Source organism: Notolepis coatsorum (assembly GCF_963971535.1).
Source record: "Notolepis coatsorum genome assembly, chromosome: 2".
Taxonomy (NCBI): domain Eukaryota; kingdom Metazoa; phylum Chordata; class Actinopteri; order Aulopiformes; family Paralepididae; genus Notolepis; species Notolepis coatsorum.
Genome location: NC_140166.1, coordinates 108,249,319 through 108,321,407, shown reverse-complemented (window position 1 = coordinate 108,321,407; position 72,089 = coordinate 108,249,319). Strand labels below are relative to the sequence as shown.

The 72,089-nt window shown below is 43.7% G+C and overlaps 1 protein-coding gene across 1 annotated transcript; it reads right to left on the bottom strand.

The window, feature by feature from the left end:
• Positions 1–29,110: 29,110 nt before the first annotated feature.
• Positions 29,111–55,854, bottom strand: LOC311223484 (uncharacterized protein; the record flags this gene model as incomplete). The annotated part of the gene is made up of 4 exons (XM_084308269.1): positions 29,111–29,185; positions 29,412–29,437; positions 36,825–38,063; positions 55,689–55,854. 4 exons carry the CDS (start codon positions 55,852–55,854, stop codon positions 29,111–29,113), a joined length of 1,506 nt encoding a protein of 501 aa, XP_084164395.1.
• Between the last annotated feature and the right edge of the window lie 16,235 nt (positions 55,855–72,089).

Genomic DNA, 72,089 nt, shown 5'->3' with positions numbered 1-72,089 from the left:
CAGTCGCATCTTTTCACCTGCGCAGCTCGATCTCTCAGTGGCGAGGAGTAACGCGTGGGAGGCTCACGCTGCCCCCGACACTTCCTGATTCTACTGCGCAGGCGCACCAACCGACCTGTAGGAGTCGCTGTCCACAACGCCCGATCCCCACCCATCAGTTTCCCACCCCCTAATACGGTCAATGTGTATTAGTATTAACAACCAGCTAAACTGAAAGCAATGTGGAGCGCTGGGCTCGAACAGGCGAGCCCAGCGTCTCTGCATTCGTGGCGAGCGCCTTGCCCACTACGCCACGTAGCCGCCCTAAAAGTAAAACATGTTAACATGCGAGGGCCCACATGTGGGCCCTCTTGAGGAAGATCTTCCCACCTGCACTTTGGCAACCTCTACCGGCTCGGGTGTGCATATATTCTAATCCAATATATATATCGAATTAAAGCCCTATTTGTTGCCTGTCGATAGCAATTTCAGGTGACACAATCCGTTCAGCGGTTCTCGAGTTAAATGCCGATATGTGAGGTGTGCGCCGAAGTACACAGTGTTGTACAAATACAACACCGACTCCCGGGGCTCTAGCTCCGTCAATCATTTGGCACGGTAGGTTACAAGCAGGGGAGGAAATTAGGCCACTTTACTGGCCAAATGCTAGTATTTTTTACGTTTGGCTGGTAAAAAAAATCAGATACCCGCCAGTTGGCTGGTAAGCCAAAAAGTTAGTTTCCTCCCCTGCTGGCGAGTATACAAAAAAATAAAACATTCTGCAATCACTGCACTGGCAAACGGTGCGCGTCTTCTGAGTGTTCGCTTTAGTTGACAGTGCCACGAGAGCACTGCACAAGACCACCCGCGGACATATAATGTTTAATAAACGTTTGCGCAGTACTGGCCAACCCGCGGACATATAATAAAAGTCACGCGGTACTAGGCTAGCCATCAGGAGCACGCGCAAACAGATAACGTTAAACACAGCAGAAGATGGAAAACAGACAGACTGACCAACTGCATCCAACCCTAGTACAACCCTTGAGTATAAGTTACTAAGGTGATTCTCCGCCAACATGGCCTGCGTTTTCACTGTTATGCAGACGACACTCAGCTCTACCTCTCCACCAAGACTATCACTCCAGCCACTCTCTCCACCCTCAGCACCTGCCTCACAGACATCAAAATATGGATGCAAAATAACTTTCTTAAACTAAACTGCAATAAATCAGAAATCATTATTATCGGTCCAAAATCCCTCACCAGCCACACCCAGGATTTCACCCTAAACATTGATGGTACCATTGTCACCCCCTCCACTCACGTCCGTAACCTTGGCATCATCCTGGACCCCACCCTTTCTTTCCTCCGCCATGTGAACCACATAACCAAATCGGCCTTCTACCACCTCCGGAACATTGCCCGTCTCCGCCCCTCCCTATCACTCTCCGCTGCTGAAACACTGGTTCATGCATTCATATCATCACGACTAGATTACTGCAACAGCATCCTCTACGGCTCACCAAACACTATCCTCAATAAACTCCAATATGTCCAAAACTCTGCTGCCCGCATGCTCACCTCCACCCGTCGCTCTGATCACATCACCCCTGTCCTCCACGACCTCCACTGGCTTCCAATCAAATACAGGATACATTTTAAAATACTACTCATCACATTCAAAGCCCTCAACAACCTTGCCCCTCCCTACCTGTCCGACCTCCTCCACCGTCACACGCCCACCCGTCGCCTTAGGTCTGCAGATGCCAACCTCCTAACACCTCCCACGACCAGGCTCCGGACCTGGGGCGACAGGGCCTTCGCTGCTGCTGCCCCCTCCCTCTGGAATGCCCTCCCCAGCCATATCCGTGATGCAAACACCCTGACATCTTTTAAATCAGCCCTCAAAACTCACCTTTTCAATCTTGCTTTTGACCTCTAATTCTGTCGGTGTTATTTTATTTTATTTTTGTCATGTATTATTTTTGTTCTGTTTTTTGTTTTGCCATAGTTTGTCTCTCCTGCCCATGTAAAGCGTCTTTGAGCACCTGGAAAAGCGCTATATAAAATAGATGTATTATTATTATTATTATTAAGGACACATTTAAATCACAGAGGTGTAATGTTAGTCTACTGGAACTGTATACAGTGGTTAGCTTCTAGTTAGCGTTTTAGCTATAGCTGCTTGCTAGCTAACGTTAGCCCTGTGTGCTCAAAGCAGCCAGCTAGGTGTATCTGTTATGACTATAATGTTTCCAAAAAAGCACCGGACTACGACGTAAGGTTAGACATTTTATTTCATGCTCAAAAGCCCCTGGCTTGCACATCGCAGTCACGAAAGGAGCTAGCTCAACCAGTGCACTGTGCACAACAGCACACCAACCCAACTGTCGTAAGACCACCGTGCTGTCTTAAAGGCACAGTGTGCCTACCCAGATGCATACACAACATTGACGCGGCTTGACATACAAAGAAGTAATTATCACAATTAGCGATTTTTTTTGTCTGGTAAAAAATCAGTTTGGCTGGTAAAAAAAATCAGATACTCGCCAGTTGGCTGGTAAGCCAAAAAGTTAGTTTCCTCCCCTGGTTACAAGCTTCGTCAGGAACATTCAAATATTACAAATGTTAACATTAAACATTCAAAAAGTTAAAGTGCAATACACATTACATGCTTCAGGAACTTGAACATTTCACAAATGTCCATTTTCATGTCCTCATATCATCATTGGTTTTGTCAATGTATGAGAGCGAGAAGGTGGGTTAAGTAGCATCACTTTTGTGATGGTAGTCACATTGGACAGGGATTAACAATTTAAGTCAATAATAAAAGGTAAACAGAGTTGTATGTATGGAATAAAAATTAAACCACAACACAGTTCTATAGAGTCAATAAACAATAACCACCAACATAGTTGCATGGATGAAATCAACGCTAAACAACTACAACACAGTTGTATCAGTTCCTTTTAGGGATGGCATGATACCACTTATTCATGTCCGATACTGATATCACAGCCTTGAGTATCTGCCAATACCGATACCCATCCGATACTCCCTTAAAAAACAAAAACCTGTGTTTAACCTAGCCATCTATAAAACATCAAAAACTCCCCTAAAGGAAGAAATACATACCACACATGACTCAGTTATGCAATAGTCCTGCTGCTTTTTATTTTGTTCAAATTATTTAGTTAATACGTTAATAAGACTACAGCGATTTCATGACGGCTTCCTGTCCTTGCGTCTAGTGCTGAAAATATACACTTTGACTGCTGTTTTGATAGGGTTAGGGTCTTTACTCTTGGCTACATTTGAAAAAGAAACACAACATTGTACTTATTTGAGATAGCCGTGTCAGAGATAATGACGGTTTGGCAACATGAAGTGAGGCTATGCGTCGGAAACCTACATTTTCAAAACAGAAAGGGGCTGGTCGTCCAGCACAATAAATGTGGTTATTTTCTCGGTTTTCTTCAGCTTTGCTTTTTTACTGTCTGCAGGGAGTTTCTCTCGCTTCTGAATGGTTTCCAGCTATGTTAGCTGCTGCGACAAAACTGTTCCTCTTGGCATTCGTTGCACATATGAACTCGGCATACTCCCTTTCCATGATTAATCTGCAAGTGTTGTGTGGTGTTGATGTTTCCAGTGTTGCTGCCACCCCTAGAAATACTTGCGTCGCAGATATTACACTTGGCTGTGTCGTGTTATTCCACAAGTATACATGCGAGTCCTCTGTATTTGTTTGTGCGTGTCTTCATTCTGTTAGCTCCACCATACAGGTCCGTTATTATCCGCTCTTAGTCTACTCTGCCCTGTGTACCTGTCTGTGACCCCAGTACGGTGGCCTGTACTCTGTGTCGTATTAATGCACACACATTAGCATAACACCACAGGCTGTTTTGCCTTTCTCTTCTTTGAGCTTAAAATAACTCCACACAGCTGACATGATCGCGGCGCGCTGCTAACAAGTTGACTTACGTTTAGCTAATGCTAACGTTGTTGTCACGCTACTGTTCACGTGATGGCATGCTTTACGGCCTGTATCGGATCCAATCCTGTGAATTTGGCCAGTATCGGACCAATACCGATACCGAGTATCGGATTGGTGCCATCCCTAGTTCCTTTTATATTATCTCATGGTAAACTGCAGGCATTTCAAATTGAGGTACATGTGCATGTTTTAACAAATCAGGCAACCTGAACACCTAGAATAAGAAGCACACCAAAAAACAAAACACTGGTATTTTTTACATTTAGTTAAATTATTAATGTTCGGTTATGACATCATACGGTGACATCACGGATGTTCCAGAACGTTCGATCATGACATCATACTGTGACATCAGAAATGTTCTAGAACGTTCGGTCATGACATCATACTGTGACATCACAAATGTTCCAGAACGTTTGATCATGACATCATACTGTGACATCACAAATGTTCTAGAACGTTCAGGCATGACATCATACTGTGACATCACAAATGTTCTAGAATGTTCTATTATGACAAATAAGCTGGTTCAATGACTTTATCTAAATCCAATCAATATTCCTAATGCTGTGTCAATGTAAGGTTATAAAAATAAACATATAAACATTCATACAATACAATATAGCTTTGGCTCCTACAGTCAACATTCCCCAAAGATATATCAAACACGAAACAAACTTTGATCAGATTATAATGGAGATGTTGCACAGTGCAATCCACTGAACATTTATTGTTGAAATATGTCAGTTGATCATGAGCTGGATATATAACCTATGGTTTCAAGGGATGTTAAACCTACTGTAGAATCAAAGTAAATGTTAGTGATTCAAATCCTCATTTAGAGGTAGGGGATCCACCACAGCTTGCCCTGCTGCTCTTCTCTACTACTACACCAGCCAGAACGTTAGGTTATGACTATAACCAAGTTCTGTTAATTAGGGGTGACGCTTGGCATCACTACTGCACTCGCTCGCGTACGTGCACGCGCACTGAATAAATTCCACAAATGTACCTTTAATACCAGTATTAGTCTGACCACACCCCTCATCAGCTTACCTTCATAAGCAGGTGTGTGGTCACCTGCTCTCCTCCTTCCCAAGCTTTCACCACAAGGTGAGGTCAAGGGCTGCAGCGGCCGTCTGATGCCAAGCGTCACCCCTAATTAACAGAACTTGGTTATAGTCATAACCTAACGTTCTGTTTCATTAGGGGCTCTGCTTGGCATCACTACTGCACAAGGGGAGGCCAAGTGGAGCCGCTGGCTGACAAATACACCCCGCTGACAGCCCCCCAAAACCATCAGAACAGGGAGGGCCGAGCCCCCCCGACCCCCCCTAATGGAGGGTATCCCCCCTATTAGGGGCTTCACGGGAAGGCGACGGACCCGACCGTGCGAAGAGGCACTCAAGCAACTCAACGCACAGGGTGAGCAGACCGTGGCTTGACCCCACGACTACACACACGCACAACCCGCATGCCACCCGGGAACGAACGGAGGAACAACCTCGTTACTGCCCCCAGAATCACGGGGTCAAGGGCAAACCCAACCCCGTGGCAAGGCCGTAGCAGCGGAGCACGAAGGAAGACCCAGACCCACCAAAAGGACTGGACTCCCTGGAACGGGGGCCCGGAGAAGTCCATGATGCCAGCATCAAGACCCCACCAGGTGGGCACGTAGTGCCCCGCCCCCCACATCGCCAGCGTATTCGGACAAAGGCCCCTCAGTTACTGCACCTGGTATTCCCAGGCGGTATCCCAACCAAGTACTAACCAGGCCAGAACCTGCTTAGCTTCCGAGATCGGACGAAATCGGGCGTGTTCAGGTCGGTATGGCCGTAAGCCGAGCGGGCCCTGTCCCCCCAATAGTACACCGCCTGGCACACTGACCCTGCAGAACAGGCAGTCAGCATGGCCGTAAGCACACAAAAAAGGTTAACCAACGGAAGCAGGCAGCGCACCGGGGAAAAACCAGGCAACAGGCTGTTAACCCTAGCCTGGAGACTGCGGACGAGACAGGCGCCAGAGGGGACAGCTGAACACAGCCGCCCCGGCGGAAGGAGCGTAAGCTGGCGGTGTTGCATGACCAAGCCTCCATTTAAAAAACCCCACCCAGAGGGGTCGAGGCAGAGAAGGCTGACACGATTGGCAGACGTCATGAACGTGCAGGGGCACCCTCAACCGGTGAACCCGGGAGTTGACACTGCTCCAACACACCAGGGAATCAACCACCTTGGTGTTACCCAATGCGGTGGTTGTTCCTATAACCCCTCAAGAAAAAACTCCAAAACACACCTGCGGGTATACACCGGCTATACCGCAGTACAAGTGTTTCAGTTTTCAAAAAAGGGTTAACCCAGGCCTACGGGTCGCAAACATCACTTCGGACCGGGCCTGGCGGTACGGGAAGCACAGGGTCACCAGAGGAGGTCAAAAAACCACCCCCACAGGCCCCTCTTCGCCATGCGTGAGAGAGGAGCGAAAAATAATGTAGAACCAGCCCCTAAGCACACCGTACTTGGTATTCCCAGGCGGTCTCCCAACCAAGTACTAACCAGGACCAACCTGTGTAGCGGCCGAGATCCGACGAGATCGAGCGTGTACAGAATGGCATGGCTGTAAGCCATTACGACAGTGCTGAGTAAAAACGTACCCAACCAGGGTCTCCATAGCGCTTAACCCTGTGACACCCAGACCGACCTGGCATTTTTCCCCCTGAAAAAAGCCCAAGTCCCTCAGGGTACCAGAACAGCAGATCTGCATCCCCGGCGGACAACGGTTCAACTGATCTGGACCAGCGTGACCAGAACCAGTCCCGTGCCCTAACCACGCCGACATGCCTACTCCAGGAGAAGGGCAGATATGCGTGTTGATCTTAACATGAAAAGAAGGCGCCACCCAGACGTTCGGGCGAACCGCGCCTGGTGGCCCACCCCAAGGGCGTGAGACCCCTCTACATATGTTCAGATCCATTCCGTCATCATCCCCCAGACATGAACGAGAATCCGTCGAAAAACCAACCCAGGTCATGGGATTTGGTCGTCGGAAGAGGAAAAACCCCCATCTCAGTTGCTCTATAAAAACGCTGTTTCAACCACAAGCAACCAAGGCGTGCCAGTCAATCGCCTGTTTACAGCGAGCTAGCACTATACGTGCGTCGGGACACACCCCCATCAATGAACAGGCTATTTAGACCTGTCATTGAATCCCCAAGGCGCCCAGGGGAACGACAAGAGGGGTGTGACACTCCCCAACTCCAACACTTCTGGAATAGAAAAGAAGGAAGCATCAACAGTATGTATCCCAGTCTACACAGCCGGGGTAAAAAATGTTCACATTTTTACATCCCACCACCCTCCCATAGGAAGGAGACGGGGATCCCCAGAGAGACTTCCCACGCGAGCTGTACAGATTGAAAAGAATATATTGCACCCTGAGCCATGTAAAAAATTGGTTTTAGGGCTCTCCGGGGAAGAGGCACTGAACCCATACACACTCAATAATCGAATTGAATCGAATACATATACAATAGAATAGGACCCTTCTAGAGGGTCCACTCACTTTGACAATCTGAGGAGGAAGGCTCTGTACTCTGATGGAGGCTCCCTCACATGGAAGGAGTCCGAACTCACAGAAGGCCCGAATAGGCGCTTGGTGAGGAGGAGCCCTGACCACCCCCCCCCCGAAACAGATCCATCACATGGACCTGAACAGCACACGGAAGTCCTACCAACAGAGACGCGCACGGTGACGTACTCTATGGCGGGGGAATTCCTGCGGTGCACACGCCCAATATACCAGGCCGTGGGACCAGGAAACCCCCCCCCCCCCCCCGTAACGTGCCGAACCGCCACGTGACGGGAACCTTGAAGGACAGGGGGTGTACCCCTGACCGACAGAAACAAGGGGGAGAGGAAGGTTACCAGTTCACCCCTTTACGACCCCACACCCATGATACGATGTAATGACAAAAAGAGAATATGACACAGTCATAGTCAGCTCTATGAAGCGTTTGACAGCTCCACACAGCGCATGAGCTAACCTGCTATCTGATTTTTACTAAGGAAAAACACAGAATAGAGAGGGCTCTAAGAGCCCCGGTCCAACATACACATGTGCTTCTGTGGCCAGTCCAACCCAGTTGTAGGTCACATGACACACACAACCCATCATCACCTACAAAAAATGGCAAAAAACACTCAACAGAGGAACGCCGTTTTTCACAATGAGAGAATACATCATTCTCGATTAGTATCGGCCACAGGCCTTGCTAAGCACACATGACAGCGACCAAACCATTTTTTCTTTTAGGAAAATAAAGTTTCTCCAGCTGATTTAGCACAACCTCAGCAATCAAGCTAAGAGTTACATCGCATCCCTACCACACAAAAGACACAATTAGTGCACAACATGTCTGATAGGAGGATGAAAAAGTCCCCAGGGAACCGGGGGGAAACACAATCCTCTTATTTTACCCTCAATACGGCCAGTTAAAACAGGAACCTGTTAATATGTGAACACACTGTTCATTGTCATCACAGTCTGAGAAAAGAACATTCTTTTACTCACTTGTCACCAAGCATAGCTTCATAGGTTAGTTACCTTAGTTGTGAGTACACGGTACATATAAACACCATGATGTTTCTCACACAACAACCAGATCATTACATCCCGATTTGCACGGAGAAGCTAACTGCCAGTGACAAAAACAGCTCACACATAACCCGCGCCGTATCCCAAATGTATTGCAGCAACACACGTTTTGGGAAAAACATCGTTATTCACAATACATTTAGAAAAGTAAAACCAGAAAACGTGTTATAAGGTCTGGTCAAACCTGTTCCTACCCGGAGCGTAGATCAGCGAAGTGCAGTCACAGACACCGTAGGAACACAGCCGCTCCTGTGTTGGTCGAACTGGGCAGCGTCACCGCTCCAACCCGCACTACAGTCCTCTGTTGATGCAACCTTGCCGTCCTGGCTCAGGGCAGGGTCGACGAAACATCCCCTGTCAAGGATGACGTCGTAGTCAAGAGTGTAAAACATGTTAAAATCAAAGCACGTTCAACAGAATAGCATCAAGCTAACGGCCGCTCCAACCGTTCGGGCACTAATGCTCCTGCTCGCGAGACGCCGAGCTAACTGCGCACGCGACCAGAAGCAAGCTCACAGCGGCGCGCGAGAAGCTAAAGCTACCCCGCGCCAGGCCATGGCCTATAGCAGCAAGCTAACGTTACCTAGCGATCACGCCATGCTAGCACCGCAGCTAACAGCTGACTGGCTAACAGTAGGCCCAACCTAAGCAGGCCATGCAGCGATCCAGCAGGCTAACGCAGCAGTTAACAGCTGACTGGCTAACCGCAAGCTATGAACATGTAACAATGACATAACACTCACCCAGACAGGCCGCCGTTCTGAACCTCTCCTCACTTTTTAAGAGAAAACAAGATGTCAACACCGCTTCACAACGGTGATTTTACCAACACCCGACGGAATCAGCACAATACCAACTGGCCTGTGTAGCTGACTTTGAACATGAATCTGCCGCTATCGCACATCATGCACATATCCCCTCGTGAAGGAATACTCTCATTTGGATATGAAAGATGGGGCCTTAACACGGTGACAGAGAGAATCCACTCGTCCAAAACACACAGGGATCACCAGTGTTAATGGTCGCGGCCCACTAGTTAAAACTATAATGGTCTTCAGACCAAGGCCTTCTGTCGCCTAGGTGGCTGAACAAAGGACCCTAGCCTGGGGCCGGTTTCCATAAACATTGTCAAGTAGCCCCCATAGCACTAACAGACAAGTGGAGCCTGCCAGCAAAACACTACTCACCCAACCTGGAACGCACCGCTTCTCACAACAGCGGCATGTCCGACAGTTCAACTGTGGCCTGACAGGTTTCACCCCAACAAACACAGCAAGGAACTGCAGTTGAGAAGCATGCAGCGGCGTGCTCCCAATACGAAAACCGGTGGAGGATTTTTAGAATGATCAACATCTTCCAGACACTCCAGTACGAAGACAATATCGCCGTATTTTCTCGAAAATAGTGAGAGAGAAAATAAAGATATGATGTCAACGTATCTCCTTCCTTGTAAACAAAATTTTTCTCCACTAACAACACGTCAAGTGGGGTACTACCGAGGCACTTTCTTGTGGTGAAAGCGAGAAGGAGGAGAGCAGGTGACCACACACCTGCTTATGAAGGTAAGCTGATGAGGGGTGTGGTCAGACTAATACTGGTATTAAAGGTACATTTGTGGAATTTATTCAGTGCGCGTGCACGTACGTGAGCGAGTGCAGTAGTGATGCCAAGCAGAGCCCCTAATGAAACAGAACTGGTGGAGTGTTCTCCATGGATGGTGGTGTCAGGTCCAGCATCGCCTTTTCCATCTTTTTCCTTCTCCCTGTAACCTCTGGATGCAGCCTTCTCCCTCTCCGATAGCTCATCTGACTTCACATATGGAATCTTGCCCTGTTGTTTTCTTCTCTGGTAGCTGAAACAATGGTGTATAATGTGATACTGATTCTGGTGGGTTAATTACATACAAACTTAAGTTCAAGATATTACAGAAAAGGTCATTCCTAATCCTACTAACATGACAGTTTGAAATACACCAGAGAAAAATATACTGCATGTTACCTACCTATAGTTTTTTTTTACCTTCTCTTTTCCTGGCAAGATAGTCTGCATTGACCCGCTGTCTGTAGTGAGCAGTCTTCTGTTTGCTTGTTTGTGCCATCTAGAAAATAGGTTAAACTAGTTAAACATGACTAATACATGTACAATTACCTAAATGGAATGTCATGCTATACCGTTTAAAAAATATTCTCGTAAGATTGTACAATACTAAAAAAGAAACATTAATTCCTAAATAGGAATGAAAAATTACAGAAATGTTGAAAAATATAAAGTATACAAAGAGTTATGCTAAAACAAAGAACTTTATGTATATAAATCATGAATAAAAAAATAAATATACAGAAACTACAAATACAGGACATATATCTATCATCTAAAACACTCAGCAGTGGTCGCCCCACATGATACTCGGTCGCCCAGATGATGTTTTTAAGGTCAGTCAAATATTACAGGCTAACCATTAGCTACAGAAACCAAACTAGCTCAACCAAACTTGCCTCATCTGCTCAAGTTGATTGAGGACTTTGGTGATTTATCGGGATTTAAGATAAATTGGCCGAAGTCGGCTTTCCTTCCACTTAACACCCCTGCAAAAAAAGATACAACCCTCCCAGGACAGATACCGATGGTTAAACATTTCAGATGCTTGGGAGTGGAAATATTCCCTACCATAAGACAAACGGTGAAGCACAACTACACAAAAATCCAAAACAAAATCAAAGACGACCTTGATAGATGGGCAAAACTTAAGAACACAGTACAAGCACGGATATCAATAGTTAAGATGGATGTACTACCTAAAATCAACTTCTTCTGTTCAATGCTACCGTTACCCCCTCCAGAGGGTTACTGGAAAAGATTACACTCCTCCACATACAAATTTATTTGGAATAACAAACCACCACGTATAAAAAGATCCACCGCACAGAGAAATAAAGCAGATGGTGGCATGGCATTTCCAGATTTTTTCCTATATTTTAAGGCGTACTCATTAAGTCCATTGACAACATGGTTTGACTCCCAAGCATTAGCATCTTGGAGGAAAATAGAAGAAAACATAGTAGCCCCACATAGACTGAAGGACATAGCATACACTAAACTACCAATCAAGCACTGTGAACGAAAATTTGGCCCCATAATTACTCATGCGATCCGGATATGGCGTGAATCACAAAAAGAAAATCCTAACCCACAAGAATGGCACAACCATACTCCCTTATTCAATAACAATGCTCTCTTAATTGGAAAACGACCTATAAGATTCCCTATATGGGAAGAGCAAGGCATACACTCATTAGGGGATATTTTTAACAAACAGGGTTTTTGTAGTGATAAAGAAATACGCAAAAAATTTAATCTCACCAAGTCCACATGGCTTTTTCACAAACAGTTAGAGCTATGTTTGAAGTCTCACGGTGTTCCATTAGACAGACCAATTGAACACCACAGATACCACAAATTCTTCTACTCAAGAGAGACATCGAGAGGTTTTGTTTCAGAATTTTATCATCAATTACTAACGTCCTCGTATGAAACCCTCCAACTTGACTCTGTCTGGAGGAGGGATATACCAGACCTGGAAAATGACTTTGATTGGCAAGGAGCCTGGGCAAATGTCCGACTTACATCAAGGAACCCGGATCATCAACAAATCAATCTTAACTATATTCACAGGACATACTTGACTCCTATAACACTGTGCCGAATGGGGCTCAAACAAGATTCCAAATGCACCCAATGTACAAATGGGGACGAAGGGACATTTATGCACATGTATTGGGACTGCTCACCAGTTAAGGCATTCTGGAAAGATGTGACCCAACAAATATCAAAACTCGTATCTTGGAATATACCTGTACACCCCTCGGTATTGCTGTTGAATGATGTTTTTGAGTTTGCAGTGAATCCACAGCTAAAGAGATTGGTTTTATCGGGTATCACAGTAGCCAAAAAGCTGATCGCATCACGCTGGTTTCAACCGGAAAAAATTTGCCGTAAAGTTTGGTTTCTTACATATCTCGATGTAATTTACCATGAAATATCTACAGCAAGAATTCTGGGTCTCAATGAATCCAAAATGTCAATGTGGTTAGAAGTGGTGGAGAGAATAAAAGCTAGCTTATAATGGTAGTGTCTGGTTAGGTGCGAGGGATAGTGGAGGTACTTCTCAAGGTGGGGTCCGGGAGGGGGGGGTTCGAGCGGAGCATATGTATGTAGGGTTTTTTTTTTTTAGATAACAGGTATTATGGGTATATCTTATATAAAACAACTAACCAAAAGGTGATCCCATTGGATGTGCCCTGACAATTAATGCTTGTATATCTTATCGTGTGTTGTCATGTTTGTTTATATGTTTGTTTTAAAAAAGAATAAAAAAATAAAATACAAAGAAACCAAACTAGCTAGCTCTTACCACATGTCACTATCAAATTCATCATCAAAATATAGATTTTCAGATCAAACGTATTATTCACAGTTTTGGGGCGGTCGTCCCACAATACATTCAAAAGTGGCAACTACATTACAGCAGTTAAAAAAGAGATTTATTTGCCAATATGAAAGAGACTTACTAACCTGCTAGTTGTTTCTCTGTGTCCCTCACATGTGACTGGCTGATGCAACATCCTGTCCTTGAGGTGGTTTCAAAATAAAAGTCCCACAATTGTGTTTTCTTGATGGTCGCCCCAGATGATATTTCATAAAATTAACATATGCGGACAACATTCGTTTGTATATTATGATGGAAGTATATGTGCAAATGCTTCATAATTTTGTCAATGAATGCAAAACATGTTTGAAATTATGCCAAATAGGGCAAGGGAAATATTTAAATAGATTTAAAGTGATTTTAAGCCGGTTGTCCAAATAGAAGTCAATGCTGGACGGTCGCCCCACATGGACATTTGACACTTCAGGTAGCAGAAAAATTACCAATAACTCAAATGTTTGGAGGAGTTAGAGTGGGTCTGTATATGGGGAAGGTATTAGAGATACATGTAAACTTTTTATGAATTTTAATGTTTTTTTTAAGGTAAGAAATTCAGTGGGACAGAAAAAATAGGCGTCACGTCATTGACCCAGTTATAAACATTGTGGTGATCAGCTGTCTCTACTACATGAATATAGTTCTATAGTTATAAACATTGTGGTGATCAGCTGTCTCTACTACATGAATATAGTTCTATAGTTATAAACATTGTGGTGATCCGCTGTCTCTAGCCTACTATACATGATTATAGTTCTATAGTTATAAACATTGTGGTGATCAGCTGTCTCTAGCCTACTACATGATTATAGTTCTATAGGTATAAACATTGTGGTGATCAGCTGTCTCTAGTCTACTACATGAATATAGTTCTATAGTTATAAACATTGTGGTGATCAGCTGTCTCTAGCCTACTACATGATTATAGTTATATGGTTATAAACATTGTGGTGATCAGCTGTCTCTAGCCTACTACATGATTATAGTTCTATAGTTATAAACATTGTGGTGATCAGCTGTCTCTAGCCTACTACATGATTATAGTTCTATAGTTATACACATTGTGGTGATCAGCTGTCTCTAGCCTACATGATTATAGTTATATAGGTATAAACATTGTGGTGATCAGCTGTCTCTAGCCTACTACATGATTATAGTTCTATAGTTATAAACATTGTGGTGATCAGCTGTCTCTACTACATGATTATAGTTATATAGGTATAAACATTGTGGTGATCAGCTGTCTCTAGCCTACTACATGATTATAGTTCTATAGTTATAAACATTGTGGTGATCAGCTGTCTCTACTACATGATTATAGTTATATTGTAACTGAGGGGTACAATTCCCTGACTGTATTGATAAGTATGGTATCATTAAACCACTACCGCTTTATGTACTTTAACTACTGGCCATACAGTACACGATATCTAAATATGATGAACACTTTCCCACAATGAAATCGGTTCCACACAAAGGTAATAATCAAATATTTAATATAGCAAAAGGTACATATGATAGTTACTATTACATTTATGATTTGAATGCACTTGTAAGGCAAATGAGTACTCGTAGGCAAATCAACACTGAATGTCCAATCTCTGGTTACGCAGGAAGCAAGTATACAACCTGGCTCTTAGGGAATTAGAACTATGGTACACTTAATGATATAGCGGGATCTTCTGGAAGGGGTCCTCCCGGTTGTAAGCCGGCAGGGGGGGTAGGAGAGCCGTCGGTAGTAGACCGTCTGGTCAACGATATCTAGGGAGACTTCAAGTACAGAAGACAGTGCAGTAGACTCTTGATCCGCAGATGAATACACCTTGGTTCTCTTGTAGGCTGTAGCTCCACAGTGAAGAAGAAGCTAGGCGACCTCAGTCTCTCTGAGCGCCGACTCAACTTGACTCCTCTCGGGGGTAAATCCAACACTCACAGGCGTCGGCGATTATCCGCTCCACAAATCACAGTACCAAAGCAAATATATTCCAGCCGCATAGGGCTCAGCAGTCGTCGGGTAGGTAATCCAGTGTACATGTCCCTCGGTCCTCGTCTAGATCTCCTCGGAAGAAAGCGCCATGTGTGGTCGGCCCCAGCCTGGATAAGACTCTAGATAACACGAGGAAGCGTTGGAGATGCTGGTCACTTTAGAACTCTAACCGCACGATGCACCATACACGATAGACTATTATTACTTAATAGAAATACGTCGCACTCGACGGTACAGTGCCAAACTCTGACAATTCAGTTATTAATTCGCACGAGGTCTCGATGCTATTCTAAGGCCAAACAGGCCATACTACACCGCACGTGGTATCGTGGGTGAGGCTTCACGTTCTGTTACTAAGTTGGGTAGAAGGGTAAAGGACTAAGGGTCTTCTACATTTACTTGCGCCATATTTATATGCACGGTGAACAAATAGTGCCACTCTCTTTTCGGTAGCCGTATTCCTGCGCAGAGCCGGGGCTAGTAGAGACATGTCTCGTCGGTACCATTGAACTTGGCTCCAAGGGGCTTGTCCCCTGGCGCCAGGTCCTTGTCCAATAAGAGAATGAACTATTATGGGCTATAGTAGGCTAAAGGGATATTCAGTGTATATGTACAAGGAATATACAAGGGATATCAAACGATATACAAATACTATTCAATATATATCAATAAATAAATATATATATTCGGTTTAATCTGATCCTTCGTAACAGCCGCACCCTAATTAGTCCCACCTAATTAGCTAAGCAGAGACAGATTAACCGCACTGTCCACTACTCAATGTCCGCTGTGAGGGTCAGTCAGTTCACAAAGTCATGGGGTCATGGTCGTCATCGATAGTATCAGGGAGCCTTGGCAGTTCTATTAGCCTCGCCACGGGTCGGGTGTAGGTCCGCCCTTGGACGAGCACTTCAGCTGCTCGGACCTTTCCATCGGCACCGGTGATCACTTTGCTTACGCGGCCAGCCGGCCACATAGCTCGGGGTAGTGACTGGTCGATAATCATGACGACTGTTCCTTCTGTCAAATTGTCTCTCTCTTTTACCCATTTCTGGCGGGTCTGTAGAGACGGTAGGTAGTGGAGTAGGAAGCTGTTCCAAAACTTGTCAGCCAGTACTTGACTGTACCTCCACATTCTTCGGCTGTTCGCTTCTTCAGGCCTGTACATTGTCTGGGGTAGCGCGGGGTCCAGCCGCCCCATCAAGAGTGTGTTGGGGGTGACTGGGTCGACATCTGCTACATCACTTGAGACGTAACCGAGGGGCTTTGAGTTCAATACTCCCTCGATCTCCGTGAGGACTGTCATTAGGACTTCTTCCGCCACGGTCTGGGCACCAAGCACGGCGTACAGGGCTGTCTTTATAGAACGTACTTCTCGTTCCCAAGTTCCACCGAAGTGAGGTGCGTTCGGGGGATTAAACTGGAAGTCAATCTGGGATGGAGCGAGGTGGGTCTTAAGTTCTGGGCCCATAGCTTGGAAGCTCTCTCTCAGCTCTCTTTATCCGCCTTTGAAGTTTGTCCTGTGATCAGACAATAATGTAGACGGTTTTCCTTTCCGTGATGTGAATCTTCGGAAGGCCATAAGGAATGAGTCTGTGCTCATGGTTGGAAGGAGTTCGATATGTATCGCTCTGGTGGTCATGCATTTGAATACAATACCCCACCGCTTCTCGGTTCCTCTTCCTTTCTTTATATACAGCGGGCCAAAACAGTCCATACCGGTGGAGTGAAAAGGCTTGTCGCCGAGTCGGAGGCGACAGGGAGGTAGGTCAGCCATCCGGGGTATACTGGGCTGGGCTCGCCACTTACGACAGTCTAGACAGGTTCGCTGGAAGCGCCGCACTGCTTCTCTCCCTTGCAGTATCCAATAACGACGTCTGATCTCCGCCAAGACTCTCTCTGCTCCTGCGTGGTGCACATCCTCGTCGTATTTCTTTATGATCAGCTCCGTGACCTTGTGTCGGCTGTTCAAGACTATCGGGTACTTGACGTCATCCGGTAAGTCTGGGGCTCTCCGCAGACGACCACCCACTTTGATGAGACTATGGGCGTCGCTCTCGGGGGCTAGGTGGAGCAGTCTGCTGTCTGATGGGACGGGCTTTGCTCCTTGTAGACAGGCTAGCTCATCGGGGAACGAGTCTCTCTGGGCTCGTTGTAGTAGAAGAAGTTCTGCTTCTTCGTAGTCAGCTGCTGAAATGTCAGTCGTGGGCTGAACCTCTGGGTGGGGCCACAGAAATGTCTTTAGCTGCGCACTCTGTAGGGTGAGGCAATCGTCTATGTCGGGGTCTGTGGAGACGAGTGTGTTCAATCCACAGAACATAGGTTTCTTGTTTTCGGCCTCCTCTTTACTCGCCTCCCGTGGGGTGGGTGTAGGCCACTCTTCTTCCGGGAGCTTGAGGAACTCTGGCCCGCCCCTGTAGAGGTTGTGACGGGTGAGGTCATCCAGGGACATTCCCCGGGTGATGACGTCAGCTGGGTTGTGTTTGGTGTCCACATACCTCCAGCTCGCTACTTCTGTTAACTCTTGAATCTCTGTGATTCTGACTCCCACGAAGACCTTGTATCTGCACGAATCAGACCGGATCCATGTGAGTACGGTCGTGGAGTCTGACCACAAGATTGTTCTTTGCACCGGGATGGTGAGTTCACGTTGGATTAACGTGGCGAGCTGCGCTCCTGCTAGGGCTGCGCAGAGCTCTAGACGTGGGATAGATTGTTGCTTTCGTGGGGCTATTCTTGAGCGAGCCAGGATGAAAGCAGTATGTATTTCTCCTCCCTCCTCTCGGGCACGCAAGTAGGCCTCCGAACCGTAGGCTACTTCGGAGGCGTCGCTGAATACGTGCAGGTCGATCTTGCATGTCTCTGGCCTCACTGTGGGTGGGAAGTAGCTGCGGCGTATATTAACACCTGGGAGTGAGCGGAGTTCCGTCTCCCACTCTCTCCATGTGGATGCAAGGTGTTCGGGTATGGGATTGTCCCAGCCCTGGTCCTTGTCCCATAGCGCTCTTACAATCATCTTTGCCCTGGTGGTGTAAGGTAGAATACATCCCAACGGGTCATATTGTCTGGCGAGTGTTCTGTATACACTCCGTCTGGTGGTCGGTATTGCCGTCGACCTTCCCTGCTCCTTGGTCAGGGGTTTGTGTCTATAATGGAGCGAGTCTGTTTTGAAGCGCCAGACTAGTCCTAGTGTCATTTCTTGGGCTTCTCCTGGGATGGTCGCCATCCAGGTGTCGCTGCTCGCTGCCTTGTCCTCTGGGGAGAGGCTGCGCAGTACTTGCGGGTCGCTGCTGGCCCGCTGCCGGAGATCAAAGCCGTCTTTGATCAGGAAGGTGCGGAGCAGCGCACGACGTCGCCAGTCAATTTTCTTTATGTGTCCCGCTGTGATTCGCTTGTTAATCTCAGCGCGGTACACAGCCTCTTGAGCGGGGTCTTTGGCTAGGCGCCGCTCTGTGTTCAATAGATACCGCTCCGTCGCCTCTTTTGTGGCGTGAAAGGTGGGCATTCCCTCTCGCCTCAGGAGTGGAGTTGCGTATCTCATCACTCCGTTGACTGTGACTCTCTTTGTCCCTTGCTCGAGGAGGGTTATAGGGTAAATATCTTCCTTAGAACGAATGTCTTTCTTTTCGTTCTTAAAGGGCATTGTCTCTAGTGTCCATAGCCTCTCGACATGCTGCAGGAGTGTGGTGTCTTCTTCTGTCGCTCCGGAGTGGAGGCAGCTAGTGGCTGCTGTTCGGTTAAGAGACTTGGCGAGGGGGCCTTGTAATGTCCATCCTAGGCGGGTCTCGACTGCTGCAGGACAACCTCTGGGTCCTGTATGGACCCGGTCTATCGGGACTATGAGGTCTGCATGGTCGGAGCCTATCAGCAGGGTCGGGGTGGCACCGTCTATGAGCGGATAGGGAGTTGACGCAGGTGCACATATTTATCCATCAGCTTGGCGATGGGGTAGGTGTACTGCGATAGTCCTATTTCTTGGCTGGTGAAAGCATTAGTAATCCTATACCGTCTCTCTGGCTGCCCGCTTGCTGCGATAGTGAAGGAGACATTCTCGCCCTTTATCGTCTTTAGATCTCTTCTTATTGTCCGAATCGTCATCTGGTTCTCGCTCCCCCGCAGCCCCAGCTGGGCCGCAGCGGACGCGAGGAGAAGGGTCTTCTCTGACCCGTCATCAAGGACGGCGTAAGTGTCCATGACCTTATCTTGGTAACTCAGTGTTACGCGGACCACCTTTAAGAGCACCTGGGCGCCGCTGCTGCTAGCGGGGTCAATGTACATAACACTTGCCTTTGTGCTGCTGGATGGTGCAGGCTTTCTTCTGTTACTGTCGTGTAGGACATCTAGGTGGGCTCCGTCACACCGACTACACCTCTTCTTGAGGCGGCACTCGGCTGCCATGTGACTGCGCGCACATCGGTAACAGCGCCTGTTGGACTTTATCCAGTGACTCACTTCTTCAGCGGTCATCTTCTTGAACGGGTCACATTGTGACAACCAGTGTTCCTTCTCGCAGTACGGGCACACCATCTTCCACTTCTCTTTCATCGAGGGGGTACTGTGGTTCTTGCTGCTCGGTACTGATTCTGATTGGTGCATGACAGTCACCGATCTTGGTCCATCGTTTGCTCTCCTAGGTCCCTCTCTGGAGCTTGGTGTGCTCCGCACGAACGTATCCAGCCGTAGGCTGCTGACTTCTCTCGCCAGGAGGTCGGCTAGGTCTAGGAGGGATGGCTCGGAACCGTTAGGATCACGGTGGTCTCTTTGCCGCCTGAAGCGCTCCTGTCGGGCGGGCGGCAGCTTCTCTAAAATCCTCTCGACGTTCGAGTTTGCGTATAGTTCGTGCATACCCTTTTCTCGTTGCGCCCCCAGCATCCCTACCAGGGATTGTACTTTGATAGACAGGTCTTCTAGTGAGCGATTGTCTGTTGCTGGGGGTAGGCGGTCAATATGCCTTATCTCTTGTATTACGTAATCCCATATACGTCCATATCTTTGGTCTAGTGCTGCTAGAGCCGCTGTGTATGGGGTAGTAGAGGTGGCATAGGCCAGCGCTATGTTGTGCGCTCTGGGCACCTTCAGGTGCTGCAATAGGATAGCATACTTGTTGCGTTCATCAGCTACATCTACCATCATTGTCTCTAAGCACATCCGTAGCTCCGTGTACTGTGCTCGGTTCTCATGGGTGAAGTCTGGAAACGTCGGTGTGCCAATGTATGACGCCGTGGATGGCTGGCACATCGGTGAGCGTTGGAAGAGAGGCCTCCTGGGCGAGTCTCCTCTTACGCCTCTCGGTGGGCTGGTACCGGCAGGGTACCATGGCCCGCTGGTCCAGGTGCTATTCCTCGGGACTGGTCGTGCGTCATGCTCACCCGTGAATAGAGTCGGGGGTCTGTAGCGCAGAGCCGCGGGGGTATAGCCTGGGCTGTACTGGACCTCCTGGTCCTGTGGAGTAATGTGCTGCTGTCGGGCTTGACTCTCCTCTTCTCCCTCTTCTTCCTCTGCCAGGTCTTCTAGATCCTGTAGTCGTCTATTTAGCCTCTCCGCGGTGTCCGCCGTTCCTTCCTTGTAGCTGGGTCTCACTGGGACCAGTCGGGGAAGGAGTTCGGAGGGGGGTATAGACTCTCTCTGGTGGTCGGGCTCAGGGTCGCTTAATCGGTTAGGGGAGGGTGCCCTTGACCCGTGTCTTGACGAGGCCCTGGAACCCCTTGTGGAGGGAGGGGGTGTTGCCCTGGTGATCAGCTGCTCCATTAGCTGCGCTTGTAGTCTGTCGCGCTCGGCTTGTAGTCTGTCGCGCTCGGCTTCGCGCTTGGTGAGATCTGCTTCTCTTTGGGCACCGGCAGCGGCACGCTGGGTGTCGGCCCGGTCTCTTGCCATATTCTCTTCCGTCTGAAGGCGTCTCAGCTCCAGACGTATGCGCTCTTCTTCGCTCCGTTGCTGCGCTTGGAGGCGTTCTCTTTCAATGGTAGAATGTTCGCGCTCGCTAAGCGTCTGTGCTTGGAGTCGATCACGCTCTGTAGAGGCTGCTAGGCTGGCGAGGAACGCCTGTGCCAGCATCCTCTCCGCTTCGCTGGGGGAAGACGCTGGTTGAGGTGATCTGCTCCTGGCAGTACCCGTTGGGGATGCGTTCCCCTGCGGGGAGTCCTGGGGCTCTATCTCCTCGGCGCTCTCCTCATCTTGTTCCGTGCAGAGTTCCATCTCTGGAGGGTTGTCTTCCTCCCGGAGCTCTTGGGGGACTACTTCTTCGGTCTTGGCGGGGGGTAAAGTCGTGTCAGTTCCCTCCTGGTCCCCACCGTGAGCTTGGTCAGTTACATTAGAACCCACTAGGGCCTCTGTGGTCGGGGTATCCTGGTTGATAGGGTCGGACATAATTTAACTTTCTACTTTTACCGCGTTTACCGTTTGTAGAAGGCTAGGTAGTATACTGGCAGCGTAATCCTCTAAGTACTGAGGTGGCTGTCGTCTACGCTGCGGGCGTTCTACTTTAGGAGGACCGTTTCGTGGAGTGTTCATCATAGGCCATTTCAATATTAATACCACTATATTAATATTACACTAATTACCCTCCGGCTCGAAGGACCAATTGTAACTGAGGGGTACAATTCCCTGACTGTATTGATAAGTATGGTATCATTAAACCACTACCGCTTTATGTACTTTAACTACTGGCCATACAGTACACGATATCTAAATATGATGAACACTTTCCCACAATGAAATCGGTTCCACACAAAGGTAATAATCAAATATTTAATATAGCAAAAGGTACATATGATAGTTACTATTACATTGATGATTTGAATGCACTTGTAAGGCAAATGAGTACTCGTAGGCAAATCAACACTGAATGTCCAATCTCTGGTTACGCAGGAAGCAAGTATACAACCTGGCTCTTAGGGAATTAGAACTATGGTACACTTAATGATATAGCGGGATCTTCTGGAAGGGGTCCTCCCGGTTGTAAGCCGGCAGGGGGGGTAGGAGAGCCGTCGGTAGTAGACCGTCTGGTCAACGATATCTAGGGAGACTTCAAGTACAGAAGACAGTGCAGTAGACTCTTGATCCGCAGATGAATACACCTTGGTTCTCTTGTAGGCTGTAGCTCCACAGTGAAGAAGAAGCTAGGCGACCTCAGTCTCTCTGAGCGCCGACTCAACTTGACTCCTCTCGGGGGTAAATCCAACACTCACAGGCGTTGGCGATTATCCGCTCCACAAATCACAGTACCAAAGCAAATATATTCCAGCCGCATAGGGCTCAGCAGTCGTCGGGTAGGTAATCCAGTGTACATGTCCCTCGGTCCTCGTCTAGATCTCCTCGGAAGAAAGCGCCATGTGTGGTCGGCCCCAGCCTGGATAAGACTCTAGATAACACGAGGAAGCGTTGGAGATGCTGGTCACTTTAGAACTCTAACCGCACGATGCACCATACACGATAGACTATTATTACTTAATAGAAATACGTCGCACTCGACGGTACAGTGCCAAACTCTGACAATTCAGTTATTAATTCGCACGAGGTCTCGATGCTATTCTAAGGCCAAACAGGCCATACTACACCGCACGTGGTATCGTGGGTGAGGCTTCACGTTCTGTTACTAAGTTGGGTAGAAGGGTAAAGGACTAAGGGTCTTCTACATTTACTTGCGCCATATTTATATGCACGGTGAACAAATAGTGCCACTCTCTTTTCGGTAGCCGTATTCCTGCGCAGAGCCGGGGCTAGTAGAGACATGTCTCGTCGGTACCATTGAACTTGGCTCCAAGGGGCTTGTCCCCTGGCGCCAGGTCCTTGTCCAATAAGAGAATGAACTATTATGGGCTATAGTAGGCTAAAGGGATATTCCGTGTATATGTACAAGGAATATACAAGGGATATCAAACGATATACAAATACTATTCAATATATATCAATAAATAAATATATATATTCGGTTTAATCTGATCCTTCGTAACATATATAGTTATACACATTGTGGTGATCAGCTGTCTAGCCTACTACATGATTATAGTTCTATAGTTATAAACATTGTGGTGATCAGCTGTCTCTAGCCTACTACATGATTATAGTTGTATACAGGGGTGCAGTCGTGCACACACGCGGTTACACGGCGTGTTATTAGTAGTCACTCAGGGCAGAAGTGCGCGCAATGATAAGTACCCGGCCGTTGTAGAAAGCTACCCGGCCGGCGGCCGGCACTTGTCACCTAGACTTTGCACAATAATAAGAACCTACGAGAAGGTGGGGGGCTGCTTGATCTCCATTGTTATGCATAATAATCATCTGTTCTGTGCGCAACTGAGGGAACATGTATGCGCGTGCGCGGGAGCGCGCGTGCACGTGGCGTGTAACCAGTTCCCATATTACGACTGCACCACTGGTTGTATAGTTATAAACATTGTGGTGATCAGCTGTCTCTAGCCTACTACATGATTATAGTTGTATAGTTATACACATTGTGGTGATCAGCTGTCTCTAGCCTACTACATGATTATAGTTCTATAGTTATAAACATTGTGGTGATCAGCTGTCTCTAGCCTACTACATGATTATAGTTGTATAGTTATAAACATTGTGGTGATCAGCTGTCTCTAGCCTACTACATGAATATAGTTCTGTGGTTACAGGCTTTAATGTGTCAGTGAATGTTATACAGATGATGGACATGGATGTATCAGTAGCAAAGGTTGCCATGGTAATGGTAATACATTGCAGTAGCCTACGGGGTACATGACCATGCTATTTCATAGTTTGTAAATGCCATATTAGTACCTGATGGTTTGGTTAAGGAACCTACAAATTGTATCAATTTGTCTTCTGAGTTGGTCCCATCGAGCTTAAGGCCGATATAGACATAAGTTCTTTGATTGTGAAAACTTTATTAACAGATTGCAGAATGGGTACAGTACAGTACAGCTCAATACAAACAATTTCGTCTTGTTTACATCAGGGTCCCCCATTTTCAATTCATCATAGTAACAATCTTTATCTGTGGTTAGTTCCATGTTAGTTTCTGCTCAACTCTCCACACGAGATCAAGGTAAATGTACAGCTCAAGACAAACTGTGGGCCAATCACAGCAAATATTTTAACCAGGGGTGCGACTACTTCTAAACTGTTGAGTCTGCACATGTCAACTGCAAAGACAGTACGTTTATAGCTTCACTGTTCCAGAGAGCCTACAACATTCTTCTGAGACAGTTTGCTATGATAATATAGAATAGATGTATTCTATATAGTTTATTTCCCTCCCAAACATACGCAGAGAAGCTGTAACAATCCATGTGTGGTCTTATGTGCTTCTATAATATATCCATACCGAAAATGTTATCAATTCAACAAAATTTAGACTCATGATTTTAATTCATGACTGATTTAATTAATATGCCATCGTTGTGTTGCTCTGAAGCTTATGTCATACTGAATGAGAAAGTGTATAGTTCATATCTCAGTAGAAGTACAATATAGCTTTGATAATAAGTGTATGGGAATGCTTATAAATACTTTCATATTGTCCTACAGGAATTTAATGGCGGCCATTTTGCGTCCCTCCTTCAAAGCATTACGGGGCGCAAAATGGCGCAATTCTATATAGGTTATTTGGCAACTCCACTCGGACCGTCAGCTTCAGAGAACACAGGGGAGTGGCCCAAAAAGACACCTAACCCCAAAACAGATCTAAACTAAAGACTATGACCAATAAAGCCTCAGAGAACACACACGCAGTGGTCGAAATAGACAACAAGTTAACCCTAAACACATCCAAACTAGACTACGACAGACAACGCAAATAGCGATACCATTTTGATTCGTAAACCGGGCTTTGAGGTCAATCCGACAGACGTCTTGATTATTAATTACAATAACCTTACCCTTCCACTCCGCCAGAAGTCTCCGTTGATTGTCCAGCTCCCGTTTAGACCTAGAAACTTCCTCTTCATACTGAGAAATAGTTTTCTCAAACAGGCCAAATATCTCCTCAGCAGCCGCCTTCAGTCTCTCGTTGACCACAGCTTTCAGCTTGTCTGTTCTGTACATTTTCTAAAGGTGCAGGTAAAGACAAAGTTGATGATTTATTCACATCTGCATGAACCTCACTGTCCGACGAGGACAGCATAAACAATCTTTCTTCTTCTACTGCTTATATTCAGGCTGGACTGGTTTGGGGATTTGCTGCTACTTGGTGGTCAAAGTGAGCATAACACCATATAACTCCAACGTTATTATTTAAATTATCTGTCTTGTATAATAGTTGTATGTTTTATCAATAATTTTGAACAAGACAGACTATAACTGTAACCACCTAAATCTAATCTTTGAATTCCAATCTGGCTTCAGAACATCCCACTCCACTGCCTTCTCTATTTGAACGACCACATCAAACAAGAGGTGGACGCGGACAAATACTGTGGCATGCATGGTCATGCTGGACCTACAAAAGGCCTTTGACACTGTCAATCACTCCATTCTGATTGACAAGCTAAAAGCAATTGGTTTTGATAGTCTATCAGTGAGTTGGATGCAATCCTACCTGGAGGGGAGAGAGCAGATGGTGGAGGTAAACGGTAGCCTACCCCCCCCCCCCCCCCCCTCCCAGTGAGCTGTGGTGTTCCACAAGGAAGCATACTAGGACCGCTACTGTTCCTAATTTATGCAAATAACATGTCGTCAGCTTGTGACTGCAACTTGTTCCTGTTCGTGGACGACTCAGCCCTGCTGGTCTCTGACAAGAACAAGTTACAGGTTGAAAAAAAAACTCAGCTCGGAACTAGGCAAAATCTGCACCTGGCTCGCTGACAACAAACTATCATTACACCTGGGTGAATGAATGAATGAATGAAAACTTTATTTAACAGATTGCAGAATGGGTACAATACAGTACGGCTCAATACATACAATTGTTAAGGGGATGCAGACCTGAGAAAGACGTTTGTCTTGTTTCCATCAGGGTCCCCCATTTTCAATTCATATAGACATTTATGACATACATAACATACATGACATTTATGGCATAGGGACATATAGGTATTTAGTACTGATACATTTGTGACATAGGCGGTATTCAAATATACAGTACTGTTACCCCTAGATCCTGACAGAGTATATACATATGATGGGGAGGGGACTGTACATTAGGAGGGGGTGGGTGGGTGGGAGGGGAATATACATACGGCGGGGAGGGAATATATACATGCGGTGGGGAGGAGACTGTCTATTAGGAGGTGGTGGGGGTTTTGGGCATTTACGGTGGCCAGTTTCGAATTGCAGCCTCCCGTAGGTGCTCTTTAAGGGCGGTTTTGAATGTGGGCAGGGATTCACATTCCTTTACAGCTTTGGGTAGGGCGTTCCACATTGTTGTGGCATAATTGCGAAACGTGTTTAGTCCCTTGTTTGAGCCGAATCTGGGTTTAACATGATTTGTTGAGCTTCCTCTGGTGTAGTGGTTGTGGTATTCACTGACCTTTGGGAAGTATTTTGACATGTACATGGGCACCCCGGTCGTATAGTGTATCTTGTAGACCAGGCCCATTGCAAGTTGCTGTACTCTGTCGTCTACTCTAAGCCATCCTAGGTTGGCAAAGTGGGCAGGGGTGAGGTGGGTTCTGGGGTTCAGGTCAAGTAGTAGTCTGACCAGTTTGTTTTGTGATGTTTGTAATTTTGTTTTAAGCGCCTTTGAGGTGCTTTGGTACCATGAGGTGCACGCATAGTCATAGTACCCTTGAATGAGTGCTCCTGCCAGAGTCCTCAGGGTATTCTTGTTTACCAGAGAGGAGATCCGGTACAAGAATCTAGTTCGTTGGTTGACTTTTTTTATTACATTGGATGCCATTTTGTCACAGGAAAGATTTGCCTCTAGGATGGAACCCAGGTAGGTAATTTCGTCTTTCCTTGTGACAATATTGTCACCCACTGTAACTGAGAAGCCGTCGGTCTTGCTGAGTTTGTTATTTGAACCGAAGAGAATGGACTCTGTTTTGCCCATGTGTAATGATAGTTTGTTATCAGCGAGCCATATGCAGATTTTGCCTAGTTCCGTGCTGAGGGTTTTTTCAACCTGCAATTTGTTCTTGTCAGAGACCAGCAGGGCTGAGTCGTCCGCAAACAGGAACAAGTTGCAGTCACAGGCTGACGACATGTCATTTGCATAAATTAGGAAGAGTAGCGGTCCTAGTATGCTTCCTTGTGGAACACCACAGCTCACTGTGAGGGGGGGGGATAGAGTACCGTTTACCTCTACCATCTGTTCTCTCCCCTCCAGGTAAAACAGAGTCCATTCTCTTCGGTTCAAATAACAAACTCAGCAAGGCCGACGGCTTCTCAGTTATAGTGGGTGACAATATTGTCACAGGGAAAGATGAAATTACATACCTAGGTTACATCCTAGAGGCAAATCTTTCCTGTGACAAAATGGCATCCAATGTAATAAAAAAAGTCAACCAACAAACTAGATTATTGTACCGGATCTCCTCTCTGGTAAACAAGAATACCCTGAAGACTCTGGCAGGAGCACTCATTCAAGGGTACTACGACTATGCTTGCACCTCATGGTACTAAATGCACCTCAAAGGCGCTAAAAACAAAATGACAAAACATCACAAAACAAACTGGTCAGACTACTGCTTGACCTTACCCCTAGAACCCACCTCACCCCTGCCCACTTTGATAACCTAGGATGGCTTAGAGTAGACGACAGAGTACAGCAACTTGCAATGGGCCTGGTCTACAAGATTAAGGTACCCATGTACATGTCAAAATACTTCCCAAAGGTCAGTGAATACCACGACCACAACACCAGAGGGAGCTCCACAAATCATGTTAAACCCAGATTCGGCTCAAACAAGGGACTAAACACGTTTCGCAATTATGCCACATCAATGTGGAATGCCCTACCCACCACAGCTGTAAAGGAATGTGAATCACTACCCACATTTAAAACCACTCTCAAGGAGCACCTACGGGAGACTGCTATTCAAAACTGGCCCCTGTAAATGTCCTAACCCAACCCCCTCCAATGTACAGTAAATGCCCTAACCCAGTAATACACGAGACCCTCTTCTTGGACCAAGTAAGGTTTTGTCGATAAACCAATGTACAGTTACCCCCACCCCGCCTGCCCATCCCCACCCCACACACCCAACCACCTCCAATGTACAGTCCCCACCCCCACCCCACCTACCCCCCCCCCCACCCCACCTCCTCTAATGTACCGTTTCTTCGTCAAATGTATATACTCTCTTTTTTTTTTTTACTATTTTTGTATCACAAACAGTACTGTATTTGTAAATCTGGTATGTCATAAATGTATAGATGTAGCAGTACTGTCTATCTGTATGTCATGTATGTCATATGTTATGATGAATTGAAAATGGGGGACCCTGATGTAAACAAGACGAAAGTCTTTCTCTGGTCTGCATCCCCTTAACAATTGTGTGTATTGAGCTGTACTGTATTGTACCCATTCTGCAATCTGTTAATAAAATGTTCAATCAATCAAACCACACGCTGTAGCCTACAATGTCCCATTACCAATGCAACTGTAATGGCACAGAATACATGTGATCCTTTGCACCCAAATAGAACTAACACACACAACATACTGGTTCATTACTTCATGGTGTTTCAGTAATGGCGTTTTATACTTGTACCACTGTATATAATACCACTGTACATTAGTTTACTCCACATATTCACACATTACACTGTATACTGCAAAGCACTTTACTGCTACTTTGCACTCTGGTTAGATGCCAACTTAATTAGTTGTACTCTGTACTTGTAGTGCAATGAAAATACATGTAATCTAATGTGTTTTTTACGCCAACTTTTATCAGTTTCAGTTAGTGTGAAACAGTGATTACAGATTAATTGAAAAAGTTAATGATTACACATTGGATTACTCAGAAATCTGGGTTAAAAGCCTCTGATGTAAATGTCACAGGTCGACCTTAATTGACTTGAATAATTGGAGTAGGTTCCCAAAAAAATTGCAGGCTAATTTTATTACAAATTGTTAATCTTACAAGACAGAACCTGCACACTCCGTCTCTTCTAGTCCATGGACCTGTAGGCACTCGAACACCTGGATGAGGTGCTGTTGGAATGTGTAATGATGCAAGATTCAAGAGATTTATTCATCACATACACGAGACATGTAGTAAAATGAAGGTAAATGACATCATCCAGGTAAATCATGTAAGCCAGTAAGTAATTTAACTGGTCTCCCATAGGCAGTGCTGCATCAGCCTCTGGAAGGTATAGCTGGGGTATTGCACAGGCCAAACGACATCCTTTCAAACTGGAATCCAGGTACTTTGTACCACAGTGTTGGCCCAGCAAGCTGCAACTGAAGCCACCGTCACAGAGAGGAGTCTGCACACTCACATTCGGAGTCTTCGCCAGGAAAGGAAGGACTGATCTAATTAATAATCAATAATGTCACAATGTTCTGGGCACAACTGTGGGGAAGAGGCATCAAGTTCACATAGTTCATTGTTGACTCCATTATGCCATAAACCCCAATTCTAAATCCACAGTATCCGAACGATATACCTACTACCTTGTTTTTCAAATATTCTTGAAAAGCTGGTATATAGTAGAATCATTAAACATCTAGATGACAACAATATCTTGTTCGAACATCAGTACCTATGGCTTTAGAAAGAAATACTCTACATATATGGCTCTTTTGCACCTTAGAGAAAAAATTACAGCTGCACTGGAAAAAAATGAATATACCTTTTAGGCATTTTCTTAGATTTATCAAAGGCTTTCGACACAGTGAATCATGAAATGTTATTATCGTCATGTTATGGTCTTAAAAAACAGGTTATACAATGGGTTGAGAATTACTTAAACAACAGAGAGCAATTTGTAGTTTTCAATGGTAATCGATCACAGCTGGCTGTACTAAAATGTGGTGTTCAACAAGGGTCCATTCTAAGACCCTTGTTGTTTTTGATTTATGTGAATGATCTTGCAAATGCATCCAGTTTATTGTCACCTATATTATTAGCTGATGACACAAATCTCTTCGTCACTGACAATAATTTTGATTCTCTTATTGATAAAGCAAATTCTGGACTCATTAATTTTTCCTATTGGTTTCAGTTAAACAAGTTATCACTCAATGTAAATAAAATCTAACTTCATTATTTTTATAAATAAGAACAAAAACATTTCAGACAGAACCAAGATTTGTATCAATAACAATGAACTTGCACAAGTTTCATCAGTGAAGTTCTTAGGTGTCAATATCGATGAGAATCATTGTGAAATTGTTTGCAAGGTTTCAAAATAGTTGGGCATTATAAAAAGGGTTAAAAACCAATTAAAAAAGAGCACATTACTAACTTTGTATTACAGTTTAATTTATCCTCACATCTCTTACTGCAATATAATTTGAGCGAGCACTTACCCATCTTACTTACAAACAATCCAGAACTCAGAAATCCTTTGTAAGAATTGCAACCAACTCTTCTTATTTAGCCCCAACCAAACCATTATTTAAACAACTGCAACTACTCACAATTTATGAGGTCAACAACAGGGGTTCTTATATGTACAAAGTGATTGGTCTTCCTTTATCGTTGCCTAATTCTTTTCAAAGTTATTTTGAGTTTAATTCTCATTATCACATCTCACAAGAAGAAATAAAGACTTACGCATTCCTTTCTGTAGGACCTCTGTTGCCAAATTCTCATTTGTTTATCAAGGTGCAGTGATGTAGAATGATATACAAAATCTAACAGAAACATGTTCCACTTTAAATATATTTAAAAGTAAGCTTAAAAAAGTACAGATCCTGTAGTCTGTAGTAGTATCCATGTGTATTTGTGTGAAGTCTTTTTCCCCCCACCATTATAATTGTTGTATAATGCTGTATTGTATGTATCTGTGTGTATGAGAGGGATATGCACATGTGTTTGTGCATACTGTGGCAGGGGGGGGGGGGGGGGGATTTATTTTGTGTAGTTATCCTATATAGGTTTAAGAGGGGAGGTCGCTTAAGCCCTTGGGTTTTTTTTACCTTTCCTGCACATTTTAACTGTTACTTATTTTATTCCAGAATGTATGTTTGTAAGTGCAAATAACAATAAACAATGAAAGTCAATACATAAGGAGGGCAGTACTGTCCTGTCAACCTGTATGCTCTGCCATGTTTGCAGCACTAGAAGTGTACTTGGCTCAGGTAACTGCAGGTCAGGGTAGGTGGTGCGTGAGGGATGCCTCAGATTCTTTTTCAGTCTTTCACCAAATGTGGTCATTATTTTTGGCCGATTCACCACTGCGTCCACTGTACTGAAAATGTGTTACCCATGAAAGTCATAAGTGACTGAGATACCACACTCTGATCTGAAGCAATGATGGATAGTTAGTGTTACATGTATTTTTTCAAGTTTATTGAAAAAGTATATTGATTTATTTGTTTATTTAAAGAATAGAACTGTAAACAACATTAAGAACAAATAAGTTAAAACAAACCACTTATGATTGGATAAACCTACCAATCAGAGGAACCCGGAACCTGAGCGCCGTTGTAGAAGGGATAGAGGCATACAGGACAGATATAGCCCTAACCCAACCATACAGGACAGACATATCCAGTGGACAACATTGTCATTCAGTGAGATTCACTTCAGACATTAAAGGGGGAAAAAACAAGCTATACTATAACAATAAAATATCTTTGAATTAGCCATGACATTCATTCCATCTTCTACAAAAACAGAGCAAACAGGGGGTCAACTCTTAGTAAAAAAAACAAATAGTTTCTTCACCCATATAATATAAAATGTAAAACAATTATAAATATAAAATATGTACAATTGTTTTACATTTTACGCTACAAATTGCAGAGAATGACAGTAAAGTGAGAAGTAGGCCACTTGGATCGGTACTCCTATTGGCTGATCCATCTAATAAAGTACTAAGCACTGGTATCGGTTACTGTAAAGTCAATAAATGTCTGAATTGTCTTAGCCAGCAGTGTATGTTAAATAAAAAATTAATTGTACAGTCCCACTCGTCTGTGTCCATGGTGCAATTATGGTGTATGAGGGTTGGTACAAAGAGCATTTTAATTAGCGTGTGTGTATTAAATCCATATACATCAGGGGCGGGGCTAGGGGGTGGCTACTTGGGCTCAAGCCCCGAATCTATTTAAAAAAAAAAAAAATTGGACAATTCATCATTGTTACATGAAAATATGTTTGCACCAGATTTAGCAGAAGCTAATTTCCATCTGTGGTCTATCCAGCTGCTAACTGTATTTGAGTGAGTTAATTCTTGGTGTCATGGTAGACTCAGACCTAAGCTTTAAATCACAATCAACAAGTTGACAAAAACGTAATTCTTCCACCTTAGAAACATAGCTAAAGTACGGCCATTTATAAATCAAAAGGACGCTGAAAACCAGATCCATGCCTTTATCTCAAGCCAACTCGACTACTGTAATGCACTCCTTACCGGCCTCCCGAAAAAATACGATGATAACTATTTTATTGCAATGCACTATTGCATTATTTTATTCTATTTTACTAACTATTTTATTGCACTGCACTATTTTACTTTGTATCAGTGAATCATAGACGCCTGGCCATAAGAGCATTCGGAGCATCTCTGCTCTCCCACTATTGAACTTGGGGGAGCAAAGATATGCTCTTGCTCCACCACTTTTTGATCATATGAAAACTATGATATATCCCCCCCAATATATAAATCTAACCATAACTATGTTATGGTTAACTGAGTTTTATAGTGAAAAGAGCAGCTTTATTGGTCAAGATTGAAGGCTCTATATTGCAGGAAATTGCACGTACAGGTTAATAAAAAAAAAATGCACCCCTTGCCTGCAAATAATTTAAAAAAAAACTAAAAAAAAATTAAAAAAAAAAAAAAAAAAAAAGGGGGGGGGGGGGGGCACCTATCTGGGCTAAGCCCCGGATCTCCTATAATCCTAAATCCGCCCCTGATATATACATGTGTAGTGGTTCAATGCCCTGGAATGAATGAATTAACATACACATTGCAGAATGGGTACAATACAGTACGGCTCAATACACACAATTGTTAAGGGGATGCAGACCAGAGAAAGACGTTTGTCTTGTTTACATCAGGGTCCCCCATTTTCAATTCGTAGTGAATAGCTGAATAGCTGGTTAAACTACAGCACGTATTCCTCAGGAAACTACTAGAAACAACTATGGCTGTCAGTTTATCGCGTTAATTAGATTAACACATTAAATTTATTTTTTTATCTTTGACTGTGAATAACATCATGCTAAAATTGACCAGACCTGAAAAATCTAAGCAAATGAAAAAATGGAAGATGATTAAACAGAAGGTTTTGTAGATGGGGCATTCTACAGAATTAGTTCAAAGTGCCGTCCCACAACAAGAAAAACTATAACAAAACAATTAAGTATTCAGACATAGATATTTACTAAGAATATGTTATGATCTATTTAAACCCAAGACATTAAATTACATTGTGATGAGCTAAATATATACAAAATCGTCATTTATAGGGTACTTTCTATTGGGAAGTAGCTGTCCCAAACCCTGACATGGAAATTTCAATGTATGTAAATAACACTTAAAACTTTTTTTAGATCGAGTTCAATGGTGTAATTTCAACGATCTTCATGATTAAGTTTAAACAGAAGTTGAACGATTTATTGTGGGTTTAATTTTTTTATTAAAAAACTATACTCAAAATAGTTTCCATGTCACTACCGAAACACAGGAGTTTTAGTCCATTGGCTGAGCCTGGTTTTTAGCCACACCCCTGCATTTTTGACCAGGCATTGACACTGCCTCCTGTCCCTCATGGCTGCATGGTAAGTAGCTAAATCCCATACTTTTGAAATAAATGTGTTCCAGTCTGAAAATCGGTGTGTAACCATAATAATCGTCACCACCGAACACATATTTTCTTCAATTAAGTAAACTTTTTTAGGGTTTCATGCAGAATATTATGTTTTATGTGTGTACACCTCTTCAAAGATGTGTACTAGCATTCTTTAGTTATGCTCAAAGTTAGCCAGAATTGTCACTACAGAAACAGTCACTACCGAAACATTATGATAAAGTGACGTGATCATTTCGGTAGTGACAAAATGGAATAAGTAGTTAAATCCCATCATTTTGAAATAAATGTGTTCCAAAGTCAGAAAATCAGTGTGTAACTTTAAGAATGGAACACATATTCTCTTCAATAAGGTAAACTTTTGGGGGTTTTATGCTAAATATTATGTTTTATGTATTATGCAGTCACTACCGAAACGCTGGGTGTTTTGTAAAAAAAAATTAAGTATATTGAGTTATAAACAAAAATGTTATGATATTGATTGGTTAAATGTATGTTCAATTTCATCAATCATTAACTCTGAAATCAATATGATCAGTGTTATGCATTTTACAGAGAAAGATTGCTTTTAGATTTTGATAAATTGTATCAATTGAACTTTGAAATTTGGTAGAAATTTCATTTTTATTGATTTAATTGTGAAAACCTTCAAGAAAAATTAAAAAATAAATACTCTAGAGAAGGGAAGGAAACACAATCTCACACGTGTATTACTATGTTTCGGTAGTGAACATTTTTGGGAGAGGAAAAACATTCCAAAATATTCTGAAAATACAATATAAAAATGGACGGTACGCTCACTAGATATATGTACATTAGATATGGTACAATATATATTCTGACAGTTTTGGGAATAAAACTCTATTTCCCAAAAAATATTTCCAACCTGACTTTCAACCAATTCGGTAGAATGGCCCAGATACAGTACTGAATTCTGCCATCCGGACACATGCCATTTGAAATATGATTATAGAATATAGAATATCAGGCCTAAAATGGTTATGCGATTAAAATGTGATTAATTAATTACAAATCCTGTAATTAATTAGATTAATATTTTTAATCACCTGACCGCACTAGAAACAACTAGTAAGGGATCAAATCAGCTACTCTTTGTTCATTATTGATTCTTTATTGATAGTGAAAACCAACGCATTTCTGCAACATGTCTTCATCAGGGTAGTGTACTGACGAAGGTACTGTAGAAAATAGTTCCCAATAAAACTGGCAATAAGGTCCATGTGAGCTCTACCTATCTTGAGTAACCGGGTCATGATTTCTTGAAAAAGTTTTTCAAATGTTTTTTTTTAGTTTGTTGGGGGGTTTGAGTTCCACAAACCCAATGCCGTTCAGTTCCATTGTATTGAAGTGATGACAGCCATCTCCAAAACTGGAAACTATAGGGTTGCCGCAGTGATGTGACATTTTCAGTGATGTGATTTGTGATGTGAATATTATTTCCCATGAATAATAAACTCCTGACAACACGGTTTACAAAATGACACTAAAAGTAGAGCGCCTACTTTAACTTTATGCGGCTACATTGATCCACTGTGTCTGTCCGTCTACATCTGTTTTTAATTCATTTTCAATGCCAAGTATCAATGTGTTGGACAGAGTTGACATTCGATTCTAATAAAAGAATATGCCAACTTATTAATTCTGTACATTTTCTATAAGTTCATTGACAGATTAATGTAGCTGTTATTTAGTGCATCACACAATCATACTTTTGCTGGTCTGGACTGGTCCCCTGAGCCTCTCTCCAGTTGAACTGCAGCAGGGTTTAAGTCTCTAGCCTTCTTTCTCTGCTTCATGTGAAGTTAAATCTACTCTAGAAGTGAAAGTGAAACTTAAGCTACTCTGTACTGCGACTCTGCTGCACAGACCTATAAAATAGATCTGCTGTCCGAGCACACGTTCAGTTTATGTTGTCTGACTGAGTATTGATAACACACTTAGGGCTAGATCCACAAAGAATGGATTGCACGGAGCAAGTTGTACCCTTACTTACAATTCATTATGAATTGAAAATGGAGGACCCTGATGTAAACAAGACGAAAGTCTTTCTCTGGTCTGCATCCCCTTAACAATTGTGTGTATTGAGCCGTACTGTATTGTACCCATTCTGCAATCTGTTAATAAAACTTTCATTCAATCAATCAATCTGCACGGTGATTGATTGAATGAAAATTGTATAATACTTTTTTTTTAATTTTTTTAAAGTGAAGATTGGTGAAAGTTAGGTTTGCACTTCAATCCCAATAGGGACATTCATCTTGGTTTTTTTTGTCAAATAAAAACTTAATTTTTTTTAGCTCTCGATTAAAATCGTAAATCGGATTTAAAAAAAAGAATCTGGGATTTTATTTTTAGGCCATATCGCCCAGCCCTACCCTGGCGTTTAGGTGAGAGTCTGGATGAGATGGGTGCTACAGACCCTGGAGTATGCTTATGATGTCCGTCTAGTTCTACTGTCTGACTGCTGCAATCCACACATTGTGCAGGCTTGTTCTTTTTGGAAAAGGGTCGACTTTGATGTCAGATTTGAAGCTGACAGTTGCCAGATCATTGAAATCCAGCATTACATTGTAATGCTTGTGGTCAGATGTTTTAACATGTTGGGGGAATGATGCTGGACTAGATATTGAACTAGAACAATGCTGTTACACCATTAAAGCGGTCTCTACACCTGCTCTCCTGCATGTGTCTTCATGTGAATGTTTTATTTTCTTTTATTATTATCTTTATTAGCGTTTTACAGCTTTTTCTGGCCACACAGGACCGATAGAGGAGAGAGGGAGAACGGGAGGAGAGGTAGGGAAGACATGCAGCAAATGGTCGCCGGGACTGGGAAACGAACCTGGGACGACCGCTTCGCGACTCAGTGCGCTATATGGTGTGCTACTGGAGCACCCGTGAATGTTAATGTCTACAGCAGCTCTTCTATGCGTCTTCATGTAAATGTTAACATCTGGGGCGACAAGTGGCTCAGGAGGTAGAGCAGTCATCTGGTAATCGGAAGGTTCCCGGTTAGATTCCGGCTCCTCCCTTAGGCATGTCGAGGTCTCCTCCAGCTGCTCTTCTGTGTGTGTCTTCATGTGAATGTTGACGTGTGACATCCTGATAAATCTTTTGCCACAGACAGTGCAGCTGTACGGTCTCTCCCCTGAGTGGGTCTTCATGTGGCGCGTCAGGTTGGACTGGGAGCTGAATTTCATATTACAAACAGAACATACTGGTTTCCCCCCAGTATGAATGATCATGTGTTTGTGAAGATCCCCTTTACCGATGAACCGCTTCCCACAGTCGCTGCAGCCGTGTGGTTTCTCCCCCGTGTGAATCCTCATGTGGGCGTTCATGTTCCCAACCTGAGTGAACCCTCTGCCGCAAAAACTACAAGTGTAAGGTTTCTTCCCAGAGTGAGAATTCATGTGAGTCAGCAAATCTGAGCGCTGGATAAAACTCTGACCACAGATGCTGCACGCGTGAGGCTTCTCGCCAGTATGTGTCTTCATGTGGCGTGTCAGGTTGAATTTAATCCTGAAACTCCGGGTACAAATGCTGCAGTTGTATGGTTTCTCCGCCTCTCCCACTCTCTGGGATGTCTTGGCGCTTAAATCTGACTGAGATCCTCTGCTCTCCTTCCAGTAGTCGTCATTGCTGCCTTCGCTCTCAGCTGCAGAACGTTGTGAAGAGAGGGACTCACCATCACCGACTGCTTCTGAGGCTACACAGGCCTCTCCCTCACATTCTACTTCCATCTGTAGAGAGGAGGTGGTTGGTATGGAGGAGGTGATGGGGAGAGAGGTGGTGCTTGGCGTGGAGGAGGTGATGGGGAAAGAGATAGTCTGGTCCAGAAGTGGGGATTGACTATGCTCTTCATCCTCATCACTTCTTTGGACGTATATGAAGTTGAACATGGAGTTTTTACTGTCAGCTTCCTCCAGACCTGGAAGCTGCTCTTCCTCCTGACTGGGCCAGATCTCCTCCTGCTCCTCTTTGATCTGTGGAGGCTCTGGCTCCTCCTGGCCTGGACTGGGGCTCCTCTCCTGCTGCTCAGGAAGAAGGTCCTCCTCACAGCCAGAGAGCTGAGGTGCACCTGGAGGGAAGCATGCAAAGAAAGAAGAGAAGCTTCAGTTTTATTTAATTCAGATAAAAATAAACCGATAAAAAATCTGGCCATCAGACTACATTTAAGTTATTACTTGTAATATTTGTGGGTGATGCTATGGGAAGGAGGTGTGGCAAGGAAAGAGGGCAAATATGATGTTACAGACAAAGAATAATAATTTAAAAAAATGATATCTGACCCCCTTTATAGAATGAAATAACAGCTTGGTCACAAAAAAACAACAATGTGGCTCTTAAAGGGGAACTCCAACATTTTGGGAAATTAGCTTATTTAACATCTTCCCTGGAGTTAGACAAGAAGATACATACCTTTTTTGTCTCTGTGCGTGCATTTAGCTTTGGGAATAGACGCTCCGTTAGCATAGCTTAGCTTCATCACTGGAAGTGAGGCAGATCCGTAGCCTTACAGGCCTTACAGTGTATTGCAAGGTCTGACATTGACCAAACTTGATATGCATGACCTTGGTGGGCTCTAGGTCAACTCCTGAAAAGGGGGTCAATGTCAGACCTTGCAATCAAAAGTTATGGGGCGCACTGAAATTATGGCAAGGGTTATTAGCCCCCTAACTTTTGATTGCAAAGTCTGACATTGACCCCCTTTTCAGGAGTTGACCTAGAGCCCACCAAGGTCATGCATATCAAGTTTGGTCAATGTCAGACCTTGCAATACACTGTAAGGCACTGTAAGGCTACGGATCTGCCTCACTTCCAGTGATGAAGCTAAGCTATGCTAACGGAGCGTCTATTCCCAAAGCTAAATGCACGCAGAGACAAAAAAGGTATGTATCTTCTTGTCTAACTCCAGGGAAGATGTTAAATAAGCTAATTTCCCAAAATGTTGGAGTTCCCCTTTAACACCTTGATTTACCCTACAATGAGTTTGGAAACTGACAGAATCTGAAGTAAAAATTGGACTGATCCCGCTCCCTCTCCTGCAAGATTAGTGGACCCAGGCTGGATCTAGCAGTCCCCAGGTGCACTCACCTCTGCCTCTGATAGACTGTCTCCCTCAGCTTTCTCCTTTAGTATCATCACCTTTCTATCCATTCCACTGAGAGCACTCCATCAGTGCATACCGGTGCACAGATTAACATGTAACAGCAAGAGCGGGAAAAAACTGTTTAAATTGACAATGTAATTTGTCAGCCAGCAGCAGCAACCACATACTTGTCGGCTGACAGAAGAAAGAGTACAGAGGTGGGCGAGGGCGACCAATATGTCTCTTTGATCTACCGGTCGATGGCAACAGGCCTCTGATTGATGGACAAGCTGGAAGACCCAGACAAAGACATCTATCATTTTGTCAGTCATCCAATCAGACTTGCCGGTTTAAACTTGAATCTCAGTGAATCCCTGTCCTCCTTTGTGGCTCTCTGGCCTGAATTTAGCCTGCTACATTATCATGGGTGAAATTGAGAATGAGGTTAACTTTTTCTTTTACGGTCCTGTTTACGAGGATGTAAGGGAAGTACTTTTTAGTAAAATGACCTCCATTTATGTTGAATTTCTTGAGCAGGATGAATATGAACAACTTGAGCGGTGCTTCAGAAAGGGAACTTTATTTTTAGCAGATTTTATTTGTCAAGCTTGGGAGAGAAGGCAGAACACTTTGTTTAAGACCGAGCTGTAATCTGTATTTATGTAATCCATATTTTAGATAATGGAATAATGGAACACTGCAACAGTATTTTTGGTGTCTTATAAACCCATGAGGGTTGGGCACTTTGTGTGCATATGACGAACATTTTATAATAAATCAAATCAATCAATCATGGTTCGCCTGTTTGGCATTTGCACCTTTAACATTTATGTCACAAATAACCCTGGGACTCATATGCAGGTATCAGCCAGGTGTGTAGCCTCTTACAAGCACAAGCTATGAGACTGAAAAACGATAATTAAAGGATGGGTCAGCTATAGGACGAGACGCCAAGAGACCGCGACCTACCACATACAATACTATATTCCACTACTTTTCCTGATATGAGGTTTTTATGGTAAAGATATTGAACATGAAGAAGGAGGTGATGGACGATCTCTTAGCTGAATCCTTTCATCTCTCCCCAAGTCTGAAGCTAGGCTGGTAAAGCTATGCCTCCTAAAGTGTGCAAACGGAAAGTACCGGCTACAGGCTTTCGGGTTTCAACAAAACAATTATAGAAACGTGTGAAGTGCACAATATTTCCTCGTTTAAGCCACTGCAACGGCTTTGCCTGAATAATTTACTACATGACCGGGACGTTCTAGCTTGTTTGCCGGCAGGATTCGGGAACGGTTTGGTCCGTTCGGAGGCAGCTTCCAGGGGAAGTACATTGGACTAATTTTTGGTTCTGAAATAAGAGAGAATACTTTGTGCAAGATTTTCAATATTTTGTGTTGTACAATGCATGACTTCTTAAATGTCAAATACACAACTTGATCTCTGAGAATTTGTATTGAATTTTAAAACTAAGTAGCCACAATTTGATTTGTAGAATACTATGGGGTATGGGCTAATACCCTGGGGTCAATAAGGAAACTGAAGCAAGTGCTTTTAAACGTCAGTATTTTAAACTTCCCTTAATAATTTTTTATCGTTTCATAATATCATTGTGCATTGTATGCCCGTCTACCAAGATAGTACACTAACACATTAGTTTATATTTCATATTAAAATATGGACCAATTGTAGTTTGCATTATTATAATTAGCTGTGATCATAGTGGTGATATTCACTCTGTCTGCTTGGCTGGCGATGGTAGATCTGTCCAGCCTAGGAAAAGTGCAAAGTAGATCCCATGCCAAAAAAGGTTGCCCACCCCTGGTATATGATCTCCAGGCATCCCCGCACTCACAAATACATGATTTAATCAGAGTTCCAGAGCCTGGTTGGCAGCCCACTGTTATAAGTTAATTGAGTGGGGCATGGGGTCCAAGGGGTGGTGTCCAGGGACTGGGAGGCTGTCACCTTGGTGCAGAGTTCAGCAAGGTGACAGCTGAGGAAAAGCTGTTACTGAGCCTGCTGGTCCTGGAACTGAAACTCCTGTAGCGCCTCCCGGACGGGAGGAGGGCAAACAGTCTGTGATTGGAGCGAGGTGTCCTTGACGATACTGCATGCCTTCCTCAGACACCGTTTATGCTGGACAGTCTCAATTGCTATACCCAGGGCTGTATGTTAACATTAACGTTTTTGCACATAGCACTGGTGCTACACAGGCCAAAAACTTGTAGCACGAGTATAACCATCAGTGATGTAACTTTCGGAATGAATGCTTTTGTTCCTGGAAATAACGTTAGGCTGGTCCGACTCCCAAATATCTAACACTAGCTGTTAGCAATGACAGCAACCAGATAGCTTTCTTGTTTGATTAACTCACGTTCACATATCTCATATTGTTGCATCTTCCGACATGACAATGGAGCCCAGTAATTTACACTACATTCCCACAACGATGGGACTTGTAAATTGACCAAACTCATTTCACCACACAGCACAAACTCCCACTAGCTGTGGGGCTTACATTGATATGCTCGTTGTCAATCATCCTTATTCATCATAAACACTACTTAGAGAATGGCAATAAAAAGTCTGCATACCATATTGTTAATGTGTGACAAAACAGTCATGGAGTCATCGGCCTCTTTCTGCTTCATAACGTTATTACCAGGGTCTTTCTTGGGCAGTATTGTCCTAAATCCAAGACGTTAGTATAAGTCTAAACATAGAGAACACGCTGTCTTGTGTGTTCACTTTATTTAAAAATGTTACACATTCACCCTATAAAATGAATACAAAATAATATTTAACAAAATACAAATGAACCATTTAACTAGGGATGCCCCGATCACGTTTTTTGCCACAGAGACCGATCGTCTATGAGCCATATCGGCCGATACACTGCTGATACAGATCAATTTTGGTTTCGTTATAGCAGCTGGCAGTATTATACTGTAGGTCTAACACAGGCATTCTCAAAGTCCGGACTCCGGTCCAGATCCGGACCAAACCACAACGGTCTCTGGATTCTGAGCAAATTATACTTTTCATATGACATATGTATTATCTGCGCCACAACGCAACAAGTCAAAATTCTCCGCTATCTCTAATGCAAGAAGCGTCTTTGCATGTCCGACTCCACTCACTGTGTGTGTGTCTGTCTACTCTGGTCCAATCGCATACCCCCCACCCAGGGCCGGACTGGGGAAATAATTCATACCGGGAGATATAGCGCGAAATATAGCCCCAGTCAGGCCACTTTTTAAGCGGGGGGTCTGGGGGTCCCCCTCCAGGAAATTTTTTGTTACAAAGACTTAATTTCCTGCATTCTGGTGAATTTTAGTGCATGTGAATCACAAACTAATGAGCCAACAATTGCTTAGTACAATGTACTGTTATGGACCTCAAATAAAACTGTTGTGGCACTAGCAATGCTACTCTCTCCACCTTCAAAAAGAAAAAAGCAAGAGCACAACATATTTTTCTATTTACTATTATAATACAGTTAACCACTCTCTCCTGTAAGGGCCTTTCTTTTTCTTTGTTTTATCCCTCTCTCCTCCATCCTTTCTCTTTCTTCCACTGTCCATCTTGACATCAACGTTAATTGACTTTCGCTCTACCGTATCTCTCCCGAGTCCCTCACTATCTGGCTCATTGCCTGGCTGTTATTCTGCATCCGAGTGCCGTCTGCCATTCCATTCGCCGCCTCCGCTGTCAATCAGTTGTATCGCCTGGTCCCGCCTCCACCAATTACAAGCGGCAGCACGGCTCCATTGTGTGTGTGTGATCCGCCGGCCCGTGAGAGAGAGAGTCAGATAGTTCTCCAACTGTGTGTGGCAGACAGTGAAATCCTGGTTGTTCCCCACCCATCTAGGTTATCTAACTATCGCGCCGCGCCGCCGCCACAACTAGAAACAATCGCCTGGCAAAAAAATAAATAAATAATAATAATAATATAAAAAAATATATAATTTTTTTTTATATAATTTTTTTTTTTTATCTGTGCAGGCCAGGCCACCGGGAAAACTCCCGGTGCTCCCGATGGCCAGTCCGGGCCTGCCCCCACCCCACCCACAGTCTGCGAATCAGAGGCAGAGTAGGGCGGGTCTTCACGGAATGCTTGTTGTCTCTTCAGCTAGCTGGGAGTGTACCGGGGCTCGCTCAATGTGAGAGAGTAGTCCGTCTCGTCCAGCCCTATGAATTTCATGTCTTTTCTTGTGATCCCCTTAGCCTTCAGTTCTGACTATCACGGTTATTATTACTGGGTGTTGAGGGCACAGCTCTTGACTGGTTCACCTCCTACCTCATCGACAGACATCAGTTAATCTCCCTCTCTGACCACACTTCAAAACCACCCTCAGCAGATCCGGACCCATCAAACTCACTATTAATGACTCAACCATCACCCCCTCCCCCCTAGTTTGCAACCTCGGCGTCATCCTGGACCCCACCCTCTCATTCGAACCCCACGTCCGCTCCCTCGTCAAAACCTCCTACTTTCACCTCCGCAACAACGCCAAAATCAGACACTGCCTCTCCCCCCCTGCCACTGAATCCCTCATACACGCCTTCATCTCCTCCCGCCTCGATTACTGCAACTCCCTCCTCACTGGCATCACCTCCCACTCCCTCCATAAACTTCAGATGGTCCAAAATTCAGCTGCCCGCCTCCTCACAAACACCCGGCCCCGTGACCACATCCCTCCTGTCCTCCACTCTCTCCACTGGCTCCCGATTAAGGAACGCATAAACTTCAAACTACTACTCCTCACCTTCAAAGCCCTCCATAGCCTGGCCCCCCCTACCTGACTGACCTCCTTCTCCCTTACTGCCCCACCCGTTCCCTCTGGTCCTCTTCCACTGCTTGCCTCACTGTCCCGTCATCCAAACTCAAATGTTTTGGTGATCTGGCCTTCTCTCGTGCTGCACCCCGACTCTGGAACACCCTCCCTCAGACCATCAGAGACTCTCCCTCACTCTCCACCTTCAAATCTCATCTCAAACCCTACCTGTTCTCCCTAGCATTTAACCTTCCCTACCCATAGGTAGCGGCACGGTGGTGTAGTGGTTAACACTGTCGCCTCACAGCAAGAAGGTCCAGGGTTCGATTCCCGCTTGGGGACCAGGTTTCCATGATGCCAGGTACCCAGGTGGGGTATCTCCCAGGCCTTTCTGTGTGGAGTTTGCATGTTCTCCCCGTGCTCGCAAGGGTTTCCCCCCCGATAAGATAAACCCAATGGAAAAACATGCACAACAACAGATCGCTAACGCTGTGGCGTCCTTGACGAAGACGGGCAGGAGCACATGGATTGGTCCCCTGGCGCGGCCCTCGCCGACGCCTGTCTGCTCCCGGCTGCCCTTGGGGGTTAGGGCGATGGGATGGGTTAATCGCAGAGACAAATCGCATCGGCGATCCTACAAGAGACAATGCATGCGTGTGTGTTCCGGTGTGTGTGTGCTAACCGTGTGTGCTAATCGCTAAACGTTGAGGATAATTGCATGCCAATTAAAGACCTCTGAACAGGTCCTGCATTATTATTATTATTATTACCCATAACCACCCTCCTCCAACCTGTCACCCCCCTTTTCCCCTCCCCTACCCTCTGCCTCCCCTCCCGGCTCCTGTATTTTTTGTTGTTGTCTGTTACTGTGGCTCTATGTTCCTGTGTATTCATACTGTTCCCTGTTCTCCCCTGTGGTTCTATGTTTCTTTTGTTTCTTTGTTTTGTTTTTTTCTTTCTGCCTACTGTCAGCGACTTCGGGTTACTGAGAAGCGCTCTATAAAATAAATGAATTATTATGAAATCATTATTATTATACGCACCGTGCTCTCTAAAGTGGTTTGCGTTAGTGGCGGTTTTGGTTTTTAATCTGCCTTTTTCTTTTTACTCTGCGGTAAACTTAACGAACTATCCATGCTCCTCTGGGTGATGGGACTTCAAGTGTCTTATAAAATTTGTTGTGTTTAATCTGCCTTTTTCTTTTTACTTCACGGTAAGCTTAACGAACTCTCCAACGAACTCTCCATGCTCCTCTGGTAGCCCTTTTAGACCGCCCGGGTTCCGGTTCAAGCTCCAGCTCCGTTTTGAACCCTCTGAACCTTGGTGCTCTCTGGCGAACCAGCCCGCGTTTACACCCATTTAAGCAGAACCAACATTCCACCGTCTCCGTCGTCAACAGGGGCGTTACTCAGGCAGAGGTAAAAATGATGCGTGGAGAAAGGCTTAGCGAGCCTCAACGCGCGAGCGCACACACAAAAGCACACACACGCACTGTATACGTTTGAAATGAATCGTTCCAGCAAAGTAGGCTTCCATTATTCGAATTACTGTTTTAATGGGTATCATAGTAGTAAGTCCGTACTGTAGAACATGACTATTAGCATGACATCTGATTTATTAATGCCAATGCTAAAGATTAGGGACAAACGCAATTGGCACAAGTGTAAATGATGGATTAGTCACACAGTTAACAACCAAGTGTGTGGAAATCCAACCTCCCCCGTCAAACGTCAAATCAAGCTCAACTTCTTTCATGCAACAGTTGAGTCTGTCCTTTTGTATGGCAGTGAATGCTGGACCTTGAAGCCCACCCTGCAGAAGTCCTTGGATGGGTGTTACACCAGAATGATGCGTGTGGTGCTCAACATCAACAGGGATGAGCATGTCACTAATGCAAACTTGTATGGGGGGGTGCTAAAGGTGAGCGATAAAGTGGCAGTCAGGAGAATGAGGCTGGCAGGTCACTGCCAGAGACACCATGAGATGCCAACCAGCAAACTTGTGCTGTGGGAACCAACACACGGGCATCGATCACGAGGACGTCCCACGTTAACCTACGTGGACGTACTCAGGAGAGATGTGGGAACAGAAAGCACCGGCGAGCTAGCCAGATGCATGGAGGATCGGGATGACTGGAAGCACCGATGGAGGGCCCGTCCGAGGACGACCTAGATAGATAGATTAGCTCAACTGGTAAGTTCGCTGGCTGTGGATCCTATGGTCACAGTTTCAAATCTCTTGCTTCCAAAAGTTCTCTTTAACATCGTTAATTCATTGATCCACTCTGGTTGGATGGTGTATTGTACTCAGGGTTAGAAATTTAAAAAAAATTCCCAGGGCTTTTTTTGCCCCCCTTAATTTATTTTCGGGGGCTTTTTTTTGTATTTCGGGGGCACAACATTTTTATGATGAAAATTAACATAAAGACTATAAAACATTGTTGACACTTTTTTTTACAGTCTTCGTCCCTATGTTTGATAACGTAATGTTAATGTCTCCATATATAGGGCTCTACGCTAACCTTTTTCCCAAGGAGCACATCAAATTTAAATAAATAAAATCTAAATAAAAATGTTGGAGCACAGTGAAAATTGTTCAAGTAACAGTTTATTAACAAACTATTTATTATGTGCATATTATACTGTGTGTGTGCATACTAAGGGCTAAACATCTGTGCAAATAGCACATACCACCAAAATCACAAATTGGACCATGCCTAGACGCAAAGGATATCGGTTGTCAAGCTGCTTTTGTATGTTGTAGTCTTGTCACGATACCAACATTTTGAATTGATACAGATAGGAAAGGCAATGGAATATATTATTAGATGACAGAACATGGAAAATTCTTTATACAATTATTTTCTATTATCTTTTTCCCCCCTCCTTTTTCTGATTTTTCTCCCATCCCACTGTTAGTAGTTATGCCAATTCCCAACCCCCTTCCTGGTTGTTGCGCACCCCCCCCCCCCCTACGGTTGGTCCGGGAGGCCGGAGACTGTCGCATGCTTTCCTCCGACACATGTGCAGCCAGCCGGCAGCCAGCCTGGCAGCGCAGATTCTCACCGGGAGAGTAACGTGTGGAAGGTCACACTACCTTTCTCCAGATCCTACCCTCGCTGTGCAGGCGCCCCGACCTAACTGTAGGGGACGCTGTCCACAACGCCCAGGACCCACCCACGGCTTCCCTCCCCCAACTCAGCCAAACGAGTTAGTATAGCGATCAGCCCAAGCCAAGGCAATGCTGACTCTCCGGGAGTAGAGACCGCAGCCTCTTGCATTGGTGATGAGCACAATCTCCGCTACGCCACCTGACCTATACAATTATTTAATTCATTATAATTGAAACGCTATTGAATAATAGTTAATACAATTATTCTGTTACACAGCTACAACTGAGCTATAATTTATACGTATTAGCTACTGTCAGGGATGCAGTCGTAATATCAGAACTGGCTGGACGCCGCACGCACGTGCATACATGTTCCCTCGCGTGCACACAGAACAGATGATTATTATGCATAAATAGTAGGAAACATGTTTGTATAGGAAATTACTAGTTTTAGTTTAGTTTTTGTAAATATTGCCTTGAAATAGAGAAGCTGAAAAAGGTAGCAGGATGTAGGCTTCAATATATAAAGAAATTATATTGTCAACAATATAAACCCCCACAGGGCAAAATTATTTTGGTTTTGCACTTCTCGTTCTTTGTTATGACTTATGTTATTGGTATCCTATTATTATGCAAAGTCTAGGTGATAGATAAGTGCCGGTACTTGGCGCACGACGCGACGAGTCAAGTGAAAGTTGTGAACGCATTTTTGTGTGCGCACGCGTGCACATCCGTGCGCGTACTTCTGCTCAGAAAAAACTGCTGGGACGGCGTGGTACCGCGTGGGACCACCACTGCACCACTGGCTACTGTCCATCAATGTCTTCCTTTTGAATGAAATAGGAACAGGAGAGAGAGATGTAGAGAGGGAGAGGGAGAGAGAGCGAGACACACACACAGATATTCTCATTGATTGATTGATTGAAAACTTTATTAACAGATTGCAGAATGGGTACAATACAGTACAGCTCAATACACACAATTGTTAAGGGGATGCAGACCAGAGAAAGACTTTCGTCTTGTTTACATCAGGGTCCCCCATTTTCAATTCATCAGGACATATATGACATACATGACATACAGATAGTCAGTACTGCTACATCTATACATTTATGACATACCAGATTTGCAAATACAGTACTGTTTGTGATACAGAAGGAGTCAAGAAAAGGGAGTATATACATTTGACGTAGAAACTGTACATTGGAGGAGGTTGGGTGGGGGGGGTTGGGTACATTGGGATATTGACAACCATACTGGGTAATTTACATTGGAGGTGGTTGGGGGGGGGGGCACACTGTATAAACAAGTAACACTGTACATTGGGGGGGGGGGGCAGTGGTGCAGTGGCAAATTGACAGTAGGTCAAACGCTCCACGCGCGTGCGCTAGTTTTTTTTGGCTGCTCTCGTCCTGCAGCTGGATACTATTGCCTCACAGCGCGGCCGTCAGCGCGCGGCCCAGAGAGCGCCGCTGGCTCTGCGGCTCTGCAGCTGCATGCTTCTCCGGGAGTCCGGTTGGATAATGCCATGTAAAAAGCGATTGCGCGTACTTCAGCCTCAGTGACCGAGGTATAACGCCGTTATACCGAGTTATACCAGCACTGCACCACTGGGGGGGGGAGGAGACACTGTACAAACAAACAAAATTGTACATTGGACTATTGACAAAACCATACTAGGTAAATGACTGTACATTGGAGGGGGTTGGGTTAGGATATTTACAGGGGCCAGTGTTGAATTGCAGTCTCAGCCCCCCTTTCCTCTGAGCGTTCCCAGTGATGGCTTACTATGTGCGTGTGTGTGTATGTGCGTGTGCAAACGGGAACGGGACACACATCTGTGCAATAGCGCACACACCCGTCACACCACCAAAGTCACTGGCTGACCCACAGTGTGCGTGTATGTGTGTGTGCTAACTTCGCTAACGTTATCCGCCTCAGTAACATTAGCTGCCTCGCCGGATTCCTCTTTCTCCTCGTCTCTCTTTTGCTCAAAATAAAAATGAATGGGCTTCATGGCTGGCTGAATCTTTAGCGTCGTCTGATTCTGAATGTATAACTTGCCTATGGTACCGTGACTTTCTGTTCCAGCACGTACTGCGTTTATTGTTTCATTTCTCTCGTGAAACCAGCCGCGTCACCGCAGGAAACTCTACTGTGATTGGACGTTTATGCACCTTGTGGAATGTGGGACTTGTAGTTTCTGAACTATTAACAGCGGAGCTGTTTGTAATCTTCACTCGCACCAGGGGCGGAGCTAGGGGGTGGCTACCTGGGCTCAAGCCCCGGATGTATTCTATTCTGTATTTTTTTACAATTCATCATTGTTACATGAAAATATGTTTGCACCAGATTTAGCAGAAGCTAATTTCCATCTGTGGTCTATCCAGCTGCTAACTGTATTTGAGTGAGTTAAGTCTTGGTGTTATGGTAGACTCAGACCTAAGCTTTAAATCACAATCAACAAGTTGACAAAAACTTAATTCTTCCACCTTAGAAACATAGCTAAAGTACGGCCATTTATAAATCAAAAGGACGCTGAAAACCAGATCCATGCCTTTATCTCAAGCCAACTCGACTACTGTAATGCACTCCTTACCGGCCTCCCGAAAAAATACGATAACTATTTTATTGCAATGCACTATTGCATTATTTTATTCTATTTTACTAACTATTTTATTGCACTGCACTATTTTACTTTGTATCAGTGAATCATAGACGCCTGGCCATAAGAGCATTCGGAGCATCTCTGCTCTCCCACTATTGAACTTGGGGGAGCAAAGGTATGATCTTGCTCCACCACTTTTTGATTATATGAAAAATATGATATATCCCCCCCAATATATAAATCTAACCATAACTACGTTATGGTTAACTGAGTTTTATAGTGAAAAGAGCAGCTTTATTGGTCAAGATTGAAGGCTCTATATTGCAGGAAATTGCACGTACAGGTTCATTAAATTCAAAAAAAATCTGTCGTGGATGGGGGCGTGCCTGACCCCCTCCAAACCCCTCCTTACCTGCAAAAAACAAAAAAAAAAAAACAAAAAAAAAAAAAAAAATAAGGGGGCCCGGCTGGGCTAAGCCCCGGATCTCCTACAATCCTAAATCCGCCCCTGACTCGCACACTGCGAGTAAATTATTTTTCCGGTTCGCACACACATATTATTAGGGGCAAATATGAGTGAAATGCACTGTAGAGCATATAATTATATATATAATTAGTAAACTGTCTGGGGCATTTCCTGCCCCCCTTAACTTATTTTCGAGGGCATTTGGTAAATTTTCGAGTGCATTTTGCCCCAAGCCCCCGTTAATTTCTAACCCTGATTGTACTTGTGCTGTATAATGACAATACATTTTAATCAAATCTCATTTTGAAATCGCTATGGACACGACAGTGGCAGACAGCTTCGGAAGCGTGGCATTGCACCATGCTGATCCACTCAACAGGTAGCGATTTCAAAATGAGATTAGATTAAAATGTATTGTCATTATACAGCACAAGTACAATACACCATCCAACCAGAGTGGATAAATGAATTAACGTAAAATAAAAACTTTTGGAAGCAAGAGATTTGAACCTGTGACCATAGGATCCACAGCCAGCGGACTTACCAGTTGAGCTAATCACTCAGTCGTTAACTGTGAGTGACTAATCCATCATTTACACTTGTGCCAATTGCGTTTATCCCAATTATTTTAGCATTGGCATTAATAAATCAGATGTCATGCTAATATGTCATGTTCTACAGTAGGACTTACTACTATGATACCCATTAAAACAGTAATTTGAATAATATAAGCCTACTTTGCTGGAACGATTCATTTCAAACAGTGCGTGTGCGACTGCGTGTGTGCTCACGCGTTGAGGCTCCTAAGCCTTTCTCCACGCATTTCTGGAGCATTTCTTTATCCACTATGGTTGGATGGTGTATTGTACTTGTGCTGTATCATAACAATACATTTAAATCTAATCTCGTTTTGAGAGCAGCAAATCGCTTCCTGTTGAATGGATTGGTTGAGTGCAATGCCGACTCGCTACTTTCCCCCATTTTCTCGTCTTCACAGCCTAGAATATGACACGCCCACTGATGATGTCACGGTTCGCGAGGAAAAACCAACAATTTTCCGGTGCCAGCTGAGCACCGATTTGTCACGTTCTGAACCAATTAATCCCGGTCTGAACGCGCCGGCCGGTGCGAGATTACGTTCGGGAACCAGCTCCAGCACGGAGCCTGGCCGGTCTAAAAGGGCTATGGGTGATGGGACTTCAGGTGTCTTATAAAATCTGTTGTGTTGAAACTTTTTACATTGCTTCCCCCATGAGGTATTTTATCCTGGCATACATTGCAGATGGCATTTGTTCCATCTGTCTCAGACACTTTGTAATAGTTCCACACCGCCGACATGTTTTAAGATAGTTAACATTTTACTGTAATGTATGTATTTTATTGTGACAAATAATAAACAAACTTGAACTTGAACTAACATGCGACAAAATTACACCAACTCCGCTGAGAATTGGCTCATGCTTTTCGCGCCATCGATCGGTTTTCGCAATCAGCGACTAGAAAGCATTATCGTAGCTAGGGATGGCCCGATCGATCGGCCAGCAATCGGTATCGGCCGATATTCATTATAAATATATGAGATTGGTGAATTCCGATCGAAAAACATGATCCAATTCTTAGCGGAGATCTCACTTGCTGTCTGTCTCAGACACACGGAGCTGCAAACTGCCGCTCCTCCTCCTCCTCCCTTGCCCCTCCCGCACCCATGTAAACACAGAGGAAGCTCCTCTGCTCTAGTCTATAGTGCATGGGACCGTGAGCTAACGTTAGCTACCTAACTATCGTTACTGTTTAAACAAAATTACCCAGTCAACTATTCACTTTTAGTAGGCATTGTCTAACGGTATCTAGCCGGCTCAGCGTTTCCGTTAGCCGGTAATTACCGGTATTTGACCGGCAAAATCTGTTGAAGTCCGACATATTTCATCTCTCCGGTCTTAATGTCCGGTGAAAATAATTCCCTGAGTCTAAGCACAATTTGATTATTTGAATTGTATTAAAATAGGCTAAAATTAAATAGCCTATGCGATGAACGAAACGATCATTACATTTGTTTCCTCGTTGCTTCTAATAATGACAACGACGTTGTCAGCGAGAGCTTAGTGCTGGGTGTGCGAACTTTTGTGAAGCTGCAGAGCCATAGCAACAGCAGCACAATGCAGTATTCCAGCAGTACTCCAATTCAGCCATTTTCAGCCAATGTTGGGTGGGGGGCGCTGCTGTGCGGTTCCCAGAAAAGAGCCAATAACAGCTAATCAGCTGCTCTGCAGCGCCATACTCTTTGCAAATAAGTCGTTGCGAGGTGGAGAGAGTCGTCACGCAAACCACGATAATGTTGCCGTCTCTCTGCTTTCTCAGTTCTTCGCTTGATATAATTAATACAAATGTCCAATATAACGGAATTCGTTAGCTCATAAAAATGTGATTATAACAGACTGCTGTTTAGTGTCGGACCGACTGCCCACATACGCGGTCTATTTTATTTCAAGTCAGCAGCAGCACGGAGTATCGAGGGACTTATTTTATTTGGAATATATTAATGACTGTATACGCAAAAGTAGCCTAGTTTTAAGTAATACTATTATAAATCTACATGCCTTGAGGATGACATTCTTTATATAGCCTGCCTATCAATTGTTTTAAAGCTCAATAAACTATGACCGGAATTAATCTCATTTGTCCGGTAGATTGAAATCTTGCAGGTCACGGAGACCGGCAACAATTTTTTCTAACGGAAACCCTGACCTGCCGGCTAGCTACTGATAGCTCCTGATATAAACAAATGCTCCAGCAATAGTCTAGTAGTGCATGTTGATACCTCCGTTAGCTCACATTAGCTCACGTTAGCTCACTGTTCAAAACGAAATGTCCCATTGAACTAAATAGTTCACTGAGGCGTTGTCTTAACGTTATCTAGCCGGCTAGCAGTAGCACTAGCTACAGATAGCTCCTGATATCAATGTCTTATAACATTGATTCGATGCGTATTCGAGCCCCGGCTTGCATCGCAGTCACAAACGGGGCTAGCTGAGGGAGTAGGGTATATCTGCAGAGTCGCAGCCGCAGATATACCCTGCTGTGCTGAGGGCATGCTGAATGTGATTTAACCAAAGCAGAGTATACACACAGACAGTGGAGATAGCGAGCATTTTGACTTGTTGCGTGGTGGCGATGTCTCGCAGATAATACAACTACAAGTATAATTATATTTATATATATTTAAAAAAAAATTATATAAAACCAAAAACGATCGATATCGGCCGATATGGCTCAAGACGATCGGTGATCGGTACCGGTGGCAAAAAAAAGTGATCGGGGCATCCCTAATCGTAGCCCGATATAACCTTACAGATAATAATAATCATAATATAATAATAATAATATCATTGTTATTATTCAAGAAAAAACAGCTCTTGTATTGGAATTGGTATCGGCAGATGGGCAAGCACAGGTATCATAATCTGAACAGCAAAAAGTGGACTGGTGCATCTCTAATTGTGTATATATGTTGATTTAAGTGGTGCTCCTAGTGGTAAAAGTTAATCTGGAGTCCAATAACTTTGATTGTAGATTATTATAGATCATATCTCAGTAGTAGTATAATAGCTTTGATAATAGTGTATGAATGAGAATGCTTATGGGACGATACATCGATCCAGATCGATATATCGATCTATTATCAATTATCAAATAGGATCGATGCAACGTAAAAAGATCGATTCATATTGCAATACCCATATTTTGAACATCCCCTGTGACTCCGCCCGGCTGTAACAAACAGTAGCTCAGTGTGTGTTAACGTTAGACAGCATTGCTTCAGAGTCCGCCTATTTTCGACCCGAAATAAGTGCCTGTTGTTTTTTTCCCCACAAGGGGTCAAATGCATCTAACATGCTTTCCATCCTCGCCATCCCATTCCTTTATGCCCACGTCGCGTTAAATACCGAAATTAACGTTGCGTTAGCGTAAGCTAACTAAGCTAAGCTGATAGAGCGATAGAGAGAACAGCAGAGGTCCACTAGGGACTGGGAAGGAGGGAGGTTACTGCATTCTCGAGATAGCCCCACTACCAGGATCTGGCCGGTACTGAACCTTCTGACTCCCAATGCCTTTTCCAGCTAAATACAGCGCTGTGACAGTGAATAGGATATTAATCGAGAAAAAAAAGAAAAACGAACCAAAAACAGTGAACAGGAGGTCTATTTGTATTAAAAACAATAGATTGTTTTTCATTTAAATGTCTGGAAGAGATCAAAAATAAAAATGTCAAATGATATTTCCATTGCCTTTTTTGTTGTTGATTTAAATGTTACTGATTGTGTTAAATGGGCATATAATATCGTCTCGTATCGATCGCAGGCACCTGAATCGAATCGTATCGTATCGTGGCAGACTTTGTGGAAAATATCGTATCGTTGTCGAAAGAATCGATATTGTATCGTATCGTGATGAAACTGGTGATTCCCACCCATAGCATTATATTTTGAGCTCCGAGCCTTGACATTTAGCCTTTATCTAATTTTCCTACCAGTGCTCATTTCCTTAGCTCTATTCTATTTACATTTTTCAAAAATGTTCTTATCTACCTCAGTTGCTATTGCATGTTCGTATACCAACTATTCACCCGTTTTATTCTCCACCCATCGATCATCCATAGCAACAGTTATCACCGACATCCAAGTTGGGGGATCCCCCTTTGAATGGCCCAGCTAAGGTTTCTCTCCTCCACGTCGCGCTTTGATAATACTGTATGAATGAATGATGATGCTGCTTATAGTTCATATCTCAGTAGGAGTACAATAGCTTTGATAATACTGTATGGATGAGAATGCTTCTAGTTCATACAATCAATAATACTGTATGGATGAGAATGCTTCTAGTTCATATCTCAGTACGAGTACAATAGCTTTGATAATACTGTATGGATGAGAATGCTTCTAGTTCATATCTCAGTACGAGTACAATAGCTTTGATAATTCTGTATGCAAATGCTTCTAGTTCATATCTCAGTAGTACAATATAGCTTTGATAAAACTGTATGGGTGAGAATGCTTCTAGTTCATATCTCAGTAGTAGTACAATAGCTTTGATAATACTGTATGAATGGGAGTGCTTATAGCCTAGTTCATATCTCAGTAGTAGTACAATAGCTTTGGTAATGAATGACAATGCAGTTCATGTCAGTAGTCAGTACAATAGCTTTGATAATACTGTATGAATGGGAGTGCTTATAGCCTAGTTCATATCTCAGTAGAAGTACAATAGCTTTGTAATTAGCTTATTCTTCACATGGACACCGCTACAGGAATCTTTTGGCGGCCATTTTGCGTCCCTCCTTCAAAGCATTACGGGGCGCAAAATGGCGCAAGTCTATAGTTCTATGACAACTCCACTCGGACCGTCATCTTCAGAGAACACAGGGGAGTGGCCCAAAAAGACACCTAACCCCAAAACACATCTAAACGAAAGACTACGACAGATAAAGCCTCAGAGAACACACACAGTGGTCCAAACAGACAACAAGTTAGGCTAACCCTAAACACATCCAAACTAAAGACTACGACCGGCAAAGCAAATAGCGATACCAATTTGATCCGTAAACCGGGTCAATCCGACAGACGTCTTGAGATTAATTACAATAACCTTACCCTTCCACTCAGCCAGAAGTCTCCGTTGATTGTCCAGCTCCCGTTTAGACCGAGAAACTTCCTCTTCATACTGAGAAATAGTTTTCTCAAACAGGCCAAATATCTCCTCAGCAGCCGCCTTCAGTCTCTCGTTGACCACAGCTTTCAGCTTGTCTGTTCTGTACATTTTCTAAAGGTGCAGGTAAAGACAAAGTTGATGATTTATTCACATCTGCATGAACCTCACACTGTCCGACGAGGACAGCATAAACAATCTTTCTTCTTCTACTGCTTGTATTCAGGCTGGACTGGTTTGGGGATTTGCTGCCACTCGGTGGTCAAAATGAACGTAACACCATATAATTTCCAACATTATTATTTATGATCGGTCTGTATAGTTTGAGAAATACCATAACTGTAACTCCTTCCAAGCACAGCAGACACAAGTGGTTTCTTTCTACGGGTTTATTGAAAGCTTGGTCCTCCAATCCACCTCCAATCCACGTGAAAACTTAAAACAGAAAACATAAGTCGCGTTATGAATGAACATAAGTCGTCCTGATGAATTGAAAATGGGGGACCCTGGTGTAAACAAGACGAAAGTCTTTCTCTGGTCTGCATCCCCTTAACAATTGTGTGTATTGAGCTGTACTGTATTGTACCCATTCTGCAATCTGTTAATAAAGTTTTCAATCAATCAATCAATCAATCAGGTCGCCACAAACAATAATATACACAGTATGAAAAACAACACGTCAACAAAGCAAAATACAAACATTAAATACCTCGTTGGCTGCATGCTACATAAAAGGGGTTTTCATTCTTCTGTTCTTCTTGTCAACAGTCTTGGTAGTGGTAGAACCTGTACAACTCCGACCATCCCTGCCGCTTGCTCGCAGGTGCCGTAATCAACAGCATCAGTCCCAAAAGTAAAACGCGAGAGCAGCCTAACGGGACACTATATATAACCAGACGTCAAAATGAATATACTATAATGGTAGCGAATTAAATAATAAAGAAAATAAGAAATGCAACATAAATACATTCTCAAATATTACACTAGACTTACAAACTCAAATAAATATAAATTATGAAACCATATTGTTGGAGCCAGATTCAGTCCTTAATATTTATTTATTTAGTTAAAAATATGAAGCAATATTGTTTGGAAAACGATTTGAAATGAACTTGATTGATAACATCTTTTATTTGTTATGACTTGGATGATCCAAGCATAGCTGTCAACATTGGGATTTGAAAAAACGTGCAGGTTTTAGCCCCGCCCCTTCTCCTGGCCCCGCCCCCTCAGCCCGCCCCCTCCCACCCGGCCCTGCCCCCTCCCAATGGAGCTGCCTCGTCGCTGCCATCTGCTGGTCAAAACCGGTATTATTTTGTTTTCCTACTGTGTAGAGTGTAAATGCTATAAAAATACAGTAAATTACCTTTTATCAAAATATTAACCATTAAATAAAGGTTGTAATCTGTAAATGCATTTGATTTTACTGTAATTTGACAGTATTTGGAAACCATAGATGCCAGACATTTAGTTTTCTTGCAGCTTTTTTTCTTACAGTCTACAGTCAGTGAATCCTAAATCTCCACTAGGCAACCACTTATCAGTCCAACAAGGACTGGGTGAACTAGTTGCTACATTAAATTAATCCAATACCTGGTTGAAAGTGAAATGCTGTGAACATCCCTGCATTAAGTGTAAGACAAATTCAGTATACATTCAGTTTATGTAGTAGTAGCATTAACATGTTCATATTTATTGAAATCTTACAATTCATACATAAATGTTATGATGAATTGAAAATGGGGGAAGAAGTCCTTCTCTGGTCTGCATCCCTGTGAGGAGGCGGCCAAGCGAAGGAAAAATGCAGTCCGAGTCAGGTTGCCATCACCCAGTGGTTGGTTTTTTATTCTATTTGTTCTTTTGCTCCCCAGTGGGAAAAAACGGGAAAAAACATATTTTAACATAAATACAAAAATAATACAAAATGATTAAACTTTCTTTTAACAAATATAAACAACTAGGCCCTTGGCTAAGGGACCTAGGTCTTAGTACGGCTGTGTCTCGCTTCCAAGCCTGTCACTACTTTTCCCCGAGAGGAGCCTCCATCCCTGGCTTTATGCTGGAAGCTCCTCCTACAGGGACAAACCAAAAACAAACAATCAATTAATCAATACAGACATCAATTTACACATCCAATAACTCTGGACAACATGGATACATTACTCCATCATGTTCTATCATCACCAAACACTAAACAGTGTTTAGGGCGCTTCATAAACCTATTCCCCTCTCGTTATGAAAATCCCCCCCCCCCTGTACTCTACCACACTTGGTTCCTTCCGAATCTCCCCTCCAGAAAAGGCAATAGTATGCAGCTGCAGCAATTCAGAACCCAGCGGGCTGAGGACCCGGCGGGCTGAGGACCCAGCGGGCTGAGGACCCTCGCTTCCATTGGCTGATTTGCTGAGGACCCTCGCTTCCATTGGCTGATTTGATTTGGGTCACGTGACCGTCCCACCCAATGGCTGAATTGGAGTGTTGCACTGCGGGCATTGGCTGATTTGGGAATCAGACTCCTGGTGGTGGAGGGGGGCGGCTACGACGCATTAAACCCATGTCGATTCGCCATATGATTGGTTTATTAAACTGTTCTTAGGCTTTTATGTAGCCTATTAGTAAGATTAAGAATACATCATGTGTTGTGTTTATTTTTACCTTTCCGTTTATAAAATAAAAGTTTTGCCATACGCCCCGTTTTTGTATTCATCAATGTATGTATCAATATCTGGAATGACTCCTATTTCCTATTAGTTGGCTATTTATATATTATATGGTTATTGTAAGGAAGTTATTGTATCTTATTTCTCAGGCTACACACATTGATATTGCAGAACCACGTCTCCGGCGGGCTGAGGATACGGTGGGCTGAGGATCTGGCGGGCTGAGGACTATTGCAGAACCCGGCGGGCTGAGGATCCGGCGGGCTGAGGATCCGGCGGGCTGAGGACGCTCGCTTCCATTGGTTCCATTGATTGAAAACTTTATTAACAGATTGCAGAATGGGTACAGTGACCGATTGATTGATTGATTGTTTGATTGATTGATTGATTGATTGATTGAAAACTTTATTAACAGATTGCAGAATGGGTACAGTGACGTCACAGGCCTGGATTGATTGATTGATTGATTGATTGATTGATTGATTGATTGATTGATTGATTGATTGATTGATTGATTGATTGAAAACTTTATTAACAGATTGCAGAATGGGTACAGTGACGTCACAGGCCCGGATTGATTGATTGATTGAAAACTTTATTAACAGATTGCAGAATGCAGTACAGCGCAATACACACAATTGTTAAGGGGATGCAGACCATGCAGTACTGTTACATTTGTGACATACAGTAAATATATACAAGGGGGAGGGAACTGTACATTTATGATGAATTGAAAATGGAAGTCTTTCTCTGGTCTGCATCCCCTTAACAATTGTGTGTATTGAGCTGTAGGCCTACTGCAGATATATTTCATTTGCCTTACTTATTTACATAAGTATTATAGGCCTACAGCAGTATTGTACATACAGTAACTATAGAGAGTGTGCTGACCTACGGTGTGTCTGTGTGGTTCTCCAGCTGCACAAAGGCAGAGCAAGAGGCTCTACAGAGGGCGGTGAAGGCGGCAGGCAGGATCGTCGGGACTCCTCTACCAAACATCACCTCCGTCTTCACCTCCCGCTGCCTCCACCGCTCCAAGTGTATCATCAAGGACCAGTCTCACCCAGCACATCACCTCTTTACCGGCCATACATGCCAAGAGTTCAAGATTTAAGAACAGCTTTTAAGTCCAGTGTGTCATATTATTAATAGATGTATACAAGTGGGACTATGTCCAAAGAGATGGAAGGAGGCTAAGGTTACTCCTTTACCCAAAGACTCCAAATCATTTTTTAATGAGGGCAACTCCAGACCTATAAGCATTTAACCAGTTTTAAGCAAAATCATGGAAAAGTGTGTTTTTGCACAAATCCAATAATATTTTCAGTTTAACAGTCTGGCTACAGAGTCTCAACATGCATACAGAACTGGTCACTCCACATCGACTGCTCTAGTTCAGATGACTGACGACTGGCTCAGAGCTATTGATAACTCCATGATAGTGGGAGCTGTGTTTTTAGATTTCAGTGCTGCATTTGATGTGCTTGACCATTCTCTCTTGATTGATAAACTATGGTTTTAATCCCCTGGCTTTGATGTGGATGCAGTTATCCGTCCTCCAGATCTCAGCAGGTTTATTTGAATGGCAGCCTATCTAGTAGTAGAAGTTTGGAGTGTGGTGTTCCACAGGGGAGCTCCCTAGGGTCTCTGCTCTACTCAGTGTTCACCAATGACCTACCGTGGGCTACTAAGAATGCCAAATTGGTCCAATATGCAGATGATTCCACCTTGTATTATGCTTGTCCATCAAATGGTATGCTTAATGAAGTCCTGAGCAGAGAATTTAATGATGTGAATGATTGGATAGTAGCTAACAGGCTTGTACTGAACATCTCTAAGACAAAAAGTATGGTGTTTGGATCGAGGCATGGGTTGTCTTGTAACCCAAAGCTTATTTGAAATTCATGCAACTCCATAGTTAAGCAAGTTGAAAGCATTAAGCTCCTTGGAGTGACACTGGATAGTACTCTATTTTGGTCAAACCACATCACTAACATTGTCTCAAAGATCAAGTGTCAAGTGTCAAGTGTCTTTATTAGTTGACATGCAAAGATACAGAATACCTTCACATGGAATGCTTTTTTCTGTTATGCTCCTATGAGGATCATAGGACGCTTGGATCATACACATACAGCTCATTACAGTAATATTCCACAATTATTACATTTTAGATAGTAATAATGGTACAGAGCCTTGAGACAAACATATGCATATTCACCACCGCAAACAGACTGGCAGCCGTCATAGGCAGCGCCATTTACGGAAGGAGGGGGGAGTGGGTTGGGGTTGTTACAGGGCTGTAGGGGGGGGGGGGGGGGGAGTGGGAGGGGGGGGAAGGTGGGGGGGAGTGCACAAGCCAAGTCCTGGGTGGGGGAGGTCTCCCTCACACGAGGCAGCCGACAGTGCAGCGCCAATGCAGAGGAAGGGGGATGGGAAGAGCTGTAGGCATTGTTAGAAAATGTGCTTCTTTTGTTGATCGTCCTCTTCTACGTCAGATTATTCAGAGTCTAGTCCTGTGTCATGTTGATTATTGTTCTGTGATCTGGTCATCTGCCACCAAAGGTGAGATCAGGAGACTACAGGTAGTCCAGAACAGGGCAGCACGGTTGGCTTTGGGTTGCTCACTAAGGTCCAATGTCAACCATATGCATGCTGGTCTCTCCTGGCTCACAGTTGAAAAAAGGTTATCGTCTAACTCATTTGTATTGTGTAAATCAGTCATTAACAGCAAGACTCCATATTTTGTGTTTGAGCAACTTGTTTACAGAAGCTCTATACAAGACCATAATACAAGAGGGGCCAGAAATGGTCAGTTTGTACTCCCTCGTCCTAGAACCAATGCTTTAAAGCGTTTTTTTATTTATAGGTGCATAACACTCTGGAACAACCTACCTAGTTATCTCTACACTTTTAGTAAATCGATTTTTAAAAAGAAACTAAAAACTCAATTACAGCTGTTGCCTTAATGTATGGGTTTTTGCCTATTAGCCTACAAGTTATCATTTTGTATCTTTAAAAATTGATATTTATTGTATGTTTTGTTAATTGTTTAGTTTTTTATTTCTATCTATAGCATCTGTGAAAGTATCTTATTTGCTACTAAATCCTTGTTTTTAACTTTTGTATTGATCTATGCATTAACTGTTTTATGTATTGTGTTGTGTGGACCCCAGGAAGACTAGCTGGGAGCCATGGCACCAGCTAATGGAGATCCTTAATAAAAACATTTAAAAAACATAAAAACAGCAGTAAAAAATTAATAAAAAGACAGGCATAAAATGAGTTCAAGTTCTTTACTTGTCAAATACACAACGCATGTAATGACATTTTTGTATTTCGAGCTCAGACTCAACAGTGCACAACAATGAAAACAAGAATGATAACAATAAGTAGTAGCAGTAATTTTAAATATAAAATAAGATGAAATAGTAAATTATTTGCAAAATAAATGAATGCAACACTCCCAGACATACCCCACGCGAAGGTAAGGAAAAACTCACTAAAACCTAGCAATAGGAAAAAAATTCTCCACAGGCAGTGTGGAGGTGAGAAACCTTAGAAGGGCCATTCAAGGGGGGATCTCCCTTCTTAGATGTCGGTGATAGTAGTGTTGCAGACGGACAGTAGGTAAGCATGCACTCATGTGTGTAGTGAAACACAGATGAGTGCATGCAATAGCAAATCAAATTATTTATAAGGCCCGACAACACACGTTAATGTCCCCATGGGCCGTACATGTCTTCTTTAAACAAGTCAAGAAGAAAACATAATAAGGTCCAACAAATTTAAAATAAATGCAAATAAATGAAAGAATGCAAGCACTCCCAGACATACCCCACGCGAAGGTAAGGAAAAACTCACTAAAACCTAATGGGGAAAAATGCTCCACAGGCAGACCTTAGAAGGGCCATTCAAGGGGGGGGGGATCTCCCTTCTTAGATGTCGGTGATAGTAGTGTTGCAGACTACACACTTGAGGGCATGCTTACCAACTGTTAGTGAACACAGATGAGTGCATGCAATAGCAACTGAACATTTGAAAGATTGAAGATAGAGCTGATAGCGAATCTATTTGAGGCACAGGGGCGGCGCAAAGAGGGTCGCGTCCTCCCCGTCTTAATCACGGGACATTCAACACTCCGGTCATTGCTCAGAGACAGTCGGAGACAGGGAGATAGGGGCGGCGCAGAGAGGGTCGCGACCTCCACGACATCATCGCGGGACGTCCAGCACTCCAGTCACCACTACGAGACCGCCGGAGACAGGAGGGCACGCAGAGAGGGTCGCATCTTCCCAGCCTTCATCAGGGGACGTCCGACACTCCGGTCAGCACTCCAGGACAGCAACTCACAGGGGGACAGGGAGACGGGACAGGCGTTAGACAGCTCGTGTGATTCTAGTGGGCGGACATAGCAATAGATACCACAGTGAATAGAGTAGATATATGAAGTAAGCATATTATGTGAATAGAATAGAAGTACTTACCCAGAAATGAAAGCCGTGCTGTAAGCTCGGTGGTGATGTCATGATATATTTCCATCATCTGTCTGTCTGTCTGTCTGTCTGTCTGTCTGTCTGTCTGTCTGTCTGTCTGTCTGTCTGTCTGTCTGTCTGTCTGTATGTCTGTCTGTCTGTCTGTCTGTCTGTCTGTCTGTCTGTCTGTCTGTCTGTCTGTCTGTCTGTCTTTCTGTCTGTCTGTCTGTCTGTCTGTCTGTCTGCCTCTCTCTCTGCCTCTCTCTCTCTGCCTCTCTCTCTCTCCCTCTCTCTCTGTCTGTCTCTCTCTCTCTCTGCCTCTCTCTCTGTCTGTCTCTCTCTCTGTCTGTCTCTCTCTCTGTCTCTGTCACTGTCTTTCTCTCTCTTTCTTTCTGTCTCTCTGCCTCTCTCTCTGTCTGTCTCTTTCTCTCCGTCTCTCTCTCTTTCTGTCTCTGTCACTGTCTTTCTCTCTCTTTCTTTCTGTCTCTCTGCCTCTCTCTCTGTCTGTCTCTTTCTCTCCGTCTCTCTCTCTTTCTGTCTCTGTCACTGTCTTTCTCTCTCTGTCTCTCTTTTTTTCTGTCTCTATATTAGGGGAGAAGGCATTTCTAATTCCCTTCATGTTAAAAGGAACACACCAACATTATGGGAAATGCCCTTACCGTCTTCTCCAAAGTCAGACAAGAAGATGGATACCAGTTTCCCTTGCGTGCGTTCAATATAAAGCTATCTGTCTGCATGCTAGCCTAGCTTAGCACACATGAATGGAAGCGGATACGGACCAGCTACCCTAGCTGTTGGCCAAAAAGCTAAGCTAGTGGTCCGTATCCACTTCCATGCATTTGTGCTGAGCTAGGCTAGCATGCAGACGGATAGCTTTATACTGAACACACAGAGAGGATAATAATTAGGATCTATCTTCTTTGTCTGACTCTGGAGAAGACGGTAAGTGCACATCCCATAATGTTGCCGTGTTAAGAAGTGACCCAGAGACCTGTTCCTGTTGCATTGACCTATTCAGAGAGCACAAATGTAACAGTACTGCATGGTCTGCATCCCCTTAACAATAGTGTGTATTGAGCTGTACTGCATTCTGCAATCTGTTAATAAAGTTTTCAATCAATCATTCCGGGCCTGTGACGTCACTGTACCCGTTCTGCAATCTGTTAATAAAGTTTTCAATCAATCAATCAATCAATCCGGGCCTGTGACGTCACTGTACCCATTCTGCAATCTGTTAATAAAGTTTTCAATCAATCAATCAATCAATCAATCAATCAATCAATCAATCAATCCAGGCCTGTGACGTCACTGTACCCATTCTGCAATCTGTTAATAAAGTTTTCAATCAATCAATCAATCAATCAATCAATCAATCAATCAATCCAGGCCTGTGACGTCACTGTACCCATTCTGCAATCTGTTAATAAAGTTTTCAATCAATGGAACCAATGGAAGCGAGCGTCCTCAGCCCGCCGGATCCTCAGCCCGCCGGATCCTCAGCCCGCCGGGTTCTGCAATAGTCCTCAGCCCGCCAGATCCTCAGCCCACCGTATCCTCAGCCCGCCGGAGACGTGGTTCTGCAATATCAATGTGTGTAGCCTGAGAAATAAGATACAATAACTTCCTTACAATAACCATATAATATATAAATAGCCAACTAATAGGAAATAGGAGTCATTCCAGATATTGATACATACATTGATGAATACAAAAACGGGGCGTATGGCAAAACTTTTATTTTATAAACGGAAAGGTAAAAATAAACACAACACATGATGTATTCTTAATCTTACTAATAGGCTACATAAAAGCCTAAGAACAGTTTAATAAACCAATCATATGGCGAATCGACATGGGTTTAATGCGTCGTAGCCGCCCCCCTCCACCACCAGGAGTCTGATTCCCAAATCAGCCAATGCCCGCAGTGCAACACTCCAATTCAGCCATTGGGTGGGACGGTCACGTGACCCAAATCAAATCAGCCAATGGAAGCGAGGGTCCTCAGCAAATCAGCCAATGGAAGCGAGGGTCCTCAGCAAATCAGCCAATGGAAGCGAGGGTCCTCAGCCCGCCGGGTCCTCAGCCCGCCGGGAGACGTGGTGCTGCAGCTAGATGCATCTCAGAAAAGGCCCTGGCCTCTCCCAGTTCTGGTTGGGCAGCCAGAGATCCTACAAGGAACCAAGTGGGAGCACAGACAAACGGTATTTATCAACAAATGCATGTACTTTAATTCTACATAACATGTTATGCTTTAAACCAATGTGTCTGTATTACAAAACAACATAACAAAACAAACTAGGCCGAAGGCCTAAACTAAATGTTTGGCCGCATGACCACATGTGGGAACAGGTCAAACCACTTAAGGCCCATGTGCATCCCTACTTACAGGGCATGGGATAGCCCCATGACAATCCCCTTAACAATTGTGTATTGCACAATACTGTATTGTACCCATCTGTTAAAGTTAGCAATCAATCAATGTATTACCAGTGTCTTTATACCTTCATCACTGTAGGCTACATATTAATACGACAACTCAAGAAGAATCAAGAGGTTTATTTGTCACATACAGTGAAATGCAGGTGGTCACGCCCGCATTGATTGTGCAAAATGCAAAAAATATAGTTAACAGGATATGCATGATAAAAAAAGACATGCCATGTTCCTGAAAAAGCTATAAAAAATGCCTATGGTCATTAATTTAGCAGTGGGAATATCATTTTTGGAACAGTGTGTGGGTCGCAATTATGCCACAACAATGTGGAACGCCCTACCCAAAGCTGTAAAGGAATGTGAATCACTACCCACCTTCAAAAACACTCTCAAAGAACACCTACGGGAGACTGCAATTCAAAACTGGCCCCTACAAATGTCCTAACCCAGTTGTACAATAAAGACCAAGCATGGCTTTGTCAGTATTCCAATGTACCCAACCCCCCCCCCCACACCTCCAATGTACAGCCCCACCCAACCCCACCCCACCTACCCAATCTCCTCCAATGTACAGTTTCTATGTCAAATATATGTCAGTATTCAAATGTACAGTGTGTGTCCCCCCTACCCAACCCACCCCCCCCACCTCCAATGTACAGCCCCACCCCACCTACCCAACCTCCTCCAATGCACAGTTTCTATGTCAAATGTATATACACTCTTTTTTTGAATTTTTTTAGTATCACAAACGGTACTGTATTTGAAAATCTGGTATGTCATAAATGTATAGATGTAGCAGTACTGTCTATCTGTATGTCGTGTGTGTCATATGATGAATTTAAAATGGGGGACCCTGATGGAAACAAGACGAAAGTCTTTCTCAGGTCTGCATCCTCTTAACAATTGTATGTATTGAGCTGTACTGTACTGTACCAATTCTGCAATCTGTTAATAAACTTTTCAATCAATCAATCAATCAATCTACAGAGAAAAATGAGATAGAAAAAAAGCCAATGCGATTTTGTGTTTTTCCTCAATATCTCTGCAATGCCTGCGAGTTACCAGTAACTGTATTTGTCATACCATGACAATTCACGACAACTTTTAAAACGGATCAATTTATATGTATAAATCGCATTCAGGAAATTGGGCGTCAGTGAAGGCATGCTCTCCATGGAGGAATGGCAGGAGGGGACAGTGGAGGCGCAGAGCAAACGGCTGTTCACCAACCAACACATTTACACATTACTGCATCACAGTAACTTTGTATTGTTTTATCCACAGAAGATTTGCAAACATTTTGTTCCAGAGACAAAAGCCACAGAGTGGGCAATCAAGAGACACTGGCTAAGTTGATTTGACACCCTCGGTCCGCCTCGGTGCATCAGTCTACTCTCTCCCCTGAGCTCTGAGCTTTATCCGGTCGCGTCGCTGTTATTCTTCTTCGGGTCGCAACGGTCTGACTTCCTGTGATAACGGTCTAATCTACACTGCTGCCACCTGTCGTCACGGAGGAGAATTACAGCCATTTTGTAAAAATTTATAAGTACAAAATACGTGCCAATCCGTGAACCGTGAACATGGCGTGAAGAGGGTAAAAAAAACAGGAGAATCCCGGGAAAAACGGTAGAGTTGACAGCTATGTATACAGCACTGACAGGAAAGAAATGTAATCTAGCTAGAATGCACAAATTTGGATCAGTGTGTTATGCTTACCAGCAGGACAGAGGAAAGCTTGAGTCCAGATGTGAAAAAGGACTCTTTGTAGGGCACGACAAAGGAAGCCCCGCTTTCCTAGTCTATTATCCCGGTAAAGGGAAAGTGCAGTTACATAGGCTAGTCAAATTTGTCACAAAGACAACATGTGAGAACGAGACACAGACAGAGGAGCCAGAGCTGGACTCCAGAGTAAGGTTTGAAGAAACAGAGACACCTCAGCCTAGTGTACTTAGCACAGTCGTGCAGACAGACAGTCAGCAACCCCCAGAGGACGATGACGAGGAGCACCCGAGGGTGACGTCACATGCCCCAAGCAGTGGGAGGTATCCCTCACGGGAACACAAACCCCCAAAGTATCTGACAGACTATGCCCGGAGAGAAAGTGACGAGGATGACAGTACACTTACCAGCATTGATTACTGCTACAGAGTAGTAAGTGGAGTACCTCAGACCTTTAAAGAGGCCATAGTGTCCCCTAAATCAAGTAAATGGGAGAGAGCAATGGATGAGGAGATGAGGTCCCTAGAGGACAACCACACCTTTACTCTAACCAAGTTACCAGAGGGCAGACACACAGTGGGAGGTAAATGGGTGTACTCAATCAAGGAGGGTATTGAAGGCCACGACAAGTACAAAGCCAGGTTCGTAGCTAAATGTTTAAATACTGAAGGAGGGTACTCCATGTCTAAATACAGAAGGAGGGTTACATGCTTAAATGCAGAAGGAGGATACTCCATGTTTAAATACAGAGGGAGTAGATTCCAGGTTTAAATACTGGAGTGGATTCCATGTTTAAATATAGAAGTGGATTCCATGTTTAAATACAGAGGTGGATGATTTAATTATGTGGAAAAGATCCTGAAACGTTTTGACATGCAAGAATGTAGAACAAGGGAAACACCATGTGATCAAAAACTGGACTACCAAGAGGATGCTCAGAAATTGACAGATGTAAAAATGTACAGAGAAGCTGTAGGTAGCCTCATTTATTTGACAACATGTACTCGCCCTGACCTATGTTTTGTAGTGAGTAAATTGTCACAGAATTTTGCTGACCCCACAGAGGAGCACTGGATTACAGCAAAACATGTTTTTTGTTATCTCAAAGGTACAGCAGATAAACAGCTTTGTTTCAGAAAGAGCAGCGAGGGCTTAGGGCTTAAAGCCTACAGTGATGCAGACTGGGCAGCAGACACCACAGACAGAAGAAGTACCACAGGGTATTGTGTGAGTTTGAACACAGACAGCTCACTGGTTTCGTGGAAAACAAAGAAGCAGCCCACAGTGGCACTGTCAACTTGTAAAGCCGAATACATGGCTCTAGCTATGACAATACAGGAATGTATTTATCTATAACAACTGCTCGAAGGAATGGATACATATAAGAAAACTGTTGTTTATGAAGACAACCAGGGAACCATTGCGATTGCTAGAAACCCTGTGTGCTGACAGAGGTGTAAACATGTGGATATAAAATATAATTTCATCAGATCTGTCATCAGAGAAGAAAGAATGACACTGATTTATTGTCCAACAGACGACATGGTAGCAGACGCTATGACGAAGCCTGTTTCCAAACTGAAATTGAGAAGATTTGCAGAGGTCATGTTTGGTGTGTAAATATTGACTGTTATGTAGTATTGACTGCCATATCCTTTTTGATTATCTGAACTGTATTATTTTCTTTGTAAATTGTTTTTGAAGGAGTTATACAGTATACTAGACAACCATAAGTGGGAGTGTTAAAGTTAGATGTTATGTATGATTGCAAGTAACTGTCTAACTGTGTCTAACTGTTTCCACAAGAGGGCGCTATACGCAGAGCTGCTAATGCTGCCGCCAGGTATAGAGGTATAAAAGGAGATGTCGACTCCCCCTCTGTCTCTTCCACCGTCGTTCTCACAAGAGAACGACTCTCATGTACTGCTGTGTACCAATGTGAAATAAACCATGCTGTTTAATGGCTAAAGAGAGAAACCATGCCTCATGAACATATTATTGTCGCCCCATAGCTGAATCTGTCAACAATATAATCTAATAATCCAATAATCTGAATCGAATCTAATATAATCTAAAAAGGCTAAATGCTAAATATATGATCTGATGAAGTATACAGTATTCACACATGGTGCCGTATGCATTCTGAATATTGTCCTTTTAGGTACCTAGTAGTTGGATGTCTACTGTTGTGGAGCCTGATGGCCGCTGGTATGAAGGACTGGCCGAGGCGCGTGAATACTTTCTTAGGTAGTTTGCAGGCTGTTAGACCCGGAAATAGGCGCAGAACTTGCCGTCACACGATTGGCGCACATGTCACATGACCAGAAACGTCAGTGACCAATTAGATCGCGCAAAAGTACAACCCCCTTAGGGAAAGTATTCACGCCTCCAGCGTAGCAGCCAGCTTCCTTCTCATCCCCCTCTCTGCCACCACCTCTAACTCTTGACTGCGTCTCTACTTTTCGTAGCTCCATTTCTGCAGACCCCTCTCTGATTGGTTGAGCTCCATTTCTGCAGACCCCTCTCTGATTGGTTGAGCGAAGCCCCTCTCTGATTGGTTGAGCGAAGCCCCTCTCTGATTGGTTTAGCTCGTCACGCGGTAAAAGGCGGATGTAATGTTATCATATCAAGAAGATAAAAAGAAATGTACTACCAGATTCGCGTATAACGTTATTTCGCGTGACTTCGCGGTTTATTCATAACGTTATGCACATTTCACAACACAGCCAGCTGTCAGAAACTGTACATTGTAACGTTATATAACATTATATTATTATAACACGTTATGTTATTTCGCGGTTTATTCACATAACGTTATTTCACGTGACAAGTTCAACACAGCCCAGCTGTCAGAAACTGTTTAGATCACTGTTTAGTGTTTACACTCCCCACTTACTGTAACTGTACCATGACGCACTCCCCACTTACTGTAACTGTACCATGTTCTACATATAACCTCATCTCATGCACCTTGTTGTGTATCCTGTTTATTTTTCCTCATTATTATATTCAGAGTTAATTATATTGTTTACACTGTCTTTCTTCTATTATAACCCTGCCCATTTGATGTTCCCAAATCATATTCAGAAAGTATCACAGAGACTTCTATTGACCAAGGAATTAGTTATTATTAGTAAGACACAACATTTCCGTAGCAATCCGAGGTGACATTGACCACCAGACTCTTACTCTTAAGGCATTAACTGGGTTAATTAATATAAATGTTATATTGTAACTGTCTAGTTATACACATTGGTTCCGAAACATGTATGTTCCAGGCTGCAATTAAAACTTTGAATCTGAGAGAGCTCTGGTCAGCGAAGCCGGCGATGCGAGGGGTCTGCAGAAATGGGCTCAACCAATCAGAGAGGGGTCTGCAGAAATTGAGCTACGAAAAGTAGAGACGCCTCTGATTGGTTGAGCCCATTTCTGCAGACCCCTCTCTGATTGGCCGAGCACGTGCATGCGCATGAGTCGCGACAAGCTCCTCTAGCTTCGAAACTCCGTTAAGCTCCAGAGAGAGAGGCTGAAAACCCACAGTTCTTGGCCGACGGATGGGAGCCGAATCCCGGATCCGAGTTTTCTGATGAATACTCTAAAACATGGAGGTCGCGAACGCAATTTATACGCATGGAAGTATTGATTACGCCTGGATTATAGCCTGGAACATACATGTTTCGGAACCAATGTGTAACTAGACAGTTACAATATAACATTTATATTAATTAACCCAGTTAATGCCTTAAGAGTAAGAGTCTGGTGGTCAATGTCACCTCGGATTGCTACGGAAATGTTGTGTCTTACTAATAATAACTAATTCCTTGGTCAATAGAAGTCTCTGTGATACTTTCTGAATATGATTTGGGAACATCAAATGGGCAGGGTTATAATAGAAGAAAGACAGTGTAAACAATATAATTAACTCTGAATATAATAATGACGAAAAATAAACAGGATACACAACAAGGTGCATGAGATGAGGTTATATGTAGAACATCAAGTTTCTTTAATAGTTGTCATACAGAAGTACAGAATACTTTTATACAAAATGCTTCTTACTGTTACGCTCCAGAGACTGTGCAAGACAAGATAAGTATATGAAATAAAATAACATAGTATAGCATGTAAATTAGAAGTAAAAAAATGAGGCCACAGTGTTCAGTATAGACATATGTACAATGTTCGATGCAGAATAGACGTAACTGAGTTACCATATAATATACAATACTGTGCAGTGTACTAATATACAATACTATATAGTGCAAGGCAGAAATGGGATGAGGTGCAATTTAGGTACAATTTACAGTAGGTGTACGAGTTGTAGTGCAAATCCTTTATCAATAAATATAAAGTGTGTTTGTGTGATCTAAAGTGTGGAGAGTGGGTGCTGCATTGTGTTGTTTGTTTAAGTGAGTGTGTGGGTGTGTGTGCTGTGTGCATTTGATGGTTGTTGCATAGTGTTTATTGTTCGTTTAGCAGCCTGATGGCCTGGGGATAGAAGCTTCTTCTGAGTCTTTCTGTGCTCGCCTTAAGACTCCGGTATCGCTTGCCTGACCGCAGCAGTTCAACATGGTACAGTTACAGTAAGTGGGGAGTGCGTCATGGTACAGTTACAGTAAGTGGGGAGTGTAAACACTAAACAGTGATCTAAACAGTTTCTGACAGCTGGGCTGTGTTGAACTTGTCACGTGAAATAACGTTATGTGAATAAACCGCGAAATAACATAACGTGTTATAATAATATAATGTTATATAACGTTACAATGTACAGTTTCTGACAGCTGGCTGTGTTGTGAAATGTGCATAACGTTATGAATAAACCGCAAAGTCACGCGAAATAACGTTATACGCGAATCTGGTAGTACATTTCTTTTTATCTTCTTGATATGATAACATTACATCTGCCTTTTACCGCGTGACGAGCTAAACCAATCAGAGAGGGGCTTCGCTCAACCAATCAGAGAGGGGCTTCGCTCAACCAATCAGAGAGGGGCTGCAGAAATGGAGCTCAACCAATCAGAGAGGGGTCTGCAGAAATGGAGCTACGAAAAGTAGAGACGCC